Raw genomic sequence first — 54,813 nt, 5'->3', positions numbered from 1 at the left:
AGATAAGCAAGATGGCTAACCTAAAAGCAATTACATTAAATGTGAGGGGGCTGGGAAACCCCATCAAAAGAAAACGCATCACCTCATACATAAACACCATGAAACCACACATCACCTTCCTACAAGAAATACACAACCCACCCAAAGGCAGCAAACTCCTGAGCGACCCCCGCTTCAGTCAACAGTGGGTCGCACAAGGCTCAGGGAAAGCTCGTGGTGTAGCCATAATACTCAGTAGAGACCTGAACTTCACTGCCACAACAGTCCTCAAGGACAAAAAAGGCAGATTCATTTTCGCTAAAGGGACACTAGATGGCAAAATCAAACTGACAATCGGCTCCATATATGCCCCAAACACCAAACAATTAGAATTCTTCCAGAAGACACTAAACAAATTCCTCTCCTTCTCTGAAGGGGAAGCAATCCTAGGAGGGGACCTCAATCTAAATATGAAAGGTTTATCCCTGAAAGATATCCACCCCACAACCCCATGGGCAACCTTCCTCCGAAGGAAACCCCCAACAACTAGGAACTCTTACAAGTTACTAAAAATGCTAAAAAACAGGGGTCTCTACGACATTTGGGGTGAGCAAAACCCGGGAGACATCAGCCATACATTCCAATCAGGACGCCATGATACAGTGTCCAGACTGGACAGCATTTTACTCACACAGGGTCTGATCCCCTCAGTGGAATCAACAAACATAGGTAACATTAAAATCACAGATCACGCCCCAGTAGAAGTCATCGTTAAAATAGGAGAAGGAACACAAACCACCCCATCATGGTCCTTCAGTCCCATCCTAACTACAAACAAACAAATTAGAGAGAGTCTCACAAAAACCCTCCAAAACTACTTCAAGGAAAATGATGTAAACAATATAACAACCCCCCTCCTATGGGACGCAATGAAAGCGGTCACCAGAGGAGCTTGCATAAAAGAGAAAACATTCCTTAAAAAACAAACCTCCTCAAAAATTAGCAAAATAGAACAAGACATCACAGCCCTCTCATCACGCTACAAACAAACAGGATCTAAAAAACTCCTCAAACTTATAGAACAAAAAAGGAGAGAACTAGACTCCCTAGAAATTAACAAAACAATGATCAACATTCTATACTCTAAACAACGTTTCTACGAATATGGAGGGAAAAACTCCAGATTACTAGCAAATAGATGTAGGAAAAAAGCACTCAAAACAAGAATACACTGCATCACCAAAAAAGACGGCAACATAACATTCTCCCCCGAAGAAATAACCTCAGAATTTGCAGAATTCTACGCCAACCTATACACCTCCCATAACCCACCAGAGAAGGAAATCAGAACATTTCTAGCAGGACTGACCATGCCTACCCTAACTGATGAGGAACAGGAATTCATGGACAGCCCTATCACCCCAGAGGAAATAGATGCGGTCCTCAAAAACCTGAAACCACACAAAGCCCCAGGCCCAGATGGCTTCACAGCAGAATTCTATAGGAAATTCAAAGAACCCTTGATGCCCTACATGACCCGCCTATTCAACGACATCATAAAAGGGGCCCCCATCCCCAAAACCTGGACCCACTCCAAAATAGTCTCCATCCCAAAACCACTAAAAGACAGCCTCAAAGTAGAATCATACCGCCCAATCTCATTAATAAACCAAGACTACAAGATATTCACATCAATCTTGGCCAACCGCCTAAAAATCTTCCTACACAAGTTAATAGCCCCAGACCAGACTGGCTTTGTCCCTGGCCGCAATATAACAGACCCCATCAGGAAACTACTGAACCTGATCGAACACAGCAAGGCAACGAAACTCCCATTGACAATCATGTCCCTAGACATCCTCAAAGCCTTTGATTGCTTGGAGTGGAAATACATATTAGCAGTACTAACTAACATGAAATTTGGCCCCAACTTCCTACAAATCCTCAAACAAATATACTCCCAAGCCTCAGCAAAATGCAGAACTAACAATATGGATTCTAATACTATAGCTATCCAAAGAGGCACAAAACAAGGATGCCCACTGTCTCCCTTCTTATTTATCCTGGCTCTGGAACCCTTAGCAATCCGCATCCGAGCAGCCACAGACATCAAGGGAGTGGAAATAAAAGGCAGAACCTATAAATTAGGGCTCTTTGCAGATGACCTAATGGTCACAACACCAGACCCCATAAGCACAGCAACCTCCCTAATCAGAGAACTCAACACATTTGCAATGGTGTCGGGCCTACAGGTAAATTTTACAAAGTCAGAAGCTATGTGCTTCAACACCCCTCCTCACACACAAAAAGAACTCACGAAGGTCACCAAAATAAAACTTTGCCACACCAAGTTCAGATACCTAGGGGTACAAATAACCAGAAACCTCAATAAACTGTACCTCCACAACTACAAGCCCCTGTGGCGACAAATTAACAAAGACCTAAAGAGATGGAATAACACGAATTTCACTCTCTCAGACAAAATAGCCATGATCAAAATGATCACACTCCCAAAACTAACTTACCTATTCCAAACCCTCCCAATCTGGATCCCCTCAACACAACTTCGCAGTTGGCAGAGAAAACTACACTCCTTCATCTTCTCACATAAAAAACCAAGAATAAGCCCCAAATACCTGCACCTCCCCACCTCAGAAGGAGGATGGGGAATCCCCAACATAGAAGCATATTACAATGCCAACCAAATACGCCATATAATCCCATATATACTAGAAGATGAGACAAAACAATGGGTACACCTAGAGAGGGACACAATTGAAAACACCTGCACCACAACATACCCACTCCTCCCAAACAAACTAAAGAAAATTCCCACAACACTTAACAGGTACACACAGACCATGCTCAAAGCATGGAAAACACAAATAGGCAAACTCTCCCCAACCCCATCCCCACTAATCCCCCTGGCGTACCACCCATTATTCCACCATGCAGCACAAAACCTCCAGATAAAAACCTGGCGAACCAAAGGCTTATATCGCCTAATAGACTTTTATAAAAATAACAAACCCTTGTCAACACAAGAAATACAAGACAAACTAGAAGACACCCAAATGACCTGGTTAACACAACACCAACTACATGCCTTCTTAAACAACCCAACAGTAAAATCAGCAGCAACTAGGCCCCTGACAGCCTTCGAAAACCTCCTCCTAACAACAAAGGGAAACGGTAAAGGGACGGTATCCGCAATATACAAAATACTACTCCAAAATCCCGCAAATCCCCTAGACACAATCAAAAAACAATGGGAGAATGACATAGGCTATGAGATTAACCCCACTCAATGGACCAGAATGTGGTCTAAACCCCCCTTTAAATCCATATCAACAAAAAGAAAAGAACTCACACTGAAACTCACCTACAGGTGGTACCTAACACCAAGGAAACTAGCGCTAATACACCCAGGAACCTCACCAAAATGCTGGAGAGGGTGCACCTCCTCAGGCACATACCTCCACATGTGGTGGGAGTGTCCCAAAATTCAACTATTCTGGACAACAGCCATACGAGAAATATGTAAAATAACTAAGCAAGTAATAGACATCACCCCAGAATTGGCCCTACTAAACATCTTCCAAGACAACAATGCCCATTTACACCACAAAGAACTCATAACCCACCTGCTCTCAGCAGCCAGAAGCATCATAACCAGACACTGGAGAGACCTGTCAGGAGTAAGCATGGACCAATGGTACCAAATAGTATGGGAAACAGCCCTACTAGAAAAATTAACTAATAAACTGAAACTGACACGGGGACAAACAGAAGAAGACGCCTTCACCCCGGTATGGCTCCCCTTTATCACATACACAGCCCAACAGGACAATGACAATAATCCACCAACAGCATACAAATCAATATGGCTAACCTGATCCAAAACACCCACCCACCTCACTCACACACGAAAACAAAGATCACCACAGCCAATCACAAGCAAACAATCACACCCTAAGCCAACCCCAACCTCTCTCACCACCAAAGGAACACAAGTGAACAACACAAGCAACGCTGACACCAAACTCTACATACATTAAACATAATAGAAACACCGCCACCCGACCCCACCCCCATCCATCCCCCCCTCTCCCCACCCCCCCTTTCTTTTTTATTTCTGTTTTCTTCTCCCCCTAATGCCTCAACAAATGAAACGGATTTGTAAAAACGTTACATGGAAGAAGAAGAAGGAAAAAAAAAAAATACGAGGCACTACCCTTCTGTAAAACAAGAAAATCCTTAATAAATAAATAAATAGAAAAAAAAAAAAAAGAATTGGGAAAGAAGTACGGCAAGGCTGTACATTGTCTCCCTGCTTATTTAACTTATATGCAGAATTCATCATGCAAAAGGCTGGGCTGGATGAATCCCAAGCCGGTATTAAGATCGCCGGAAGAAATATCAACAACCTCAGAAATGCAGATGACACAACCTTGATGGTAGAAAGTGAAGAGGAATTAAAGAACCTTTTAATGAGGGTGAAAGAGGAGAGCGCAAAATATGGTCTGAAGCTCAACATCAAAAAAACGAAGATCATGGCCACTGGTCCCATCACCTCCTGGCAAATAGAAGGGGAAGAAATGGAGGCAGTGAGTGATTTTACTTTCTTGGGCTCCATGATCACTGCAGATGGTGACAGCAGTCATGAAATTAAAAGACGCCTGCTCCTTGGGAGAAAGGCGATGGCAAACCTAGACAGCATCTTAAAAAGCAGAGACATCACCTTGCCAACAAAAGTCCATATAGTTAAAGCCATGGTTTTCCCAGTAGTGATGTATGGAAGTGAGAGCTGGACAATAAAGAAGGCTGATCACCGAAGAATCAATGCTTTTGAATTATGGTGCTGGAGGAGACTCTTGAGAGTCCCATGGACTGCAAGATCAAACCTAGCCATTCTTAAGGAAATCTGCCCTGAGAGCTCACTGGAACGACAGATCCTGAAGCTGAGACTCCAATACTTTGGCCACCTCATAAGAAGAGATGACTCCCTGGAAAAGACCCTGATGTTGGGAAAGATGGAGGGCACAAGGAGAAGGGGACGACAGAGGATGAGATGGTTGGACAGTGTTCTCGAAGCTACAAACCTGAGTCTGACCAAACTGCGGGAGGCAGTGGAAGACAGGAGTGCCTGGCGTGCTCTGGTCCATGGGGTCACGAAGAGTCGGACACGACTAAACGACTAAACAACAACAAGGCCCTTTATGGTTCTGTGGTTCAGAAAGGATTTGAAGCAAGTCTTCTTAAGCCTAGCCTGACACTCTTGGTACATCACACCCAACTGAAGAATGCTTCACTTGCTGAATTTCTGCCCTGGGGCACAGCTGTTAATAGAGCCCCAGCAGAATAATTAAGAATCTGGTGCAGTTCTGAGCCGAGGCTTTCACCCAGAATTACATTTCCACATTGGGGAAGGATTTCACCTGTTTGGCAAACCCTCCAACATTTCACAGAGAATATTAGGGACACCCCAGTTTCAGGACCTCACAGAGCTACAATTCTCATAGTGGTTTAATCTATCTCTTTTTCCAGGGAACTCTGAAAATTGTAGGCGGGTTGGCGGTTCTCCTAGCAACTCTCAGCACCCTTAATAAACTACAGTTCCCAGGATGCTTTGGGGCTACAGCCATGACTGTATCACAATGCTTTAAATGTAAAGCTTGGATGTGCCCGCTAGTAACCCACCATATGAATTTGCCCGAAGGTATATAAGTGTCTGTTAGGGGATTACATGCAAATTAAAATTAGCACCTGCAGTTTTGTGTCATGGGCCTGCGTCCCAAGTCCTTAATTTTTTTAAAAAAATCATTTTCATTGATTTTCCAATAAAAAACATCCAATTAATATATCCAATCATAATACTCCAATTAAAATAAAAAAACACTAAAAAAACAACAACAACAAATTATAGTCCAAATTATAATTCTTAATTTTTCAGAGCTCCCCACGGTCTGGATCTCTGAAGCATATCTCCCCATCTCAGTACTGCCTCTCCTCATTATTTCCATATTTCCCCACATCTCAATTTTGACGCTTTATAATTCTCCATCCCTGAGTCCACATCCCAAGTCCTTTAAATAGGTACAAAAGGTCATGGCACCCCAGCCCGAAACGCATGCCGTATACCTGATGGTCAAAGTTAGATGCTTCCACTCGGTAGCTGGATGGTTTTCCAGGGAACAGCCACTCTGCTGGGTTGCATTTATACACTAGGAGCAGCTGTGTTTGCTATGCCACTGATACAGACAAGCAGCATTAAAAGAAATGGGGAAATTGGGCCAATTTCGGGGCACCTTTGTTGTTGCTCTTCCACTCGGTATCAGGTAACACGGCGGATAAACTAGCTGAATGGATTGTGGACATCAAGCATGATGCTTGTTCTGTAAATGCATTTGCGACTATCTAAAGGACCTTCTCCTTCCTGATGGACCCACTCGGGTGTTAATATTGGCAGAAGATAGCAGACCCTCGAAGTGGACCAAAAGTTTAAGATAATCACATTTTCTTATTTTATGTAAACGGCAAGTGGAAAATCAGAAGTTCCCCTTTTGTATTTTTTGCTAATGTTTCTTTTCTTTTGCTTTCTTTTTATCTTTCTCTTTCCTCACTTTATTTCTCTTGTCCCTTTCTTTTCTCCTTTGTTTTGTACTTTTGAAGATGCAATTTTACTGTGTTATGGGGAATCTCGATTAAACATCTTATTAAAAAAGAAAAAGTGGTTATTATTGCAATTCGTAAATGGAATGAAATAGATAAATAAGCATAGCAAATGCATAATAGATATAAATTGGCCCAAGTCCACCTTTCCTGATCTCAATGTTGTGAAAAGCCAGGGTGGGGGGTTGATAAAATAAAATGATGATGATGATGATGATGATGATGATGATGATGTATTATTTATACCCTGCCCATCTGTCTGGGTTTCCCCAGCCACTCTGGGTGGCTTCCAACATAACAATAAAAACATAATAAAACATCAAACATTAAAAACTTTCCTATACAGCGCTGCCTTCAGATGTCTTCTAAAAGTCAGATAGTTGTTTATTTCTTTGACATCTGACAGGACGGTGTTCCACAGGGCAGGCGCCACTACCAAGAAGGCCCCCTGCCTGGTTCCTTGTAACCTCACTTCTCACAGTGAGAGAATTGCCAGAAGGCCCTTGGAGCTGGACCTCAGTGTTAGGATGGAGGACAGCGCGAGGTGAGGACAGACTGAGGTTGATGGGGCAGTGCCCAATTTCCCCACCTCCACTAAGGAGGACTTCTGATTGGGTGTGTGACCTTTGGCCTGCCGGATGTTCCTGAGCCACAACTCCCCTCATCCCAGGTCATTGGCCATGCTTGCTGGGGCTGATGGGAGTTGCAGTACAGCAGCACCTGTCAAGCCAAAGGTGTCCCTCACACCTGCCTTTGATGAAAGGTCTTGGCAAAGGGAAGTGTCTCTTGGTTGAAAACAGCTTGGAAATCTGACCCTGACCTGACCTGACCTCATGGAAGTCTGTATAAAACACTAAGCAAATAATGAAATCTGCTAATGGAAAAAAAATGTTTGCTATCGGGCTTTGTTCCTGTATTCTAGACCTTCTAACAGGAAGCAGGTGCTGAGCAGCAGCAGTTATTTATGTTTGCTAATGGGACGTCAGGCAGTGGCAAGAAACCACCTTTCTTTCTTCTGTCCGAGGGCAGGGCAAACATGAAAGTCAGGCATGGGTTGGGAGGTGAGGCAAAATCACAATTACAAGACGAGTTTCTACATGAGAACTAGCCCTTTTGAATTTACCGTATTTTTCGCTCTATAACATGCACCCGACCATAACATGCACATAGTTTTTAGAGGAGGAAAACAAGAAAAAAAATATTCTAAACGAAACAGTGGATGTATGATTTTTGTGGTTCATGCTGTGGCCACAGACATGTGATCTGACAGTGAGTTTGGAGTAGCCCAATGCAAAAATCCTGAGGATCCATGTGGATCCGTGCTTTGTAACCACGTTTTAAGTGGGGAGGGAAGGAAAAGCACTCAAGGGACAAGGAGCACGTGTTGGGTGTATGGAGGAGGAGGATGCTAATAATGCAGGAGAGGAGTTTAAGGGGAGAAGAAGCACACGTGGGGTGGGTGGAGAAGGATGCTGCTAATAATGAAGAAGAGGGGTATAAGGGGAGAAGGCTCCTCTCCTCTCCCGCTTTGCTCCTTTAAAGCAAGCAGGCTCTCTGTCCCTCTCTCCTTCCCACTCAGGCTCTTCTCCTGCTTTGCTGTTTCAAAGCGAGCCACGGAGGAAGGAAGGAAGGAAGGAAGGAAGGAAGGAAGGAAGGAAGGAAGGAAGGAAGGAAGGAAGGAAGGGGAACCATGGATCCTCTGCTCACGACTGCAGCAGAACCCCCTGCCATCCGTAGGCATTCGCTCCATAACACGCACAGACATTTCCCCTTACTTTCTAGCAGGAAAAAAGTGAGCGTTATGGTGCAAAAAATACGGTATATTCAGTGAAACGTTAAGAAGCAGAATAAGGCTGTGTCCCTCAGTGTGTTTACGGCAGCAAAAACAACAAGGGTTCCCAAGTGTCTCAAAAGTCAAGAGACCTGTAATTCTGAGCTGGGCTGGCCACTTTTTTGTATTTCTGTTATTTCTCTTTTTTCAGGTGTTTAGACACACACACACACTCCATTTCATAATATACATTCACATCATAACACTCCACTTTGCGTCCCTGGCTCTTTAGAGCCCGTCAACTTCTTTCCCTCCTGCCTCATGGCTTTCAAAATTAGCCTTTATATCATTGCATTTTGCACGTTTTCCAATTCTAATTATACACATTAGAAAATAACTCAAAATTTAAATAAATATAGAAAGGTAGAGAATTTCTCATTACAAGCCTTCAAACAACCCTGCTAGTGATGTCAAGCTACAAACATGAGTCTGACCAAACTGCGGGAGGCGGTGGAAGACAGAAGTGCCTGGCGTGCTCTGGTCCATGGGGTCACAAAGAGTCGGACACGACTAAATGACTAAACGACAACAACAACACAGTGATGTCAATTGCTTACAATCTTTCAGGTATCGTATAAATTTACTCCAGTCCTTTTGGAATGCTTGATCTTGCCGGTTTCGGATTTTTCCTGTCAGCTTTGCCAGTTCTGCAAAGTCCGCTATCTTCTGTTATTTCTATTGGTTTGATTTACTTCAGTAAAATCTTTCTCTTAAAAAAAAAAAAAGTAAAAATAAGAGAGCGGCTTACAAATACAACATGAACACTAACACAAATAAGCACACGTTGTCGTAGAATTGTAGAGTCAAGGACCATCTAGCACAGGCATCCCCAACCTGTGGCCCTGCAGATGTTTTGGACTACAATTCCCATCATCCCTGATCACTGGTCCTGTTCGCTAGGGATCATGGGAGTTGTAGGCCAAAACATCTGGAGGGCTGCAGGTTGGGGATGCCTGATCTGCCACAAACCTCTACAATGCAGGAGCAGGCAGGTGTCCCATAGGGGAATCAAACCTATGACCTTGGCATTATCAGCGCCACACTCTAACCACACTCTATCCCTCAGTCTACCAATCCTGGGACACAGACAAGCCTCCTGTTCTTAGAGGAATTTCACTCGTGTTCCTTAAGACGTCCAGGGGGTGGGAAAGGTCTTCCGTTTTGAATGTGCGGCCTTCAGTTGCGTCGACAAAACGCTCCTTTGGGTGGTCTGCACTGCTGCCTTCCGGCTTCGAAGAGCATTGCAACCTGGTGCCATTATTTGTGCCGCCCGTTCTTCCGCAGCTCAGGAGACACCCGATCACCCCCTTACCCATTCAGGCGGAAGCTCCCCTCTCACAGACACTTGCCAAGTCGTAAGCGCAGAACTCCCTGGGCGTACATGTCTAGATATCGTGAAAACTCGCTTGGCATCTCGTGAACCCCCTGCTTGGGCAGCCTGTTGTCGTAGTAATGGTGGAGAATGGGCTGGTTCTCCAGGTCGTGTTGGAAAGGCCAGAATCCGTAGAGAGTGATGCTCTGACACAACTCCAGAGCCATACTGGTGAACATGAAGCCGGAGGAGAGGCGTTTGGGCCCTAAGCCCCTCGACTTCCAGTAGCTACCCAGCGGGGCCAGGTAATGGGGGTTCAAGAAGAGAGCTCTCTGAGCCAAGCCAAAGTCCTCCATGGTATACAGGGCACGGTAGCTGACATCAGTGTGTCCCACGAAGGAGAAAGCAGGAATGAGGAAGAAAGCATCCCCATAAAGCCGCAGGGAATCGGCAAAAGGCTTCCGGCGGTCTGACAGTTTTCGGAATCTGCAGGATATGGGAAGGAACAAAATGATCAAGCCACATTCTTCTAAGTCTGGAGGAGAAAATTTCCACCTATCTGCAGTTTCTAAGCTGACTGATCTCATCAGTACCTCCTGGACTGCAACACGGATTGGAGCTGTGGGGGCAGCCGCACCAAACATTTAAAGAATCCTGAGAACGGTAGTTTGTGATGGGTACTGTTAAGTTGTGGGTGAACACATCAGACGACACAGCGATTCTTCAAACTGCTCTTGTTTATTCACAGACCAGAACAGAACTGAACTGAAGGGTTCAGCTGGCCTGCTTATATAGAGCTCCACTAGAACGTAACAGTAACCATTTTCTGTAACTATCCAATCACTGAATGTCACTTTCGATCCCTTATTTGCATATGGGGACCTGAACTATCTACAGTATCCCCCTGCTGGCCCAGGGTGAGCACTTCAGTACATAACAGGTACTGTGAACTGCAAGAAGATCAAACCTAGCCATTCTTAAGGAAATCTGCCCTGAGTGCTCACTGGAAGGACAGATCCTGAAGCTGAGGCTCCAATACTTTGGCCACCTCATGAGAAGACTCCCTGGAAAAGACCCTGATGTTGGGAAAGATGGAGGGCACAAGTAGAAGGGGACGACAGAGGACGAGATGGTTGGACAGTGTTCTCGGAGCTACCAGCATGAGTTTGACCAAACTGCGGGAGGCAGAGGAAGACAGGAGTGCCTGGTGTGCTCTGGTCCATGGGGTCACGACTAAACGACTAAACAACAACAACAACTGTGAACTGTAGCTGTGCGAGAGGGATACTGCAGTTCCCAGGGTTTTTGGGGGGGAAGTCATGGGCTTTAAATGTGCACTTGATGTGCTTTAAACATACGGGGTGCATCTGCCTTAAGGCACATTTAAAGCATGCAGCCTCCCACAAATAATCCTCTAACTGTAGTTTATCTCTCACGCAGCAGAATTCCCAGCACCATTCATTCATTCATACTTTTCAAGTTTATACTTTTCATTAATTGTACAATCATTTTGGCATTTCAAAACTTGACTTCCTTCCCCCCCCCCCCTTCCTGAGGTTCCTTGAATTTATTTTTAATGTCTTCTGCATATCCAAATTAACTCAATTTGTTCATTTATTCGCCTTCTTTAAATATGTACTCTTATCCACCTGCAGGTTATTACAATGATCCTGCCAATGTTTTTATCTGTTTATAGTTTATCTGTAAATATGCAATAAGCCATTTCCATTTTTTTCTAAGAGATTTGTTATCTTGATTTCTTATTCGTCGGGTAAGTTTTGCCATTTCTGCATATTCCATAAGTTTCTGTATCCATTCTTCCTTTGCTGGGACTACAATTCCTAGCATCCTTAGCAAACTACAGCTCCCAGGATCCTTTGTGGGGAGCGGTGTGTTTGTCATGTGTGGTGTGTGGGCATGGCCATAATTATCCTTTGGGTTTCATGAAGTATTTGAAATGTTTACACGGTATAAAACATGTTTTCATACACCTAAAAGGTAAAGGGACCCCTGAACATTGGGTCCAGTCGTGGCTGACTCTGGGGTTGCGGTGCTCATCTCGCTCTATAGGCCGAGGGAGCCAGCATACAGCTTCCGGGTCATGTGGCCAGCAGGACTAAGCCACTTCTGGAGAACCAGAGCAGTGCATGGAAACGCCATTTACCTTCCCGCCGGAGCGATCCCTATTTATGTACTTGCACTTTGACGTGCTTTTGAACTGCTGGGTTGGCAGGAGCAGGGACCGAGCAACGGGAGCTCACTCCCTCACGGGGATTCGAACCACCGACCTTCTGATCAGCAAGCCCTAGGCTCTGTGGTTTAACCCACAGCGCCACCCGCAAATGATGTATTTAACAACAAATCTTAAATACACAGGAGCACCAAGTCAAACCATTGGCCTCTCTAGCTTAGTAATGCCTGCACTGATTGGCAGGGGCTCTCCAGGGTTTTAGGGAGGAGCCCCTGCCAGCCCTACCTCGAGATGCCAGGGATTGAACCCAGGACCTGCTGCATGCAGAGCAGGAAGCACTGGCCGCTGGGTGCAGCTTCGTTACTGCTTCCTACAACTGCTTAAATCAGGGGTCAGCAAACTTTTTCAGAAGTGGGCCGGTCCACTGTCCCTCAGACCTTGTGGGGGGGCAGACAATATTTGGGGGGGGCAGGGTGGAAATGAACGAATTCCTATGACCCACAAATAACCCAGAGATGCATTTTAATTAAAAGGACACATTCTACTCATGTAAAAACACGTTGATTCCCAGACCGTCTGCGGGCTGGATTTAGAAGGCGATTTGGCTGGATCCGGCCCCCAGGCCTTAGTTTGCCTACCCATGGCTTCAATTATGACACAGCCAGTGCATTCTCGGGTCTTTTCCTTACTTTTCATTAAGGATGCTGGGGTTTAAAGTCACCAGGTCTGACTTGGTTCCCACATCTTCAGAGAAATTCATGGGAGGCAGGTTGAACCTGGATTGGAGGGATAAAGTGGAAAAACAGAATCAGCTCTCGTGCAACTGTTGGGGAACGTTCATTCAAACAGGCTTCATGGAGAATCCAGGCAACCTAACTGCCAACACATCACATTCCAGGGCTCTGGATGCTATCTATTTTTCAGGCCTGATTTGTGAAGGTTTGTTTTTTTCCTTTTTAAATATTTTTTTATTTATACCTTTCAAATTTATACATTTCACTGATTTTACAATCATTTTGACATTTCAAAACTTGACTTCCTTCCCCCACTTTCTGCGGTTCCTGAATTTTTTAAAAAAATATATTCTCCATATCCAAATTAACTCAATTTCTTCATTTATTCATCTTCTTTAAATATATACTCTTATGAAACTGCAGGTTATTACAATGATCCTGCCAATGTTTTTATCTGTTTACAATTTATCTGTAAATATTCAATAAATCATTTCCATTCTTTTATAAAAAGTTTGTTATCTTGATTTCTTATTCTTCTGGTAAGTTTCGCCATTTCTGCATATTCCGTAAGTTTTTGTATCCATTCTTCCTTTGCTGGTGCTTCTTCTTCTTTCCATTTTTGGGCAAGTAACATTCTTGCCGCTGTAGTCACATACATGAATAAGTTTCTATACATTTTAGGTAGTTCTGTCCCTATAATTCCCAAGAGAAAATCTTCTGGGGGTTTTTACGAACGTTATTTTAAACATCCTTTTTATTTCATTATATATCTCTTTCCCCTTTTCTTAAAACCCAAAAGCAGTTTCAGGCCGTCCAGCGTGGACTCACACAGTAATATTGATGCTTTCCCAATCTACCGTTTCTTTAATAGCTTCCCTCTTTTAATGGCGCTTCTACCTTTGTATTTAGTTGCTTCCTGTTCACTGACTGCAGCATTCCTAAATCAGCTGCTAAACTGGCAGTTCTGTTCTATGAGGTACGTTTCTTTCTCTTTCTCTCTCTCTCTCTCTGACTCGGAGCTTTCCTCTTTGCAGCCAATTGCTCCTTTATTGTCTACTTTTTAAGTGTATTTAAATGAGCAATTGCTCTGGCGGGAAAGAAGAAGCCAATAATGAAAGAGACAAGAGACAGGACTAACTAATGATGGGTGGATTTAGGAATGCCAAGACCACAAGTGAACAGGAAGAAGAAGATTCATGGAGCAGAATTCTGCCCAAGACCTTGGAGGTGCGCTGCCGGTCAATGTTGATGACACTGGGCTACATACATGGGCTCAGCATTAAGCTGCTTCCAATATTAGAAACATAGGGAGCCTCCTTAAACCAGAGCCAACCACCTGTCTATATAGCTCAGTAATCTCTACTCTGACTGGAAGCAGCTTTTCATAATCTCAGGCATGGGTGGATCTTTCCCATTGCCTTTAAAACATAGCTGTCAAGTTACAGTTTTGAAAATAAAGGATCAGCAGCCAAAATAAGGGATTTTCCAAGCACAGGCATGTTCAACTTCTGAGCCCCTCCAAGCCAAAGGCAAAAAGCCCAGCCAGCAGCCGAACGAAGCCTCAAGCGGTGGTTCCCACAGCACAGCAACCCGGCAAAGGGGATGCAGCAAGGGAAACCACCGTCACCTCTCCGCTGGGAAGCGCTGAGCAAAGGCGAGTCCCCCCCAGGCAACGCGGCCGATTTGATCGGCACAAGACAAGCAAGCTCCACCCCCCAGTTGTTCTTAGACACCTTATTGGGTGAGCAACGCAGCCAAGCAACACAGTTGGAGCCTCCCTACTCCCTGGCTGGCAGGGAGGGAGGGAGAGGAGCTGCTTCCTTTGAAACCCGGGAAATTTAAGGGACATCATCAATAAGGGACAGCAGCAGGACACGGCGCTGGGATAAGGGACTTTCCCGCCAAATAAGGAACGGTTGACAGCTATGCTTTAAAACTCAAAATAGCAGGGGCTGAACCTGGGACATTCCATATGCAAAGTATGGATTTTACCACTCAGCCCAAATGCTCTTTTAAAATAATTTGGAAACTGCCAGTTAAAAGGCTAGTTGCAAGGAGAAGTAGGGCTTTTACAGAATGTTACTTACTTCTGAGTAAAACAAAACAAAAAACCAAGTCCGCCTGGAAATAAATTCTGTAAAAGGACCCCATATTATTTGCGATTCCCACCTGTTTGAAGTGCCACCAGTTTCCCTTGCAGAGGAAGAAGAAATAAGTTACCTGATTACTAGATCTGCCCGGTCTATCTCCTGACCACAGCTGCTGTTTCGTAGAATCCCACCATTGCCCACTACAGCACAGTGCCTATACTGGGAGTCTGGGAAGGGTGACCTCTAGATTTTTGAGAGTGCAGAAGAGAAATAATCTTAATAAAAACATACAAAAGAAATATTGGCTTAGATCACCAGGATTCTGTTACCCTTTAACTCAGGAGTGGGAAATCATTTTCATGCATAAAAATATTGATAGGACACGGTGTCATAAAAATATACAGTGGTGCCCCGCAAGACGAACGCCTCGCAAGACGGAAAACCCGCTAGACGAAAGGGTTTTCCGTTTTGGAGGCGCTTCGCAAAACGAATTTCCCTATGGGCTTGCTTCGCAAGACGAAAATGTCTTGCGAGTTCCTGCGGGGTTTTTTCCCCTTCCCCCCTTTTTCCTAAGCCCTAAGCCGCTTATCAGCTGATCCGCTGATAAGCTGCTTATCAGCTGATCCGCTAAAAGCCGCTAAACCGCTAATAGCGCTAATCTGCTAAGCTGTCAATGGGCTTGCTTCGCAAGACGAAAAAACCGCTATACGAAGAGCCTCACGGAACGGATTAATTTCGTCTTGCGAGGCACCACTGTATCACAGCGTTTTACAACAATATAAAAGCATAAAGCCAAACAATAATGTCACAAAAAGGTAAAAACTAAAAGAAAACCTCCATAAACCATTATGGGTGGATGCACTCTGAATTTCCTGCTTAGGCCTAGCAGAACAGAAAAGTTTCCAGCAGGCATTTAAAAGTTGACACATAATTCACTTGGTGATTCTCTCGTGGCAGAGAGTTCCACAGGACTAGGTTGATGACACTAAAGGCTCCGTTCCAAAACCAGGTCTAAACCCAGATTGTAGCATACCTGCCAAGTGCCCCCCGGGGAAAAATGGACGGCCCATTTTTTCACGCAAGATTGCAGCAGCCATTTTGGGTGCAAACGCCAAAACCACCCCACCAAAAAAAGGACTTTTTCAGGGTGAGAGTGAGGCACAGGTCACATGACTCACTCCCAGAAGTTGGACAAATTTGTCTAGGCAACCCCAATCTTCCTGGGATACCAGCTCCACAACCAACTTTGCCAAGAAAGGGATATTGGCAACTGGTTCATGGGTGTTAACCTCCATTGGGTCTAGGGTGGGCTTTTTGTGGAACAGATTCACCACGGCCTTAATAATAATAATAATAATAATAATAATAATAATAATAATAGTTTTATTATTTGTACACCGCGCATCTGACTGGGTGATGGGTGCCATTCCCTCATGCAAGGATGTGTTGACCACACCTTTGACCCCTTTAGTAACCCCACCCTGGCTAGCTTTAAAAAGTCAGGATGGAAAAGGATTAATAATAATAATAATAATAATAATAATAATAATAAATTTTATTTATACCCCGCCCTCCCCAGCCAAGACCAGGCTCAGGGCAGCTAACAACCAATAATAAAAGCAAGTTGATTGAAAGCCAACTTAAAAAACAAGATTAAAAATACAACATTAAAATGCAGCCTCAATTATTGTTATATTTTATTTATACCCCACCTATCTGGCTGGAGTCTAATGAGCAGGTGGTTGAGCGCATCACTGCAAGAATCCTTCGCACATCCCCATGATGTATTAACCAGAAATGATCCCATAAAAACAGGGTTCATAGGTGGCATCAGGTATATAGGGCAGGCTGGTGTGGACCGTGAAGGGAGGCCTGGCAGGCCAGCAGAGACCTGTGAGCCAAAGGTTCCTCTGCCCAGTTTAAACGAGAGAGGCCAAGGACTGAACCTTCTGTACCAGGATGTGCTCTGGGTTGTGGCTCTTTTCCCCCACCCCAAATATCCCCCCCCCCACCTCCGGCAGCAGGTCTACCAGGTTAGCGCTCGCCAGAAACGCCTTTCCTTTCATTCCGTCAAAGGTGATGTTTGATCCCAACGGCGTGTTTTCCTTGGTCAAGACTACTGAGAAGGAAGCATTGCAACATCGGCCCAGTTCTGCCCTGCAAATGAGAGGAGAGGTGGATTAGGGTGACGCTGCGAAGGAAATAACTTATGCTCCCCCTAAGCCCTTTGTGGCAGGTGGGGCAGGGGTTTGCCTCATACAAAGAGATGAAGTCACTCTAAGCCTCATCAAGGGGAGATCATTTATGGACTCTATGTGTGCTCAGGATGGTGTTGCCTTCCTTCTGAAGATCTGTAGTCTGGCTCCATCCTTCGAGTCCTCTGCCTCTGAACATTAGTTACTGAGAATCACAAGAGGATGAGGGTGTTGTTGCACTCAGATTCTGTTTGCAGGCTTCCCACAGGTTTTACCTCAGCAACTAGGTGTGCCACTTTTACCAGCTGTCCATGGAGGCACAGGTCAATTCTGTGTCCAAGGCAGCTGACTACCAGCTCCATCTTGTATGCAGGCTGAGACCCTACCTGCCCGCGGACTGTCTTGCCAGAGTGGTGCATGCTCTGGTTATCTCCTACTTGGACTACTGCAATGCACTCTATGTGGAGCTACCTTTGAAGGTGACCTGGAAACTGCAACTAATCCAGAATGTGGCGGCTAGACTGGTGACTGGGAGAGGCCACCAAGACCACATAACATCGGTCTTGAAAGACCTACATTGGCTCCCAGTACATTTCCAAGCACAATTCAAAGTGTTGGTGCTGACCTTTAAAGCCCTAAATGGCCACGGCCCAGTATACCTGAAGGAGTGTCTCCACCCCCATTGTCCTGCCCAGACACCGAGGTCCAGCTCCAAATGCCTTCTGGTGGTTCCCTCAGTGTGAGAAGTGAGGTTACAGGAAAGCAGGTAGAGGGCTTCTTGGTAGTGGTGCCCGCCCTGTGGAATGCCCTTCCATCAGATGTCAAAGAAATAAACAACTGACTTTTAGAAGACATCTGAAGGCAGCCCTGTTTAGGGAAGTTTTTAATGTTTGATGTTTTATTGCTTCCTCCTCCTCCTCCTCCTCCTCCTCCTCCTCCTCCTCCTTCTGTTGGGAGCTGCCCAGAGTGGCTGGGGAAACCCAGCCAGATGGGTGGGGTATAAATAATAAAATATTTGTTGCTGTTGTTGTTACCAGCTTTGTCCATTCTTGAACAGGAAGATAGCTTGTCTACAGTAGTCTAGGCACTTGTTGTATTTTTTTTAAAAAAATAATATTTATTAACATTTTAAAGACTACAAAAGAAAAGAAAAGAAAAAGAATTAAACAAAACAATACAATACAAAAACAAAAACACCACACAACACCAACACCAAAATATTAACTTAACAAAACAAAACAAACACAATTTAAAACACATCTAATACTTTCAGTATCTTAACTTTCCTTCACTTGTTTCAACGACCTCCTCACACCTCCCTTTTTGTATTCCACTTTAATTAACTGTTTCAGCAATTCCTTTCCATCTTCCTCTGTTTTCTGTCCTGTAATTTATCTTAACATATTCAAACCTTATTTTTTCCCTTTAATATATAATTGTCTTAACATATTTTAACCTTATTTTCCCTTTAATACTCTAATAATCTATTTGTACTTAATTCCTTGTAACATTTCTACTAAAGCCATATAACTCCTTTCCAACATTTTTCTAACACTCATTAATTTTACAACATTTTTATGAATAGTCTTTAAACTTTTTCCAATCTTCTTCCACCAACTCTTCTCTCTGGTCCCGGATTCTGCCAGTTGTATCCGCCAATTCCATATAGTCCATCAACCTGGTGATCTTCTGTCTGATGCTCTTAACTCTTTTCCAAGTCCCTTCTGCGAGTCTTCTTCATATTTATACATGAACTTTACTTTGTCTTCCACTGATCTTATTTTTATTTTTATTCCTTTGAGGTTAAAGAGTAGATCTCGAGGAAACTCCCACCTAAAGATGATTTTATTCCTTCTCGACAGGGCGACCAAATCTCCATAGTTAAATCTAAGATCCAAAAGGTATTTCAGGATGTCTTTCAAAATTTCCACTCTTAACTGTTGTTCTTCTAAGTTCTTCTGGTAGTTCCAACAGTCTCTTATTTTGTTCTTCTCTTTTTTCCCTCCTCTTCCAAATCCAAAGGCCCTCACAGTTTTAATCTCTTCTTGACCCAAGTCCCGATCCCAAAAATCATCTAATTCCTGTGTGGGGAAATCTGTCAAACTTTCCTTCTCCAGTTCAGGTAGGGCTCTGATCCTCAAAATCTGATTTTCTTTAGATTCAATCATAGCAGGCATCAACTTATGGTCATCAAATTGCATCTGTAAGGCTGGGACTCTCTCTCTCTTCAATTGTGTTACTTTAGGTTCAATGGCAATAACTTTCTCCCTAGCCTTCTCTGCAGTTTGCCATGCCGAAGTAGATTCCTGTATCAATTTCTGAATAGTTTCTATATTAGTGTTCACTTTTTGTCCCAAATTGTCGATTTTGGTAGTTACCACATCCACCTTTTTGTGAAGCTGTTCCAGTGAGTCACTTATCTTACATAATACAGCCCCTAAGGCCTCTTCTGTCGACATTCTTAACCAATTCAAGGTCCCCAGAATCTCACAGCTTTTTATTTTGCAGCTGGAAATTCCCCCAGCTCAACTCTTGTAACAGTTTCAAGGGCTTCCTCTAGAGGGAAACAGTTCCTCTAGATGGAAACAATTTCTATTTGTATTAGTCCTTTTAAAGTCAATTCAAACAATAAAGTTAGTTTCAATTTTCTCTTACTTTTACTCCTTTTTAAACGCAGAAAGAGACAGTGGAAACGTTGTCTTCCTCTTATTTAACTAACTGTCAGTGAACGTTCTAATCACGGTCAATGAGCCTTCCAGAATACGTCAGTCCTATTGGCAGCCTGTTTCCAGGATCGGAGCGGTGGTATTTTAACTCTGTTCGCTCTCTCCTGCAGGTATACTCAGTCCAAAACTTTCCCCCCTCTTCTCCTGCCACCAAGGGGGGTTTAGTATTTTTTACCGATGGAAATTTCGTCCTTTACAATAGGTTTTCCGAGGCTTCAGCTTGCATCCTCATTGCTTCAATCTATTTACAAAAGGGGAAGGTGGACTTCCTGTTTTAGACCTCCCTGTTTCGGCACCAAATTAAGACGTTTAAAAATCCAATTCTCCGTTCTACTCACGGGTAGTTGCTTTAAGATCAAATTGTCCACAGGAAAATGTCAGTGCTCTCCGGCAACAGCTATGCGGCTTCGCTCCGTGGAAGAAGCAGTCAATTAAAAGCACCGCGCCGCTCACCCCACGTCGCTCCGGATCCCCGAAACCGGGTTTCCCCTCGAGTAGGGGAGGTGCAAAAGGTGCCAGCCGAATCCCACGTTCACAGGCTTCACCCGCCTGTGATTTTTAGTGGGTCTCCGCCTTCGCCGTGGTGGCCAGACCCGAATTTCCACAAAGTAAATTCCTCCCGGTCAGAGGAATTCCGCCATTACCGGAGGTGCTAACCCGGAAGTCTTCAGTAGTCTAGGCACTTGTTGTAATATACAGTTACTGACTTCCACTTCCATGCATGAAGGAATTAACCTGAGCTCAGGTAGCCAGTGGGGGTAGAGCTTATCAGGCTCCCTGCAGCCTTTTGTTTCTTCCCTCCCATTCTTCCCTTTTCTCTTCATGTTTTCTGGAACAAGCAAAGAAGGAGCCGTGTGGCTAAGGCCCCCAATAGCAAACAACAACAACAATCCAAGTGAATTGAATCTCTCCGAAAGGGAGATTTTACAGCCTGCATCTTTGCTAACCCAAAGATTGCACGAGACTTTTTGTGCGGAAACAAAGGACTTTTCTTTTAAAGTCTTTCGGAACCTTCGCATCTTTGTTTTACCGCCAAGTTAATGTAGCGTCTAGAAATACTGTGAGTAAACTATGTGATTTATTCTAGCCTAAGTATTTTCGGGCACAATGTTTGTTCAAAGGCGTATGGGGGGTGCAGGTGAAAAATCTAACCAAGTTTAAATGTGCTTGGAGCAATCACCATTGTGCCTAACTCTGCTACGAAAGAGTAAGGATCTCTCTCCCAAACCTCTCTCTAGAACACCGGTAACCTTTGAGACTCGATTACTGTAACATGCTCCATGTGGGGCTATGTGGGGTTGGTCTGGGAGCTGCTGCTAATGCAGAATGCAGCAGCCAGGCTTCTGGCTGGAGGGTCTAACAACAGCATATACAACCATTGCTGTCTGTTTTTCCAGGTGTCCCTCCGAACAGGTGAGTGGATGGCTTTACCTGTATTGGGCCATTGCTGCAGGATTGGGTTCCCAAGGGCACTCCTGACTGAGTAGTACATGCTCCAGAATGCCCTTATCTTTTTGAGGAAGTTTCCACGTTTTGACAACACGAACCCGCTTCTCATCGCTGGCTGTCTTGCTGAATTGAGCACTGCCAGCAAAAGAGACAGAGATATCAACAACTAGTTTCAGAGTCCATCCCTTTTTCCATATGAACCTAACTGGACCCCAAGATCATCTTCTGAGGCCCCTTTTCTTTGTTTGCTTCTTCCACAAGACGCCCCGGGGGCTGGAAGTCATGCTTCTTCAGGGAAGTAAAGAAATTTGGCAATAACAAATCGCACAACGCAGAGGTGCCCCAAGATTGTGGAGGCCCGGGGTGTGACGTCTCAAGCAAATATAGAGGGGGGCTGAGATGCTTTTTGTCGTGGAATTCTACTCAAAATGGTCCAGAGCAGAACTTCAACGTATAGTTAGCAGAGTAAAAACTTAAACACATTGCAGGATACCCCCCCCCCAAAAAAAGAGACCAGAGGGAATTGTATTTCATCCAGCAGAGCTTTAGTGCTACTGAAGGCAAATGAGCAGAATGGTCACAAATCCAATACATTCAGGACTGGCACTGTCCACAAGAAACCCAGTTGCAGCACACTTAACTGCAGACTTAACTTACAATAAGTCTAAAGGTTTACGCTAAGCATACTATGTACAGAGGACCACACCAAAAGGAAAGATAGACAGAAAGGAAAGTGAAACCCAGGTTCCTTCTGGCTTTATAATCAGCATGACCGTGACAGAAAAGATAAGAGAACCAGTTTAAGCCAGCTTCTCTGAAGGAATAACTCAAACATCATGAACCTTCTGCTTGATTCTTTCACACAGAGAAGCTTCCAGAATAGGAAAGATCTCTGTGCATCTGATCAATACTTTCTGTACTAAGAAATGCAAACTGACACCTTTGACCCCCTCAAGTTGACGCGCCAGACACAACTAAGATTTGCTGCCTTTACATGACACCCCAAATCAGCTACCTCTCTCTGCCCAACAGTGAGGCCTGCCAGTCCAACCAGAAAAACTCACCTCAGAGAGAATTCCCTTACTTCAAATAACCGATTCAATTCCCGGCACTTTGATAATTGTCCTAACGTAGTTTTCTCTCTGTGGGGGGAAAGAACCACACACAGCGCTGGGATTAATTTCAGAACTCGTAGTCATTGCTACAGACTCTGCTGAAGCCCATTTGCACTTCCTTGTTAAAACAACTCAAGTTTTTTAAGAAGGCTCTCAGAGCTGATTTTCTACAGGTTTTCCTCTTGTTATAAGAATTATAAGGTCTAAGATATAAAATAAATGTTCATAAATGTATAAGGCAAACACATACATAAGTATATAAACCACGTGTCTGAAATAGTACAAGAGAACAATCCTGAAGCCATTTTGACCCTCCCAAAATTGACCTCAAATATTTCTCTGCAAGGAGGAAGGAAATGGGAAAAGCTTTCCAATTGTCTTTGAACTATAGGGGCTTACACCTCCCTATAAATACAGTCCGGCAAGTATCTGTTAAACTGAGCACACTATCAATATGCGTAAGAGATTCAGGTATTTACCATCACAAAAGAATGGCCAGGATGCCGAGGTAAAAGCAACCAGTGACTATTATCAGGTACCCTGGCAGACAGGTTTTCTGCTGTAGACCACCCTTTCAGTGATGTATGTATGATGTATTGCGTGGTGCCTTGATCTACAGGGTGGCAATTTCAAAAGTCTATATAAGAGCTTGCACACCAATGTTCTGGGTTCCTCCTCCCTGGGGGGTGGGGTGAGCACCCTGTTGCAACAGCTTAATAAAGATCAGGCTTACTAGCTGCTTTACTTCTCAATATTCTCTGGTTGGCCTCTGTTATGTTCTCCTACTGATAGGGAACCTACATAAGGACTCTATACGGGCTCTTGGGTACCCCATAAGGGGGGGGGAAAGCAGTTTGTTTTCTTATAACACTCTACAACATGTGTGTGTGTGTGTGTGTGTGTGTGCGCGCGCGCGCTGTATTTTTTGCTCTGTAAGACTCACTTTTTCCCTCCTAAAAAATAAGGGGAAATGTGTGTGCGTCTTATGGAGCGAATGCAAGCTGCGCAGCTATCCCAGAAGCCAGAACAGCAAGAGGGATTGCTGCTTTCACTGCGCAGCAATCCCTCTTGCTGTTCTGGCTTCTGAGAGTCAGAATATTTTTTTTTCTTGTTTTCCTCCTCCAAAAACCAGGTGCATCTTGTGGTCTGGCGCGTCTTATAGAGCGAAAAATACAGTATATGGGGATGCTTGTCTCAGTGGATGTCTCAGGCGGCCTGGCTATCTCTGATACTGTTTGACATTTCAAAAAAAGCACTCAAAACTATGCTGTTCCCAGCCCACTTTCCCAAAGAACCCAGATAACTCACCTGGTTGCCCTCTGTAGCAGCGAAAGAGTAAGACTAACAAAGAAAACCACGCAGACGGTCAGCGCTATGTTCTGCTTCCGAAGCCGTAAATTGAAGGACATGTTACAGAAAGACAGAGTCGAGACCCAAACTGTTTGTCGCCCGGGTTCACCTGGAGTCTGCTGCTTCCTCAGGTGTGCCCCGAGCAGCTGCTGCCAAGGTAGGCATCAAAAAGCATCAGGATGAGGAACCAGAAGCACGAGAAACACCTGAAGCGAATGCAAAGGAAATAAAAAGAATATAAGAACAGTGTTGTATTATATTCAGCATATACGTATCTAAAATAAGCTGTGTCAGTGTTGACGTGTAAACAAAGTTAAGCAAAAGGATAATATAAACCAGAAGACAGGCTGGTAGATAAATATCTGCTTAAACAGCTCAGTTAAAACGTTTCTCACGTCTGATTGGGCTCAATAAATCTCTTTCAGTAAGCAGCCCCACCTTTTATTGTTCAGTCATCCTGTAAGTGTGGATTTGCCCTCAGAAAATATCACACCTTTCAGAGTGCGCACAATGGTCACAGCAACTTTTGTTGGTCAAAGGAGTAGACAGTGTCAGATTTTCATATGGGCTGAGTGGGCCGCAGCCCAGGGCCTCATAATTTAGAGGAGACTAAGCCTCTAGACAGCATCTTGAAAAGTAGAAACATCGCCTTGCCAACAAAGGTCCGTATAGTTAAAGCTATGGTTTTCCCAGTAGTGATGTATGGAAGTGAGAGCTGGATCATAAAGAAGGCTGATCGCTGAAGAATTGATGCTTTTGAATTATGGTGCTGGAGGAGACTCTTGAGAGTCCCATGGACTGCAAGAAGATCAAACGTATCCATTCTGTTGTGACGTGGGGTTTGTGATTTCAGCTCTCTTGACATATTATGCTGGAGACAGCTCTCTAGTTGTCTAGTAACACTTCTTTATTAAAGCAACAAGACTGAAACCTGAGGAGGGGAGAGCTACATTTATAGGGACAGGGAACTAGCTAGAAGGGATACATTTTGGAGGGAACAATATCAGGCAATCACAGTCCTGCCTTTTGGAGGCAACCAATAAGACAGAGGATCCAAATACAAGAGCTTAAATGAACCAATAGTAGCTGTACCCTCTGGAACCAAAAGGCAGTTACTTTACCCTAATGCAATTACAGACAATAATAATACAGATATAAAATCCTTTGACTCAATACACAACACATTCTTAAGGACATCAGCCCTGAGTGCTCACTGGAAGGACAGATCGTGAAGCTGAGGCTCCAATACTTTGGCCACCTCATGAGAAGACTCGACTCCCTGGAAAAGACCCTGATGTTGGGAAAGATGGAGGGCACAAGGAGAAGGGGACGACAGAGGACAAGATGGTTGGACAGTGTTCTTGAAGCTGCCAGGATGAGTTTGACCAAACTGCGGGAGGCAGTGGAAGACAGGAGTGCCTGGCATGCTCTGGTCCATGCGGTCACAAAGAGTCGGACACGACTAAATGACTAAACAACAACACTCTATTCCAAACTTAAAAATGGAAAGTGTTATGTTGGTGGTCAATAAAAGAGGTTTAAAGACTTTCTCAAGGGTAAATCTAGTATAAACACTGACAGCTGGGAAACACTGGCCTGCGAGTGCTCCAGTTGGAGAACAGTCTTTACCAAAGGTGTTCATGGGCTTTGAAGACACTCAAACTCAGGACGCAAGAGAGAAACATGCTAGGAGGAAGGCAGGCTTGGCAAATCCACACCGTGATCAGCTCCTGCCCGGAAACCAATGTCCCTACTGTGAAAGGACTTGTGGACCCAGAATTGGCCTCCACAGTCCCTTACAGACTCATTGTTAAAACCGTGTTTATGGAAGACAATCTTACTCGGCTACATGGGGTCCATGGGGTCACGAAGAGTCGGACACGACTAAACGACTGAACAACAACAACAGCCTCTTATCATTAAAAAAACAAACAGGCAGATTTTACTATCTAGAATCATAGAACTGCAGAGCTAGATGGGTCCAAAGGGTCATTTAGTCCAAGCCCATGCAATGCAGGAATCACAGCTGAAGACAATCTAGGAAGCTGCCTTGAATCTCAAGCAGAGTCTCAAGCAAAGTGAGAAAGATCTCTCCCATCCCCTGTCACCTAAGGCAGCTGCGTTGGGCTGAACCTGGGACCTTCTTCCTGCAAATCAAGAGGGCTACCCTCACTGAGTTTTCGTCACCTTCCCCGTTGCTTCCCCAGGCATCCCCTCCCACAATTCTGCAGCACCTGGGTAATGTGTGGCACACACAGAGCATTGCTGTCCTTCACAAAGTGGTCCAGGATGGCCTTCCAGTTGCTGTCAATGCAGTCAAAGGAGGTTGACTCACCGGCAGCTGCCTGCAAATGTCTTCTCCTAAGAAGACATCAAACCCCTTGCAATGCAGGAATCTCAGCTAAAGCATCCATGACAGATGTTCATCTGAACTGTGCTTAAAAACCTCCAAGGAAGGAGAACCCACAACCTCCCAAGGGAGACCGTTCCACTGTCGAACGGCTCTTACTGTTGAAATAAAAAAATTAAGGTCTTATAGATCTAGTAAATGTTCATAAATGTACCAACCAAGCACGTACATAGATATGGGGACCACATGTCTGGAGCAGCACAGGAGAACTGCCCTGAAACCATTTTGACTCCCAAACTGATCAAATGTTTTCTCTGCAAGGAGGAAGGGGTGGGGGAGCCTTCCCTTTGTCTCAGGAATTGGGTAATCACCATCTCAAAGGAATGGCCAGACTACCAGGAAAGGCAATCAGATAACCTGGCAGACAGGAAAAACAACAACATTCAAATTTCTGTTGTAGACCACCTTTTTTGTGATGTAGTTATGATGTTTGTGGGGGGTGGTCTTCTGTGATGTATGATGTATGGAGGGGTGGTCTTGAGCTCCAGGGGAGGGAATTTAAAATGTCTATATAAGGGCAGGCACACCTTGGTTCTGGGTCCTCCTCCTTTCCTGCATGTGAGAGCAGCACCCTCTTGCAACACTTCAATAAAGATCAGGCTTACTAGCTGCTTTGCTTCTCAATATTCTCTGGTTGGCCTCTGTTTTTTCCTCCTACCGATGGAGAACCTACAACAGACTCTATAAGGACTCTTGTGTCCCCCATAAGGGAATAAGGGCCGATTTTGTTTATTACACTGTCATAAAGTTCTTCCTTATGTTTAGTCAGAATCTCCTTTCTTGCAAGTTGAAGCTGCCTCGGCCCAGTAGCTTAGTAACGTTAAAAACATGACGCATAAGTCTATGACTCTACGATAAGGTTACCAGACGTCCCTGTTTCCCAGGGACATTCCCTGGATTTAAAAATCAGTCCCTTGACAAAATTCATCCCCTTCAACTGAAGTTGAAAAGTGTCCCTGGATTCATTGGGAAAAATCTGGTAACCTTACTCTACGACAGTTATACAAATGTGTACTTACTGTTTAGTAAAGTTTGTGGAGGCTTTGAAGCTACTCAGAATCAAATGATAAAGTCAGCTACGAAGCATTACAAGTGTTCAGATCACTGTCTATCATTCTAGTATGTGTTTTGAGAACAAGTGAGAATTCTTGTACATCCCTGTGAATCACAATAATTTTTCACTTTGACTTTTTGCAAAAATAGCAATGAGTAAGCGATATGAAAGTGGTGCTAGTAAGTGGTACCTTGATTTATGAACTTAATCCATTCCAGAAGTCCATTCTTAAACCAAAGCATTCTTAAACCAAAGCGTGCTTTCCCATAGCAGTGGGGGACTCAATTTACAAATGGAACACACTCAACATGTTCTGCTTCCAAAGTAAAGTTCACAAACCAAAACACCTACTTCCGGATTGACAGCGTTCTTAATCCAAGTTGTTCATAAACTAAGCTGTTCTTAAACCAAGGTAGCACTGTACTCAAAATGTTTAAAGGGCTTTGCACAGCAGGTAGAAACAGCCCTCAGATACAGAACAACTGTAATTATAAGCAGAAGAAAATCAAGTTGACTATACTTGGCAGTCATGCAGACTGAAGAACAAACCAGTTTATATACAGAATGCAGCCTCCCAAAATTTTCAAGGAGCACTGTTGTCACTACAGTGGTACCTCGGGTTAAGTACTTAATTCGTTCCGGAGGTCCGTACTTAACCTGAAACTGTTCTTAACCTGAAGCACCACTTTAGCTAATGGGGCCTCCTGCTGCCACCGTGCCGCCGCTGCGCAATTTCTGTTCTCATCCTGAAGCAAAGTTCTTAACTTGAGGTACTATTTCTGGGTTAACAGAGTCTGTAACCTGAAGCGTATGTAACCTGAGGTACCACAGTAACTACCACTACAAAATCCTCTGGAGAAATTGACAATGACGTGGCAGAACCCACAGGCAAATATTAACACAAGGCATGAAGGAACATGCCACGAAATAGTTACATCAAATGAAGCAGTTCAAGCTCATTAGCACCTTAAAGAATTGGAAAAAACAGCAAACGACCTCTGCAAAAACTCTAGCATCATAGTCACAAAAAGACTAATTGTTCATGGTACTAGTTATTTCAGAGACGAGAGTGACGTAGGTTTATGGGCCACATTGAATAACAAGGAAATATCATTCTGGATTGAGAAAGGTCCTTCAAAATGTCAGGACTAGGAAGGTCTTTTTACCACTTCAAAGCAAACATACAAAAACCAAGCCCGGTTCTGCTCAAAGAATTTATTCCATTCGGCCAAAGTAACTGGAGAAACCCACCCTCGAGAATGGCTTGTGTATTCTCCCCCAAAAGGAAAAATCTACGGTTTTGTGTGCAAGCTTTTCTCTAACCAGACTACCACGACCACAGCTTTAGCTTCTATTGGATTTGACAATCAGCACCACACTTATCTTGTTCAAACCCACAGAAACTCTAAAAATCATAGGAACGCTGTGCTAACATACTGAACAAGATGCTCACATCAATACAAAAAGAGCAGAGTAGAGCAGGGACTCAGCTATACTGCTGCAAATAAAACGTTTTAAGTGTGCTTAATGCAATATGCAATGTGATTCTCGATGGCGATGGTGAGCCTTATGGAAAATTCAAAGTGTTTTTAAAAATGCTTTTTTAAAAAAGCATTTTCAGAACCTTTTTTTAAAATAGGTGTGTAGATTCCACCCATGATTACTGGCGGCACATACTTCAGCGAGTTATTGCAGCGATTTCCCTTTTGGCAGAATGTGGCTTTGGCATTCAGGAGAGATTATGAAAACATTTCCCCTTCATGGATCACTGCCTTGTCGTGGCGAAGGGGCTTGAATAACTCCAAGAACAAGAATAAGAATTATTATTATTTATTAATTTTACTCCGCCCATCTGGCTGGGTTTCCCCAGCTACTCTAGGAGGCTTCCAACCAAATATTAAAAACAATACAGCATCAGACATTAAAAACTTCCCTAAACTGAAGGGCCGTCTTCAGTTGTCATTTAAAAGTAAATAGTTGTTTATTGCCTTGACATTTGCTGGGAGGGCGTTCCACAGGGCAGGCACCACTACTGAGAAGGCCCTCTGCCTGGTGCTGTCCCAAGATGGACAGGTCATAGCCAAGAGTTTAGACTAAATGTGATCCACCTGGAGAAGGAACTGGCAAACCACTCCAGTATTTTGCCAAGAAAACTCCATGGACATAAAAAAAGGAGAAGCTTTGAGAAGAAAGTGAGAGTTTCCAAGGCATGCTCTGGTTCATGGGGTCACAGAGAGTCGAACACAACTAAGACAACTAAACAACAACAAATGAAAACATTTTGTCACTAAACAATGGTAACTGTCTTGGATTGCTTGAATCAACTGCCAAATTTGATCACTTCCTGTGTTTTCACATAAATCAGTATGGTGGTAAAGGCTCTGGTCAACCATCAAACTTTTCCAAAACCATATGTGAAAGGGTTATTCAGTTGACGAGAAGCAGTACTGAGATTATTTTAGTTTAGCAGTTGATTCAACCTGATGTTTACCACATTGATCAACTTACTATTGTTGTTAGATATGTTTCTCCCTTGTGATGGATTACCAGCTAAACACCTTCTGAGTCTTTTTCAACTGCCGTGAAAGTATGGCTGAGCTGATACTACTACAGTGAACTTGAAATAGATTTCAGACAATCCTATGATAATGCAGCCAATGTACCTGGAAGGTATAATGGTATTCAACAAAAAAATTATGGAAAGAAACAAGTTTGCAAAATTTATTCCATGCGCTGAACATTCTCTATATCTAGTTGAATGAACCGCAGCTGACTTGGGGCTGGATGCAGTGAATTTTTATTTTTATTTTTGCCACAATAAAAGTGCTTTCTTTCTTTGTTTTTTTTGTTTTGCAGCTTCTTCAAAAAGAAGGGCAGTGCTAAAAGTTATTGCCTCTTGAGTCAAAAAATCCTAAACATTTAGCAGTCACAATAAAATTATGCCAAAGCACTCGGTCGTATTTCCTGTGATGAAACTGAAAATGGAGACGACAGGCTGATAATCTTCTGCAGGAAAACTGAATCATCCGAATTCATTTTCACGCTTCACCTTTGGACACCTTTACTAGAACATTTGCTTAAAGTTAGCAAGGCATTCCAAAGTTTGCAAATTTCATCGAGGATGTACGCAGAGCTCACTATTGTGGTTTGTATCAAACACTTGGACAGAGGAGAGCACAATTCCCTGTACAACGGGGCAGGGGGGACAACCTCCAGCCCACAGCTCAAACATGGTCCACCAAGACATTTTTGGGAAGCCACGCCCACCTGCCCCACACCTGACATCATACAGTTGTGGGGCAGGAGGATAAAAGTCCCGGCTGTTCCTTAGATACAGCTCTGTTCCACCTTCAAACCAACCACACCACTCGTTTCTCTTTCAAAACTTGGAAGCTTGAAAGAGAAACACGAGGGTGGGTCCTGGGTGGTCCTGGGTGGAGAATTTGAAGCCTCTTTAAATCAAGCTTTGAAGGAAAAGGGACAGGCTGTTTTGAAGACCTTTGTAAAGGTCCCTGGGCAGGGAATAGACACCAAGTCTCTAACCTCCTAGAAACCAGAAGGAAAATCAAAAGTTAGAACGTACCTTAAAGGTCAGCGGATTGGCAGCTTGCGGTGGGCAGTCTCAAGTGAAGGTTGTTGAAGCCCATTTGTTCATCAAAATCCAGCATTAGATTATTAAGGGCTAGTTTCTCCTCCCCGCCCCTCTTCTGCACAGACCACGTATTCAGAACCCAAAGTGAAGCCACCCAAATTCAGACTTATCTCCTTATTCAGACTTTGGATGTGTCACGTTAATCATTTACAAATAAAACCGAATGATGCCTCCACTTCCTAACGACATTTCGCTTCGCCATGCTCATCCATTGGACAAGACTGGAAGGGCAATTTAAGCTCCACCCCTAAATAGTGTTATTATGTGCCCTGGGTGCAGCAGTACAAAGGAATAACACACTATTAACAGCCATCCCAAAATGGCTCAGTCCAGCTTCCTGTTCTCACACTGGCCAACCAGATGACCGTGGGAAGCTTGCAAGCAGAACACTCTCCTCCTGAGGTTTTCAACAAGTAGCATTCAGAGGCAGCTTCTTCTGGGGTGGCTCAAGGACTAAATGGCCGTCATGACAAGCATGGGGCTGTCCCAACATGTTGTTGCAGGAAACGCCCCCCCCCCCAAATCATTCAGTTTGTACAAACTTCACACACACACTCACACTCACACTCACTCACACACACACACACACACTCACACACTACGTACACTACACTTCTGTTATAAATTCATAGAAAATCAACCATACATTAGATCTGCACTGTTCCACTTTTTTTTACTCCATGAAGAAAGGACTACAAAATGGGGAAGGTTTGATACAGGCCAGCCATAATCCCTTGAGCATACCAGCACATACACAGGAGGCCCTGCCCAGTTGCTATGCCAACCCTGATGGTCCTAATAATACTAATACTAATAATACTAATAATACTAATAATAATAATAATAATAATAATAATTTATTATTTATACCCCGCCCATCTGGCCGGGCCTCCCCAGCCACTCTGGGTGGCTTACATAAAAACCAAAAATACAGTAAAATATCACACGTTAAAAACTTCCCTGAACAGGGCTGCCTTAAGATGTCTTCTGAATGTCAGGTAGTTGTTTATCACTTTGACATCTGCTGGAAGGGCGTTCCACAGGGCGGGCGCCACTACCGAGAAGGCCCTCTGCCTGGTTCCCTGTAGCTTTGCTTCTCGTAATGAGGGAACCGCCAGAAGGCCCTCGGCACTGGACCTCAGCGTCCGGGCAGAATGATGGGGGTGGAGACGCTCCTTCAGGTATACTGGACCGAGGTCGTTTAGGGCTTTAAAGGTCAGCACCAGCACTTTGAATTGTGCTCGGAAACATACTGGGAGCCAATGTAGGTCTTTCAAGACCGGTGTTATATGGTCTCGGCGGCCGCTCCCAGTCACCAGTCTAGCTGCCGCATTCTGGATTAGTTGTAGTTTCTGAGTCACCTTCAAAGGTAGCCCCACGTAGAGTGCATTGCAGTAGTCCAAGCGGGAGATAACCAGAGCATGCACCACTCTGGCGAGACAGTCCGCAGGCAGATAGGGTCTCAGCCTACGTACCAGATGGAGCTGGCAAACAGCTGCCCTGGACACAGATTTGACCTGTGCTTCCATGGACAGCTGTGAGTCCAAAATGACACCCAGGCTGCGCACCTGGTCCTTCAGGGGCACAGTTACCCCATTCAGGACCAGGGAATCCTCCACAGCTGCCCGCCTCCTGTCCCCCAAAAACAGTACTTCTGTCTTGTCAGGATTCAACCTCAATCTGTTAGCCGCCATCCATCCTCCAACCACCTCCAGACACTCACACAGGACCTTCACCGCCTTCACTGGTTCTGATTTAAAAGAGAGGTAGAGCTGGGTATCATCTGCATACTGATGAACACCCAGCCCAAACCTCCTGATGATCTCTCCCAGCGGCTGCATGTAAATGTTGAAAAGCATGGGGGAGAGGACAGAACCCTGAGGCACCCCACAAGTGAGAGCCCAGGGGTCTGAACACTCATCCCGCACCACCACTTTCTGAAGGGACTTCCGGTAAGATGGCGACGGAGATAGCAGCATAGTCAGGTACGCCTGCCTTCAATTAAGATTTTAAGTAGGTTTTTTTTAGCCTTCCTGGACTCTAATTTTATAGTTTTAATGATTTACTGGCTGCCTTACCACCTCACCACTGCCCCTGCTTTTCCTAGTCAACGTTTTATTGTTTTACTGGCTTGTTGCTGTGCTACTGACCAAGCTGGCCTCCCCCATCAACAAATGCCTAAAGGAGCGGCTCCTGTGATTGATTGCCTGCTTTGATTCCTGGCTAAAAAACTTGGACTAACAAAGGGTCAGGGGGATCTGGCACTAAGCTTTAGCTTTCACCGACTTCGACTCCAGCCCGAGCGATTTATTACCTCCTTATCTTATTGGCATTTCGCTGCTGGAGGTTTGCCTACCACAACGAAAGAATAGTGAAAAAACAAAAGGGAAGGAACTGAAGCAGCTACAACCCCAAGAAACACAAGCTAAGAACAAAAGATAAGTCGCCGTTAAGCAAGCACCTCCTACCATATATCCATATATACCGATATACCGATATACCCACTATGGTCCTCACCAGGAAAAAATACAAGGACCAAGGAATCTTGCCTAATTCACCACAGAGCCCGATGGAGAGCCGAAGGAGACAAAGTAAAATTACCAGCTACTTTCCTCAAAAAGACTCGAGTAAGAGAACTCAGAATGAGAGTATTCTAGAGGTAGATATGCCTTTGCCACTCACAGTGTTGGATTGGCCAACACAGCTAAAGGACTTGCAAACAAACAACAAGAGGACAAACCATCCAACAAATTTGGCCCAAGAACTTGCCACAGCAGAGAATGCTACAAAGGCTAATACAGCCAACACACCTGATGCTAATCCTCATCTGTCACCGCTGGAACTTGGAAGCAACCTTTCAACCCACCAGTTGAAAGCCAATGACAGCGGAACAGAAATCTGGGGTGATTATCTTCAGGAGCAGATATTCCAGATTTCTACGGATCTCCTTAACGTCAAAAATTTCTTATCGATAACAAACGGGCTTCTTCTGACCCTAGTGGACAATTTTAAACAACATGTGAGCGCTTCAGGCCAGAATACAAATCCCCCAGTCAGCCCGGATCTACCTCTCCCTAGCAAACCCCGGAGGAAAAAAGCCGAGCCTAAGATGAAGAAAAGCAAAAATAGGAAAAACCTAAGGCGGCCTAAGACAACTCACCGTACCTGTAAAAAATATTGGCAGAAGCTCTTTAACCTTCTTCCACCCCTTTCTACAAATGGAACAAACAAATCCAGCTCGAGTGCCATCAAAGAGACACGTAAAGTAGATACACTCACAAAAGAATCTAAACCAAGCTTTGAAGAGCCAACACCGAGCTGGGACAAAGGAACTAATCCATCTACAGTTATACCGCCCCAGAGTCCTCTTATGGCCAGCACAGAATCTGTAGACAGAGGTGAGCTGGCGACCCGAGCTATTGAGGGGAACCACTCCTCTCAAGCTCGACAGACGCTGTGTCCTAAAAGAGTATGGAGCTTAGTCCTAATCCCACAAAAGCTCGTCTTTGCTAATTACCCTAAACCGCCCAGATTTTATGCAGGGTCGGACCGTATAGACCACTTTTTGTCCATCATAAGTGGCATTTTACCGGGGGTAATAAAAGCAACTGACATAGTCGCTATAGAGTATCTACATCAAGATGATTGCTCGGTACGAGCATTGATTACTTTTTTAGATCATAGTCTGGCCAGCTTTATTTTTAGAGCTAAAAACCTATTCAAAAAAGAAAGAATAGTCTTATTAAGAATATTTGAAAATAGAGCACCTTTAACCTCTCTGATGGGGCCCAAGGGCATAGGAATGGAAGCTCACAAAAGGGAAAAAACCAACCACCAAAACCATCAAAATAGAAAGCATAAGTTTCAGCAGGATCATCTCCATCAAACAGTGCCAAATGGAAAAAAGGAAGCTCCACATCCAACTGGCGTCTGGCCTCTCACGCGTGATAGTGAGGACTCCGTATTGGAGGAAGAACTCTCACTGATAAAGCGATTCTGGTCACTGCATTCTCCAGCTCAAACTGAGATCCTGAAAAGACTTGATTCACTTCGAAGCAGACTAGAAAAAAAGGATGATCAAGGTGATACAATGAAGGACCATTATGCGCAGCCCATATCTCCCAAATGTCTAGTGGATAGGAGGACGGCGGGAGGCACCTTTAAATGTGTAGACGTGGAATTACAATCTGAGCCCCCTGTGATGTACAACAAAGTAAGACCAAATCAAGGTGTGAAATCTCAAAGCGCCTGGCACAGCTATCTCAAATTGTCTCCGAATGAATTAGCTTCCCCCCCAACTCCAAAATCTAGCCCCAAATCACCAAGAAGAGAGGATCACTACACTCTCTCCAAGCAGTCATCCTCGAAAAGAGCCAATGGGTGTGTTTTTTTAGACACCAAAGAACTGCTGGACGTGGTGGTGACATAGATCCAGCTCCCCGAAGGGACCGGGGCCTAAAACTGCTGTCTTGGAATATCGCGGGTTGGCACGCCAAGAAAAACAACCAACAATTTTTGTGCTACCTTAAGCAATTTGACATCATCTTCCTTCAGGAGACATGGCAGAATGACCCTATATTTCTCAATGGGTATAACTGCCACTACCTGCCTGCCTCTCCATCTTTAAGGGGCGGCAGATCTAGTGGTGGCCTAGCTTGTTTCATTTCCACGGAGCTGGCGCATTCTCTAACAGCCCTACCCAGCTGCAACTCTCTAGCAACAGCCGCTCTACTTAGCTTTAAGAGAACTACTCTTCTGCTGGTCAATGTCTACATTCCCCCAGGCCAAAAAAACCCCGCGGTCAAGGCTATATGGGCTGAGCTAGAGGCGTTTTTAGAGCCTTTCGACTCTACTTACCCGTCTGCCCTGACTATTGTGTGTGGAGACTTTAACGCTAGTATAGGAACAGATGACAACAGTCTATACACTCACTTCAACCTATTTATGGACCCTGAAGAACAGACGGATATTGGTGCGACACGACTGTCCAAAGATAGAAGAAGTAATTTGTCAGGTCTTTGCTTAGTGCAGGCTGCCAGACGGAGGGAACTGCTGATATTAAACGGCAACATAGAGGGGGATCGCCCCGGGGAATATACTCATTTCTCTAAGGCTGGGGGAAGCGTCATAGATTATATTCTAATCTCAAGATTTGCTCACAGCTTTGTAAGGAAGTTCCAAGTGGGCCACAATACTCTGAGTGATCACCTACCTCTAATTTTAGAGCTTGCAGGTCGGCCTTTTGACCACTCTATTGCCGAGCCACAATATATACCTTCTATAAATTTGGGTATACCTGCTCCCAAAAGACTCAAATGGTCCCCAATACTGAATGAAAATCTAACCCTCCTTCTTCAGTCAGCGGAGTTAAAGCTTATTCACTCTGCTATTGTGTCAGGCAATTCAGCAGATGCGATTATGGAACGTTTTAAATTACTTTTGGAAAGATTGAAATCCCATTTAACAACAGTGATACACAGCGCCGCTACAAAGAGGGCAAAGGACGGAGCTAGCTGGTTTGACCTGGAGTGCAGGCAAACAAGGAGTCAAATGAGAACAGCCTACCAGAGATATAGGAAATCAGGGACTGCCCTCCTACTTAATGCTTATATTTATCTGAGAAGGTTTTACAAACAATTACTAAGGAGAAAGAAACTGGAAGCTGAAAGAGCCGCGTGGCACAGTCTGGTTAAGGCATCGCACGAGAAAGATACTACTTGCTTTTGGCGAACTATATCTGGTCTACTGGGCCAGGAGCGTACTAATTCCATCTGTATAGTGGAACCAATGGAGTGGTTGCGCCATTTTCAATCTTTGTTCTATGACCAGGAAGTCCAACACTACAAATTATGTATTCAATTGGAGGACCTACCTCATTGGCCACCAGTAACTGTAAAGGAAGTTGAGAACTTAATCGCACAATTAAAGAACAACAAGGCCCCAGGGAATGACTATATCCCTGCCGAACTTCTGAAGTCCAACATTGGCTGGTGGGCCCCCCTGCTGGCGTCTTTATTTTCTTGGATCGACTCAACGGGTCCTGGGATGTCCATCAAAAATGTGCCAAAGAAAAAGCAGCTCAAAGTATTAAGATGCTGTCCCGCTTCTTTTATACGAAGGGGGGCAGATACATCCCAGCAGCCGTCGAAGTTTTTCAAGCAAAACCTCTGGCGCAGTTACTGTATGGGGCACAAATCTGGACGGGGAACCACTGCTCTAGCCTTGAAACTGTTCAGTCTAAATTCCTAAGGCAGATATTCGGCGTCCCCACCTGTGTTCCAAACGCAGCATTACGACTTGAGGCCTGCCTTCCATCTGTAGAAACTCAGACCTGGCAAAGAACATTTAACTATTGGCTTCGTCTTAATCTAAATCCACCTGGTCTACTGCCTCTAGTAATGCAAGACCCTTACAAAAGCAAGTGGTTCAAAACTGTGCATCAAAAACTTCTTACATGCGGTCTGCATTCACAGTCCCTATTATCAATGGGCCTCATTAAAGCAAAGAGTCTAATAGGCCAGCGCCTGAAAGACATTGAACGGCAAAACAACCTGACTATCTTAAAGAAACTGTGCCCATGGTATACCTATTTTCCCCCTTCTCATTTTGATTCTCCAGTTTCATATTTGTTTAAACTAACCATCCCAAAATACAGACGTGCCTTTACATTGGCTAGATGGGATGTTCTCCCTTCTGCCGTACTCGAAGGTCGCTACCAAAAGACTCCATTTGAAAAACGACTCTGCCCATGTGGAGATGGTAATACGGAAACAATGTCCCACGTTCTCCTATCCTGCCCCCTTTACAAAGACCTAAGGAATGAGATTATTACTCCACTCATTCTCGCCAACCCCGGCCGTTCACCAGACATCACACTGTATTTCCTCTTATCTGATACGGATAGTCAGATAACAGAGAAGGTTGCGAGGTACATCGAGAGAGCTATGAAATTGAGGGCCACCATCTGAGTGACAGACTTGTTCATCTGACGGACCTCCTTTTGCTTGTTCTTTTCTCTCTTTTATCCTTATTTCTATTTTTAATTCCTGTATAGCTGTGGCCTGTTGGCTTTGCTAATAAAGTTTTGATTGATTTGATTTGATACCACCACTTTCTGAACATGGCCCAGGAGGAAGGAGCGGAACCACTGTAGGACAGTGCCCCCAGCTCCCAGCCCCTCAAGACGGTCCAGAAGGATGTTATGGTCGATGGTATCAAACGCCGCTGAGAGATCCAGCAGAACTAGGAAACAGCTCTCACCTTTGTCCCTAGCCCGCCGGAGATCATCAACCAGTGCGACCAAGGCAGTTTCAGTCCCATGATGAGGCCTGAATCCCGACTGGAAGAGATCCAAATGGTCTGCTTCTTCCAGGCGTGCCTGGAGTTGTTCGGCAACCACTCGCTCAATCACCTTGCCCAAGAATGGAAGGTTTGAGACTGGGCGATAGTTGGCCATCGTGGCCGCATCTAAAGATGGTTTTTTAAGAAGCGGTTTAATAACGGCCTCTTTCAGCGGGTCTGGGAAGGCTCCCTCACGGAGGGAAGCATTCACCACACCACGAAGCCCATCACCCAGTCCTTCCCGGCTAGCTTTTATAAGCCAGGATGGGCAAGGATCCAGGAGACAGGTGGTTGGTTTCACTCGTCCAAGCAGCCTGTCCACATCCTCGGAGGTAACAGATTGGAACTGATCCCACTCAACTTGACTAGACAGAACTCTAGCACTCTCCCGCCCCGGTCCTGCTCCCACGGTGGAGTCTACTTCTTCCGGAATCTGAGCGATTTTATGTGCAAAAAACTTTGCAAAATCATTGCAGGAGAACATGTGGCATCCTAGACAGAAGACCATCAAGATCACAAAGTACTTGCATATGGGAGTGAATTCAGCACAGACTGGAACAAAGGACAATGATCAGCTCTTCCCTCTGGGGGCAGGAAACTGCAAGCTCCCCTTTGTCACCTGGAAAGCACTCATGGGGAGGGGGGAAAGGAGGAACCAGCCAGGTGACAGGACACTCAGGTTACCACCACAACTCCTCCCTCAACCCCTCCTTTTTGTGATGTAGTTGTGATGTAGTCTTAGGGGTGTAGTCTGGGGGATTAGTAACTAATAAAAGTTGGTGTCTTCTTTTGTTCTGAGCTTCCATTTTGCGTCATCTTGTTGTGGGTGGGAGTCCTGTTGCGACAGTATTCAATAAAGGCCAAGCCTTTATATTGTATATTGTCTCCCTGCTTATTTAACTTATATGCAGAATTCATCATGCGAAAGGCTGGGCTGGATGAATCCCTAGGCTGAGATGACACTCGGCTCGATTTCTCTTTTACATCTGCAGGTGAGGCAGTGGAAGTGCTGGACCAGTGTCTTGCCTTGGTAATGGACTGGATGAGAACCAACAGACTGAAAAGCTCAATCCAGATAAGGCTGAGGCACTGTTAGTGGGTGGCTCCCTAGACCAGATGGTTGGGAGGTCGCCTGCTCTGGATGGGGTTACGCTGCCCCTGAAATAGCAGGTTCATAGCTTGGGGGTACTTCTGGATCCTCTGCTGTCGCTTGAGGCTCATGCGGCCTCAGTGGCCTGGAGTGCCTTCCATCAGCTTCAGCTGGTGGCCCAGCTACGCCCCTATCTGGACAGGAATACCCTAACTACTGTTGTCTATGCTCTGGTAACTTCATGGTTAGATTACTTCAATGTGTTATATGTAGGGCTGCCTTTTACACCAATATTGGTCTGACTACACTGGCTACCGTTTAGTTTCGGGCCCAATTCAAAGTGCTGGTTTTGACCTAGAAAGCCTTAAACGGCTCAGCACCGCAATACCTCAAGGACCACCTCTTTCCATATGAAACTACCTGGACCCTGAGATCATCTTCTGAGGCCCTCATTCGTGTGCCTCCTCCTCGAGAGGTTTGGAGGGTGGGAACATGAGAACAGGGCCTTCTCTGCAGTGACTCCCCATCTGTGGAATGCTCTCCCCAGGGAAGTTTGCCTGGCACCTTCATTATACACCTTTAGGCGCCAGGCAAACACGTTCCTTTTTACCCAGGCCTTTGGCTGGCCTAATCAACATCCTATACCTTTAAAAATGTGGCTATTTGGTGGCGGGGGGGGGGGCTTATTGTTTTTATTTTGATTTTATATATTGTGGTCTTTTTTGTGAACTGCCCTGAGACCTCTGGGTATAGTAAAGGACCCCTGACCATTAGGTCGTTGTGGCCGACTCTGGGGTTGCAGCACCCATCTCGCTTTATTGGCCAAGGGAGCTGGTCATGTGGCCAGCATGACTAAGCCGCTTCTGGCGAACCAGAGCAGCACATGGAAACGCCATTTACCTTCTTGCCAGAGTGGTACCTATTTATCCACTTGCACTTTGACGTGCTTTCAGACTGCTAGGTTGGCAGGAGCAGGGAGTGAGCAACAGGAGCTCACCTCGTCACGGGGATTCGAGCCGCCGACCTTCTGATTGGCAAGTCCTAGGCTCTGTGGTTTAACCCACAGCACCACCTGCGTCCCTGTGTATAGAGCAGTATATAAACTCAATAAATGAAGGAAATGAATGAATTGCCTCCAGCAGTGGTGGTAGAACACAACTACTGCGGTTAGTAGCCACCGATCGCCTTAATGAAGTTGTCTAATCCTTTTTTAAAGCCTTCCAAATTTGTGGCCATTGCTACTGCTTGGGGGAGGGGCTTTTGTGGTAGTTTAATTATGAACTGCGTAGAAAAAGCACTTTCTTTTTTCTGTCACAAATCTTTCCAACATTTGGCTTCGCTGTCGCAATCACTGGCTGTACACCCATTGAATGTAATGTGTGAACAGTTCTCTGGCTACGAGCAGAACCAGACAAAGTTGCAGTACGTCTGTTGATGATTTTTAAATATGCTTCATAGACCGAGACCCATTACCCAGCATTTCATATGTTGTGAGCCACCTTGTTGTGTTTTGTGAAAGAGCGGATTGGAAATTTCCAAGTACAAATATATAAATCTGCCAGACAAATAGTCCCAGGTGACTCAAAAGAAGCGATCCAAGCCCCAAGGCTACAGCACAGGTACTTTTTAATTACTTGAAACGCTAGCGACAGATGATGGTGCAAGGCAAAGCGGCCTTCCTCTCCGTCTCTGAGAAACCTGGTTTCCTGTCCTTCAGCCTCGAAGCGAGGAGGAGCTCCAGGCCCAACCCATCCGAAGGAAACAGGTATGCCACACAAATGCTCCTTCCACAGGCAGCACAGGGAAGTTCCTTAGAACACACCTCAGACAGTCCACTTCAGACACCTTCAGGTAAGAGAGAGAGAGAAAGAGAGAGAGAGGGAGAGCAGGAGTTTCAGAAGAAAGCCTAACAAGGCATTTTCAGTTCTCTGTAATGGCTGTTTATTGCTATAATGGTCTTTTATGAATCTCTTTGTGAGAGTCACCTAAAAAGCGGTATAACACCCACTTCTTTTTTTAAAAAAAACCACAACAATTACAGACATAGGCAAACACGGCCCTCCAGGTGTTTTGGGACTACAACTCCCATCATCCCTGACCACTGGTCCTGTTAGCGAGGGGTGATGGGAGTTGTAGTCCCAAAACATCTGGAGGGCCGAGTTTGCCAATGCCTGAAGTAGGGGCTCTGCACCTGCTCACCTACTTTTACATCCTGCCCCCATTAACTTCTGTCACTGTTTAAACCATGGGAAGGCAAACTAAGGCCCGGGGGCCGGATCCAGCCCAAACGCCTTCTTAATCCAGCCTGCGGATGGTCTGGGAATCAGCGTGTTTTTACATGAGTAGAATGTGTGCTTTTATTTAAAATGCATCCGGCCCCCCACAAGGTCTGAGGGACAGTGGACCGGCCCCCTGCTGAAAGTTTGCTGACCCCTGGTTTAAACCATCACTTTCCCCTCTCCATGTTCCTCCTGTCTTGCTCCCATATCATGGCCGCTGCAGTTGTGCAACCTGCTTTTACTTGCGCTCCCTGCCCCACTATGCAAAACTAGGATTGTGGGGAGGCACTGTAAATCCTCCAATGGGGAATGAGTGACAACATCCTTACGTTTTCATTGTAAAGAGAGAAAAGTTCAGGCTCTGAGTACTACACAACGAAATTCCTACGTTTCTATTAAATACTGTAGAGAGAAAATGGCAGGCTACGAATACCGCTAAACAACCAATCCGGTGCACACCAGATGTTGCTGGACTACAACTCCCATCATCCTTGGCCACTGGCCAGGGGCTAATGGGAGTCGGAGGCCAACAGCACCCCTAGGGCACTACACTAGCTACTTGCTGTCCTAACAGTTCCATGTTATTATTCTTTTAACATCCCCTTGATAGTTGCGGTTTTGGGTCAGGAAATGGAACAGCAGCCCATGCTGGTGGCGACCGGGGCGAGCTGCTGTTTGCAAGCCTGTCTCACCGAGTTTCCTGGTGTGTCCCCAAACACTTGACACAGCAGTACCGGGTTCCGCACGATACACATGTGTAGTTCGACGGGAAGCCGCAGACGGTGCAGAAGTGGCGCTGGGGCAGGTTGGAAGGGGGCGCACACGCTGTCAGGTAGTTGGGTCCTTCGCTCACGTTCAGGTTCTGTTGGGGAGTCCAGAGGGGAGAAAAAGATATGAACTCAATCCTCACGCCATGCATTATATAGGGAAGAATCAAACCATCTGATGCACATGGAAGAGGGCTCTCTGAAGGAGCGCTAGGAGTGCGGCTTCAAAGTGCGGCCAGTGTGGCGTAAGGGCTGGACTAAGACCTGGGTTCAAATCCTCCACTCAGCCATGGAGCTCACTGGGCAACCTTGGGCCAGTCGCTCGCTCTCAGCCTAGCCTACCTTACAGGGTTGTTGTCACGGGGATTAAACAGGTGTGACACTTTGAGCTCCTTGGAGAAGGAAGCGCGAAGCAGATGCCCTAACAGCTTACAGAAAAGAGGCTCATTGCCTACCGACACTGAGGTGCCAGGTGATTGACAGGTGAGCAGCCCTGCCTCCCTGTCCAATTTGGCCTGTGAAGGGTAGGGCAGATATTGATCTGGCCTGCATAATAAGGGACACACCTGTCCCAGGAAATGCTTCCTTGAAGTATAGAGTAATACTGTTCAAAGTTCTGTCTGTGCAATAGCTTTTTCCCCTCAGTCAAAGCCCATGGAGCTGGCTCAGTCCTCACTGGCCTGAGGCTGGTTTTTTGGGGGGTGATATATTTGCAGTTTTTATTTGGGGTGTGTGGAAAGGTGCCCAATCCAATCTAACAGCAAAAACTTAATTCCTCCGCTTATTTCTATAGACAGTTATCCTTTCCATCTCTGGGAGCAGTGGTCCCCTCCTCTCTACATCCCTCTAGGCCCGTGGCAGCCAAAATGGTTCCCATCCAGATTCTGTTGGGACTACAGCTCCCATCATCCCTGACCACTGCTCACAACGTCTGGGGCTGATGGGAGTTGTAGTCCAAAACACTCTGGAGAGCCCCACATTCATTGCCCCCTGCTCTTGGCTTAAGAACAGGAACGTTTGGAGCTTGCCTGGAAACTTTAGCAAGTCTCCACTTTGAATCTCAACCCTGCAATAAACCTGACCCCCCCCCCCATTCAATCCGCAACATTTATTACAAGCCTATTGCTCTTGTAAGCATCATTTGCGGAGTTATGGCCAGTGAGCTTTCTGACTAAATTGTCTCCACACACAGCACAGCCTCCAGGCCGCAAATCCAACGACATGCAGATGTTTCACGCAAAACTAACAAAGCACTTTTATGCTTGCAATGGCTTGGCTATGATGTCTGCAATTGTTAAAACGTTTATATTTAAACAGCGCTGTTAAATCCAGAGTGGGTTGGGAAATAAGACCATAAGGAAGGAGTACATAAGCGAAGCAAGTGTTAAAGAATATTTATGCCTCACCCACGTCCCACAAAGGGGAGAGGGAGGGCGTAGACACACCTGTTCTTCCAGCAAGGCTTGGAAGTTCTTGCGGAAACGCAGCTTGAAATGGTCTCCCCGCGTTTTCTTCTTCTTCTTCCCTGTATAAACAAAACCCAGGGAATGCAAAGTATGATATTATCTGGATTCGATAGTATTCCTTGTTGCTGACCGCTCTGCCATGCTTCCATGTTCTTATTCATGCTCTTGTTACGATCTCTCTTCAATAATCATTTCTCTGCTCTGCATCCGTTTATTTCTTTTTCAGATTGAGGGCCTTATGACGTCAAACAGGCAAGCCCCCTGTTGGTTTCTGCATCTCTCAAACAGTTGCATTGTTATATCCAATAAAATAAAATAATTAAAACGTAGGGGGATAAATGTTACTACCTACCCTCCCAGTGCCAATAACAATCCATTATTTTCAAGGATTGTGAATGAAATGACAAAATTAGCATTTTGAAATTTAAAAAAAGTTTTAGCTGCTGTTTATAATAAATTTTACTGAGGAAAAATATATATAAATTTATTATTTGTACAGTGTGATGGAACAGTGATAGGTATATCTATATCTGGGGTGTTCCGTTAGTGCAGTGATAGGAATACCTGGGTTTTTTTGTGTTGTTGGTTTTTTTTGAGATGCTGTTGGACTCCAAATCTCATCAGCCCCAATCAGCATGGCCAACAGTCAAGGATGATGGGAGTTGGAGTCCAGCAATTTCTAAAGAGCTACAGGCCTCCCACCCCTGAGCTAACACATCCATCATGGTGGAACCATATCAGTGGGGCTTCTGCCAAATCCTAAAGCCCCTCAGCTAGTGGATTTTGAGTGCAGGATTGCACCTTTGTCTCCCACCATTTCCCGTTTTCTTGATACCATCTCTGCTCAACTCCATCCAGCTTGGCCAACCCTCAAGGGTGAATTTGTGACCTTCCCATGAAGGAGGAATGGCTTTTAAAAGTAATGGACTACGTGGAAAAGGCAAAGCTGACAGCAAGATTAAGAGATCGAAATGATGAACTGTTTACAGAAGAATGGAGGCCTTTTTTAAAAAAAAAAACTAATTGAAAAAGTAGTGTAGTGAAATGAAATCATGGGCAGGATTTGAGATAGGAGCAGCGGAGGGAAAATGGTAAAGTAATTGTATTAGAGGGATTTATATAACAGATAAGAGTCCGATATATAATGCAGTAGAAAAGAGTTTGAACGAAAACACTGTAGAGGTAGGGATGGGAAGACAACGTATGAAACAATGTAACTATTCGTTTTGAAGTGAATATGTAAAAATTCGGAAATTCAATAAAAAATTATATTACAAAAATAGAGAGGAATTTGTGACCCACCTCCAGCAGCGGAGCGGTGCAAGTTAACAGAGTGAGAGCCAAGAGGAAAGGAAGACTGCAGAAGTCAACAGATGCAACCCAGCAAACAAGCCCTCACCTGTTTCAGCGTCGTCGTCAAACTGGGGCAAGCGCTTCACAAGCTGGGGCATGTTGGCGTGAGGGTCATCCTGGAAGTTGTCATTCTCAAGCGCCTCCAACTGGCGGTTCAGGCGCCGCTGCCGGGTGGCCCGGTCTAAGATGCGCCTCTGACTGGGGTCCTGAGACCGTGCTGAGAGAGAAAAAGAGAGAGGGCTGTGTCTGATGCCAGTAATGGTTAAGAGCGGTAGTCTCGTAATCTGGGGAACCGGGTTCGCTTCCCCGCTCCTCCACATGCAACTGCTGGGTGAGCTTGGGCCAGTCACACTTCTTTGAAGTCTCTCAGCCCCACTCACTTCACAGAGTGTTTGTTGTGGGGGAGGAAGGGAAAGGAGAATGTTAGCCGCTTGAGACTCCTTCGGGTAGTGATAAAGTGGGATATCAAATCCATCCAATCCAAGCAAGCCAGGGGAGACACCCCTTGGGCCTTCTGCTATGCCCCTGAACATTTGAATTGCCTCCGCTGAAGCTCAGGTGGCCTTGTGCTTAGGACAGCTTGGTGGCAAGGACTGCCTTAAATCAGCTTCAGCTGGTGGCCCAGCTATGCCCCCTAAATGGACAGGGATAGCCTAACTACTGTTGTCTATGCTCTGGTGCTTTCATTCATCAGTTAAAACCACTGAAAGGTGAGAGCAGACTAGTCTCTCCCCAAAACCAAGGAGCAGAATAGTGCCTGCACACCTGGCCTCGTATCTGACGTTCTACAAATGTTGGAAATTTTTACTCCTTTTTTGGAAAAAGAAAGCTGGGAATCTGGAGATTATCTTTCATTTGGGGTGGGGGAGGAACTGCCTCATTGTCCCCCACCATCACAAAGCACCCTAGAGGTGTAACAGACACATTAGCCCCATGGTGACCGCACTACCACATACATTTAGCTCAAGATTATGTTCTACTAACGCACCATCCTGTGGCAGGAGCAAGTAGGTGCTATGCCAGAGCATAGGAGGAATTTGTATTGCATTTTTGTATTTGATTTTTATCTGCAATTTTTTGGTTGTTCACAAGAATATTTTGTTTTTCTGTTTAAGCATACTGCCCTAAATGTGAATCTTTATTGCATTGGATTTTCATCTGTAATGTTTTAATTCAGTGTTTTGAAAGGTTCTGCTCTTATGTTTTAAGGTGGCTAAGATTTGTTTATTTGTTTAGAAAAATAAAACGGTATAAAAAATTATTACAAAGAATAAATCCTCTCCTACAGATTCAGTTTTTAAGAGGCAGCCTGGTGCCAGCTTCTTCCAAATAAGAAACACTGTCCCTTCATTTCCAGATTGTTGAGAGGGGCTGACATTCAGCAGTGGCAAGCCAAAGGGCACTCTGTTCAAGCTCAGATACCCTCCCATGGGGTAAGCTCACGTACTTCCACCATGCCTGACCCCTGATCATGCTGGCTGGGGCTGATGGGAGCTGAAGTTCAGCAACTTCTGAAGAGCACCCCCATCGGCTACCCATGAAAGGGATACTGTGTTTGTAGCAGGAATTGGGAACCCACCACCCACCAAACACTGCTGGACTCCAACTCCCATCAGCCCCAGCCAGCATGAGCAATGGTCAAGCATGGTGGGAGCTGGAGTCCTGCAACATCTGGAAGGCCACAGATTCCACACCAAGCTCCTTTCTCATTACCTGGTGCTAAACTAGCATCAGCATAAGTTGCAGGTTTCCCCATTAAATGCTAGTTCAAAATTAAGCCCGGGTCACATCAAAAACTTCTAGGACCCACCTTGCTTCTGCGATTGCAAATTGTTTCAAATATTGTGTTTTAATGGCTGCAGCCCACCCTGGGACCTTCGAGCCAAGGGCAGATAAATGTTTAGGGCTATGATGAACACAATGAAACCTCAACAGGAGCGTTCTTCTGAACATGTGCAGAGTGCCTGCGGAATAAACCCTCCACCAACGACGGTGATGATAATAGTTCGACAGGTGAGAAGCCGGATTACAGCATTACTTTGGGGTTCCCAGAATATCCTTTGTTTTGCAAAGGGCTGCTTCTGATCACAGCTCAGCACAATGCAAAACATGCATTCCTTGTTTCCCATTATTTTCTTGGCAACTGCTATTTAAATCGGATAACACCGATCCCCCTTTGCTCCCAGCAGCCCCGCCGCCCTTCCATCCCCACTGCGAAGTACCTGAAATTTTCTTCTCCACCATCCTGCGAGCGAGCAAAGAGGCCCAACCTCCCGCAGACACTCCTTCCTAACACTTCCGGTATCGAACCGCGCTAGCTTCCCAACGCTGGCTCTCTTAACGCAGCGTGCATAGATAAGGCTTTCCAACCATAGAGAGCGGGAAAAAGATAGAGCAGGGCCGCATCCCGCTCAGGCAAGAGCTTTCGCTTTAATACCGGAAGTTTAGGCTGTATCTCCCGACGGTGGAACCGCTCGCAAGCCGCCATGTTACCAGGGGCAAATCGCGCTTCCGCCTGTGCTCCCGACTCACATTCCTCGGGGAAGCGACTTCGCCGGGTCCTAAACTCCGCCTGTGTTTGGTGCAAAGCCTTTCTAATGGGGTTTTTTGTGAGAAGGGAGAGGCAGGAATTTAGGGCTGGTGGCGATTGGGAGGGAAGGCAAAATAATAATAATAATAATAATTTATTATTTGTACCCCGCCCATCTGGCTGGGTTTCCCCAGCCACTCTGGGCGGCTTCCATAAAAACCAGAAATACACTAAAATATCACAGATTAAAAAAAAAAAAAGGAGCCCAAGGCAAAGGAATGTCATCTCCTCTTCCAATGTTTAGGGCTATGATGACCACAATGAAACCTCAACAGGAGCGTTCTTCTGAACATGTGCAGAGTGCCGGCGGAATAAACCCTCCAACAAGCACAATGAAATGTAGGGGTGGGGGTGGAAAAGTAGGGAGATAACAATTGGCAGGTTGAAGGGCAGTACTGAGCTTCAAAACACCTTATTTGAGCCGGGGGATGTAGCTCAGTGGTAGAGCGCATGCTTTGCATGTATGAGGTCCTGGGTTCGATTCCCAGCATCTCCACCTTTTACTCAGCCTGAGATGAACGCTAAGCGCGAAAGAATTCACGGAGCTGTTTACAGTTACGTGTGTCCCACTGCCCACGTCTTCAGAGGCAGTATAGTACAGTGGTTAGTGTCAGAGCAGGGAGACCAGGGTTCAAGTCCCCACTCATCCACGAAGCTCACTAGGTGACTCTGCCCTCAAAGATTGCTGGGCACTGTCCTTTGTTGCTGATAAAATCAAACTTTGAAAACGAAGCAGAGGAAACATTTGTCAAAGTATAGATAAAAATCGGCCGTTTTATTTATTTATTTTTTAAATGATATTTATTAGAATTTCAAATAGTACATAAAAACGGAAAAAATAAAACAAAAAGAAAAGAAAAAAATCGACATTTACAATCCATATTTTCAATACCTTCTTTCCACAACTTCCCCTCGCCTCCCCTTCTTGTATTCCCTGTCCAAAGATTCATTCAACAAGTTCCTCTCCCTAAATTAAAATCGGCCGTTTTAAAACAAATTAACACAAACAAAACCACACGCCTGGGTAGGCTGCTGCTGGCCTGAGCAAAATGAAGTTTTGAGCAGGCAGGGAAAGCAGTAGGAAAAAGGTAAAAGGCGGATCTAGACGGATCCTCGTGAATTCATATGATTTTTTCATTCAAATTAAATAAAACCACCATGATACTGTAGACCATGCCTTACTCTGTAGACAGCATCAAAAAAATCATGCATCCACTATTTCGTGGGGCCGCAGGGGCGCAAAAACATGTTTAAAAAACACGGATCCTCATGGATCCTCATGATTTTTGCACAAGACCAGCCCAAAGTCACCATCAGTTCAAACATCATGGCCAGGGGCACAGCATCCACCACAAAAATCACGGAGCCACGGCTTCCTGGCCATACCGTGGCCCAAAAACGTGGTTTTGAATCACGGATCCTCATGGATCCTCACGCTTTTCGCATTGGGCCAGCCCAAATTCACCATCAGATCACACGTCATAGCCAGGGGCACAACCTGCACCACAAAAATCACGGATCCACGGCTTCCTGGCCATACCGTGGCCCAAAAACGTGGTTCCGAAGCATGGATCCTCATGGATCCTCACACTTTTCACATTAGGCCAACCCAAACGCCCCGTTAAATCGCACATCATGTGCAGGGGCACAGCCTGCACCATGAAAATCACGGATCCACGGCTTCCTGGCTACTCCGTGGTCCAAAAACATGGTTTTGAATCACGGATCCTCATGGATCCTCACACTTTTCACATTGGGCCAACCCAAATTCACCGTCAGATCTTACGTCATAGCCAGGGGCACAACCTGCACCACAAAAATCACGGATCCACGGCTTCCTGGCAACACCATGGCCCAAAAATGTGGTTTCGAAGTACGGATCCTCATGGATCCCTATGCTTTTCGCATTGGGCCAGCCCAAATTCACCGTCAGATCACACGTCATAGCCAGGGGCACAACCTGCACCACAAAAACCTCAGATCCACGCCTGCCTGGCCATACCGTGGCCCAAAAACGTGGTTCCGAAGCATGGATCCTCATGGATCCTCACGCTTTTTGCACTAGATCAGCCCAAACTCACTGTCAAATCACACATCATGTCCAGCGGCGCAGCCTGCACCACAAAAATCACGGATCCACGGCTTCCTGGCAACACCATGGCCCAAAAACGTGGTTTCGAAGTACGGATCCTCATGGATCCTTATGCTTTTCGCATTGGGCCAGCCCAAATTCACCGTCAGATCACACGTCATAGCCAGGGGCACAACCTGCACCACAAAAATCACGGATCCACGGCTTCCTGGCCATACCGTGGCCCAAAAACGTGGTTCCGAAGCATGGATCCTCATGGATCCTCATGGTTTTTGCACAAGACCAGCCCAAAGTCACCATCAGATCAAACATCATGGCCAGGGGCACAGCATCCACCACAAAAAACTCGGATCCACGCCTGCCTGGCCATGCCGTGGCCCAAAAACGTGGTTTTGAATCACGGATCCTCATGGATCCTCACGCTTTTCGCATTGGGCCAACCCAAACTCACCGTCAGATCACATGTCATAGCCAGGGGCACAGCCTGCACCACAAAAAACTCGGATCCACGGCTTCCTGGCCATACCGTGGCCCAAAAACGTGGTTTTGAAACACAGATCCTCATGGATCCTCATGCTTTTTGCACCAGATCAGCCCAAACTCACCGACAAATCACACATCATGGCCAGGGGCACATCCTGCACCACAAAAAACTCGGATCCACGGCTTCCTGGCCATACCGTGGCCCAAAAACGTGGTTTTGAAACACGGATCCTCATGGATCCTCACGCTTTTTGCACTAGATCAGCCCAAACTCACTGTCAAATCACATATCATGTCCAGGGGCACAGCATCCACCACAAAAATCACAGATCCGTGGCTTCCTGGCCATACCGTGGCCCAAAAACGTGGTTTTGAAGCATGGATCCTCATGGATCCTCATGCTTTTTGCATTGGGCCAACCCAAACTCACCGTCAAATCACACATCATGGCCAGGGGCGCAGCCTGCACCACAAAAATCACGGATCCACGGCTTCCTGGCAACACCATGGCCCAAAAATGTGGTTTCGAAGTACGGATCCTCATGGATCCCTATGCTTTTCGCATTGGGCCAGCCCAAATTCACCATCAGATCACACGTCATAGCCAGGGGCACAACCTGCACCACAAAAATCACGGATCCACAGCTTCCTGGCCATACCGTGGCCCAAAAACGTGGTTCCGAAGCATGGATCCTCATGGATCCTCACACTTTTCACATTAGGCCAACCCAAACACCCCGTTAAATCGCACATCATGTGCAGGGGCACAGCCTGCACCATGAAAATCACGGATCCACGGCTTCCTGGCTACTCCGTGGTCCAAAAACGTGGTTTTGAATCACGGATCCTCATGGATCCTCACACTTTTCGCATTGGGCCAACCCAAATTCACCGTCAGATCTTACGTCATAGCCAGGGGCACAACCTGCACCACAAAAATCACGGATCCACGGCTTCCTGGCAACACCATGGCCCAAAAATGTGGTTTCGAAGTACGGATCCTCATGGATCCCTATGCTTTTCGCATTGGGCCAGCCCAAATTCACCATCAGATCACACGTCATAGCCAGCGGCACAACCTGCACCACAAAAACCTCAGATCCACGCCTGCCTGGCCATACCGTGGCCCAAAAACGTGGTTCCGAAGCATGGATCCTCATGGATCCTCACGCTTTTTGCACTAGATCAGCCCAAACTCACTGTCAAATCACACATCATGTCCAGGGGCACAGCCTGCACAACAAAAAACTCGGATCCACGACTTCCTGGCCATACCGTGGCCCAAAAACGTGGTTTTGAAACACGGATCCTCATGGATCCTCACGCTTTTTGCACTAGATCAGCCCAAACTCACTGTCAAATCACACATCATGTCCAGGGGCACAGCCTGCACCACAAAAATCACGGATCCACGGCTTCCTGGCAACACCATGGCCCAAAAACGTGGTTTCGAAGTACGGATCCTCATGGATCCTTATGCTTTTCGCATTGGGCCAGCCCAAATTCACCGTCAGATCACACGTCATAGCCAGGGGCACAACCTGCACCACAAAAATCACGGATCCACGGCTTCCTGGCCATACCGTGGCCCAAAAACGTGGTTTTGAAACACAGATCCTCATGGATCCTCACGCTTTTTGCACCAGATCAGCCCAAACTCACCGTCAAATCACACATCATGGCCAGGGGCACATCCTGCACCACAAAAAACTCGGATCCACGGCTTCCTGGCCATACCGTGGCCCAAAAACGTGGTTTTGAAACACGGATCCTCATGGATCCTCACGCTTTTTGCACTAGATCAGCCCAAACTCACTGTCAAATCACATATCATGTCCAGGGGCACAGCATCCACCACAAAAATCACAGATCCGTGGCTTCCTGGCCATACCGTGGCCCAAAAACGTGGTTTTGAAGCATGGATCCTCATGGATCCTCATGCTTTTTGCATTGGGCCAACCCAAACTCACCGTCAAATCACACATCATGGCCAGGGGCGCAGCCTGCACCACAAAAATCACGGATCCACGGCTTCCTGGCAACACCATGGCCCAAAAATGTGGTTTCAAAGTACAGATCCTCATGGATCCCTATGCTTTTCGCATTGGGCCAGCCCAAATTCACCATCAGATCACACGTCATAGCCAGGGGCACAACCTGCACCACAAAAATCACGGATCCACGGCTTCCTGGCCATACCGTGGCCCAAAAACGTGGTTCCGAAGCATGGATCCTCATGGATCCTCACACTTTTCACATTGGGCCAACCCAAACGCCCCGTTAAATCGCACATCATGTGCAGGGGCACAGCCTGCACCATGAAAATCACGGATCCACGGCTTCCTGGCTACTCCGTGGTCCAAAAACGTGGTTTTGAATCACGGATCCTCATGGATCCTCACACTTTTCGCATTGGGCCAACCCAAATTCACCGTCAGATCTTACGTCATAGCCAGGGGCACAACCTGCACCACAAAAATCACGGTTCCACGGGTTCCTGGCCATACCGTGGCCCAAAAACGTGGTTTCGAAGCATGGATCCTCATGGATCCTCACGCATTTTCCATTGGGCCAACCCAAACTCACCGTCAAATCACACATCATGTCCAGGGGCACAGCCTGGTAAAAGAAAATTAAATATGCTCAGAGTCCTGTAGTGATTTCATGCTCTTTATTGCAGCTTGTAAAACAGTGACTGAATTTCCCCCCAAACCTGAGGCTTTTATATACATTATTTACACAATGAGTCCCGTCTGACTGGCTGATTCTGCTTCCCTCCTGGAGCCTGATTGGTCTTTTCCTGCAAGCCAATCAGTTCTTGCATTCTAGGATCCTACTTGCCTATTGTTCTAGGATCCAAGCTTAGTACATAACAGGGAAGGAGCTAGACAAAGAATGATCCAAGAAGTCCTCAACGGCAGAACAGGCAGGTGATAACAAGCAGTGTGTTACAACGGCTCTGAAGGTGGATGAAGGCTGCAGCAGATAGGATCCACCAGTTCGTCGTGACTACTCATGCCATCAGAGCAGAGCACTACTGCGAAGGCTGTGCGTTGGTCAGCATGCACTGATCTACACACATAAAACAAATTCACACACAGGCATCTTCCAAAAACCCAATCCAACCCCCCCAAACTGTCCCCCCATGGCGATCACTAAATGGCCACGGGGGCAGGAATGTGAAGCCCCTAGTCATGAACTGACACATGGGTGGTGGATACAGATTCAGTCATTCTGACTCAACGAATGAGGCAGTTGAGCAGCTCAGCACCTGTATCCATGACTGAGCAGCCCCTTTTAGGATCCACTATGCTCACCCCGAAAAGGGGAAGGGGCTGGAAACGGTGCCCTAAACATAGTATGCCTCCCTCTTCCCTTGACTGGATTACCGCGCCCAGGTGGAATCTCTTTTCCCATAGTTTGAATCCATTATTCTGCATCCTAGTCTCTAGAACAGCAGAAAACAAGCTTGCTCCCTCTTCAACATGACATCCCTTCAAATATTTAAACATGGCTATCATGTCAATCTTCTCTTCTCTAGATTAAACAAATCCAGCTCCCTAAGTCTCTCCTCATAGGGCTTGGATTCCAGACCTTTTACATTTTGGTCACCCTCCTCTGGACATGCTCCAACTTGACAATATCCTTCTTCAACTGGACACAGTATTTCAGGTGTGGTCTGACCAACCAGAATAGTGTGGTGGCATTCCTTCACTTGATCTAGACACTATACTCCTATTGATGCAGCCCAAAATTGCATTGGTGTTCTTAGCTGCCACATCACACTGTTGACTCATATTCAGCTTGTGGTCGACCAAGACTCCCAGATCCCTTTCACTGGTACTGTTGTCAAGCCAAGTGTCCCCCACCTGTGCATTTCATTTTTTCTATCCAGGTGTAGTACCTTACATTTCTCCCTATGGAACTCCATATAGTTGGTTTTGGCCCAGCTCTCTAGGCTATTCAGGTCATTTTGAATTCTGACCCTGTCCGCTGGTGTATTAGCAACCCCTCCCAGTTTGCAGTCATTTGCAAATTTGATTAGCACGCCCTCTATTCCATCATCCAAATCATTTATAAAAATATTGAATAGCACCAGGCCCAGGACAGAACCTTGTGGAACCCCAATAGTCATTTTTTTCCAGGATGAAGGTGAGCCACTGATGAGCACTCTTTGGGTTCAGCCCGTCAACCAATTACAAATCCACCTAACAGTAGCTTTGTCTAGCCCACATATTACTAGTGTTTTTGCAATAATATCATGGGGGACCTTTTCAAAGGCCTTACTGAAGTCAAGGTAAGCTGGTACAAGGGAAAGCAGGATTGTAATTACCGTAAAAATTACTGATCATAGAATAGAATCATAGAATCATAGAGTTGGAAGAGACCACAAGGGCCATCGAGTCCAACCCCCTGCCAAGCAGGAACACCATCAGAGCACTCCTGACATATGGTTGTCAAGCCTCTGCTTAAAGACCTCCAAAGAAGGAGACTCCACCACACTCCTTGGCAGCAAATTCCACTGTTGAACAGCTCTTACTGTCAGGAAGTTCTTCCTAATGTTTAGGTGGAATCTTTTTTCTTGTAGTTTG

The 54,813-nt window shown here is 45.5% G+C and overlaps 2 protein-coding genes across 3 annotated transcripts; both read right to left on the bottom strand.

Annotated features, from left to right (window-relative positions):
- Nucleotides 1-8,650: 8,650 nt before the first annotated feature.
- On the bottom strand, nt 8,651-24,033 carry LOC309326594 (alpha-N-acetylneuraminide alpha-2,8-sialyltransferase-like). The gene is given in 9 exon segments (XM_081835452.1): nt 8,651-8,897; nt 9,040-10,280; nt 12,675-12,761; nt 14,940-15,052; nt 16,822-16,966; nt 21,162-21,314; nt 22,244-22,321; nt 23,603-23,787; nt 23,789-24,033. Coding segments are annotated over 8 exon segments (1,245 nt in total). The 5' UTR covers nt 23,810-24,033; the 3' UTR covers nt 8,651-8,897; nt 9,040-9,817.
- A 16,767-nt stretch (nt 24,034-40,800) lies between these two features.
- Nucleotides 40,801-47,437, bottom strand: ZNHIT1 (zinc finger HIT-type containing 1). 2 transcript variants are annotated; one of them, XM_081835531.1, is made up of 5 exons: nt 47,279-47,437; nt 45,103-45,273; nt 43,644-43,762; nt 42,163-42,332; nt 40,801-41,036 (listed from the first exon to the last, which is right to left on the bottom strand). In XM_081835531.1, exons 1-5 carry the CDS (start codon nt 47,298-47,300, stop codon nt 41,015-41,017), a joined length of 504 nt encoding a protein of 167 aa, XP_081691657.1. In that variant the 5' UTR covers nt 47,301-47,437; the 3' UTR covers nt 40,801-41,014. The 2 variants fall into 2 exon arrangements, with proteins under 2 accessions (XP_081691657.1, XP_081691658.1); XM_081835532.1 differs by having other exon boundaries at nt 43,683-43,762; nt 47,279-47,436.
- Nucleotides 47,438-54,813: the final 7,376 nt, after the last annotated feature.

Source organism: Podarcis erhardii (genome assembly GCF_964252035.2).
Source record: "Podarcis erhardii genome assembly, chromosome: 13".
Lineage (NCBI taxonomy): Eukaryota > Metazoa > Chordata > Lepidosauria > Squamata > Lacertidae > Podarcis > Podarcis erhardii.
This window is presented reverse-complemented; position numbering and strand designations above follow the sequence as displayed.

What these genes read in the sequence shown, in the direction of transcription:
- ZNHIT1 (XM_081835531.1), bottom strand. Translation starts at nt 47,300, where the DNA reads ATGGTGGAGAAGAAAATTTCAG. An exon ending in TGACGACGACGCTGAAACAG is followed by an intron (nt 43,763 to 45,102) that starts GTGAGGGCTTGT and finishes TTGTTTATACAG; the next exon opens with GGAAGAAGAAGAAGAAAACG. An exon ending in GGGACACACCAGGAAACTCG is followed by an intron (nt 41,037 to 42,162) that starts GTGAGACAGGCT and finishes TCTTACCTGAAG; the next exon opens with GTGTCTGAAGTGGACTGTCT.